General features: G+C 42.4%; 3 protein-coding genes and 2 pseudogenes across 5 annotated transcripts in view; 3 read left to right on the top strand and 2 right to left on the bottom strand.

The window, feature by feature from the left end:
- Positions 1-13485: 13485 nt before the first annotated feature.
- On the bottom strand, positions 13486-15538 carry LOC136484034 (uncharacterized). The gene is made up of 2 exons (XM_066481203.1): positions 15152-15538; positions 13486-14286 (listed from the first exon to the last, which is right to left on the bottom strand). Exons 1-2 carry the CDS (start codon positions 15355-15357, stop codon positions 13899-13901), a joined length of 594 nt encoding a protein of 197 aa, XP_066337300.1. The 5' UTR covers positions 15358-15538; the 3' UTR covers positions 13486-13898.
- Positions 15539-18913: 3375 nt separating this feature from the next.
- On the top strand, positions 18914-26801 carry LOC136482493 (protein ROOT HAIR DEFECTIVE 3 homolog 2-like). 3 transcript variants are annotated; one of them, XM_066479703.1, is made up of 22 exons: positions 18914-19214; positions 19715-19781; positions 19875-19977; positions 20705-20775; positions 20864-20927; positions 21005-21070; positions 21180-21227; positions 21310-21372; positions 21443-21499; positions 21710-21868; positions 21983-22051; positions 22127-22218; positions 22744-22822; positions 23249-23414; positions 24144-24268; positions 24367-24626; positions 24753-24849; positions 24966-25127; positions 25215-25319; positions 25623-25717; positions 25861-25957; positions 26162-26801. In XM_066479703.1, the coding sequence occupies exons 1-22, from the start codon at positions 19040-19042 to the stop codon at positions 26402-26404; spliced, it is 2463 nt and encodes an 820-aa protein (XP_066335800.1). In that variant the 5' UTR covers positions 18914-19039; the 3' UTR covers positions 26405-26801. The 3 variants fall into 3 exon arrangements, 2 of the variants coding, with proteins under 2 accessions (XP_066335800.1, XP_066335799.1); XM_066479702.1 differs by having other exon boundaries at positions 24364-24626; XR_010765096.1 differs by lacking the exon at positions 26162-26801 and having other exon boundaries at positions 24364-24626; positions 25610-25717; positions 25861-25914.
- A 1887-nt stretch (positions 26802-28688) lies between these two features.
- Positions 28689-38678, top strand: LOC136484032 (uncharacterized; annotated as a pseudogene).
- On the top strand, positions 30141-33633 carry LOC136484033 (cyclin-B2-1-like; annotated as a pseudogene).
- A 30899-nt stretch (positions 38679-69577) lies between the features above and the next one.
- Positions 69578-70050, bottom strand: part of LOC136482492 (antimicrobial peptides-like) — a 1547-nt gene continuing 1074 nt past the window's right edge. The window contains exon 1 of the mRNA XM_066479701.1: positions 69578-70050. This exon is cut by the window's right edge and continues 1074 nt beyond it. Within this exon, the coding sequence (XP_066335798.1) occupies positions 69970-70050 (81 nt within the window). The 3' untranslated portion in view covers positions 69578-69969.

Genomic DNA, 70050 nt, shown 5'->3' with positions numbered 1-70050 from the left:
GTACACATGGTCGGGTTTCTCGTCATCTTCAAAACCGGGAGGTTGCTCAACATATACTTCTTCATTTACGTAACCATTGAGAAATGCACTCTTAACATCCATTTGATAGAGCTTGATGTTGTGGGCACAAGCATAGGCTAATAAGATTCTAATTGCTTCCAATCTAGCAACTGAGGCATATATTTCTCCAAAGTCAAGACCTTCAACTTGTGTATAGCCTTGTGCTACCAATCTTGCTTTGTTCCTTACTACTATCCCATCTTGATCTTGCTTATTTCTACAGACCTATTTGGTTCCAATCATATTGTGTCCCTTTGGTCTCTCTACTAATTCCCGTACTTGATTTCTTGTGAAGTTATTCAATTCTTCTTGCATAGCATTCACCCAATCAACATCCTTCAATGCTTCATCTATGTTCTTTGGTTCAATGGATAACACAAATGAGAAATGCTCACAAAATGAAGCCAACCTTGATCTAGTTTGCACACCTCTTGAAATATCACCAATGATAGTGTCCAATGGATGATCTCTAGCAATATTTGTTGGTTGGAGTATTGAAACTTGATTGCTTGCACTTGCTTGATCATTGGGTTGAGATGATGTACTAGCCACTTGATTTTGTTCATTGTCATGAGAGCCATTTGTACTAGCTTGATTTGTATCATTTTGCACATTTGAGTTAGAGAGCACTTGCACTTGATCATCTTCATCATCATTCACTTGTCTAGGCCTCAATTCACCAATATCCATGTTCTTCATGGCATTTGAAAGTTGAATGCCTCTAACATCTTCCAAGTTCTCATTCTCTTCTAGTGAATCCTTGGTTTCATCAAATTCAACATCATGAACTTCCTCAAGAGTACCACTATTTAAATTCCAAACTCTATATGCTTTGCTAGTAGTTGAGTACCCAAGTAGGAATCCTTCATCACATTTCTTATCAAACTTGCCCAATCTAGTGTCTTTATTCAAGATATAGCATTTGCAACCAAAGACCCAAAAATATTCAATGTTGGGCTTTCTACCATACAAGAGCTCATATGGTGTCTTCTCTTTCAATGGGTGACAATAGAGGCAGTTGCTACAATAGCAAGCCATGTTGATAGCTTCGGCTCAAAAAGATTGACTCACATTGTAATCACTAAGCATAGACCTTGCCATATCAATAAGTGTTCTATTCTTCCTCCCAACAGGGCCATTTGATTGTGGAGTGTACTTGGATGAGAATTGATGTCTAATTCCAAATTCATCACACAACTCATTAATTTTAGTGTTCTTGAACTCACTACCATTGTCACTTTTAACTCTTGATGGTTGTTTTAAACTCATTGTGAATGACCTTAAATGATTTGAAAGTTGCAAACACATTACTTTTGTCCACTAGAAAGAATACCCAAGTGTGTTGTAACACCCCGATGTTACGATCTCGTTTAACACCGCGATTCTGGCCTAAGAAAAATTACTGAAATGATTTGTCCAGATTTTAAAAATTTAAAAACCAGCTTTTCGCATCATCGGTAAAAATTTGGAAGGTATATTTTAAAGCGCGGTTTGTGGCGATTTGTTTTGCGTAAAATAAACGCATAACGCTTTAATATTTTGTTCCATGGCTTGGTACTAGTATGAGCTATTGCATACGCTATTTTTTTGGTGAGCGGTGGTGCGCCAGGTCTTTTCTCTTTTTCCTTGCTCTCTCGCGCGCCTGCTTTTCAATGCCTCTCGTCTTTCTCTGTCTCACTGTCAGTTCCATCGTGTCAGCTCTGTGGCGTCATGAATGCATCTACTGCCGTGTACCGCCTCGTTTATCTCTGCGGCCGCCGTCTCGTCCGTGCCCACTGACACTCCCTACCAGCCACGCTACGCCGGCCATGTCTCCTCGTCGTGTTATGTTGACAAACGCATACGCACAAGGCAGTCCACTCTCCCTCCCACTACTTGCCTGATGTGGCCTATCTCTGTCCTACTCTTTATTTCACTCCGCTATTGTCTGTTTCTGTGCTGGGGTCAACTCCGAGCCGCCGCTGCTGCTCTCGCTTGGCACCAGCGCCCCTTCTTTTTCCTTCCACACTCTGGACCGCAGCAACCGTCGATGCCACAACTCTGCTCCCCCTCCCCAACCCCTGCTCCTTCCTTCCCACCGCCTAGTTTCCCTCGCATGCCCGAGTGCTTGACCCCGCGGTCCCGCGCTGGACCTGCAGCCCCGCTTGCTGGCTCCCTCAGCCCTCCCCCACGGGGACGCACACGCCGCTCCTGCTTGCCCTTCTCGGCTGCGCCCATTGCCGCGCCTTCCGCCGACGTTGTCCGGTCTTCGCGTACGCGCGTGAGCGCACGTGTCCCACGGTCGCGCCGGACCCAACGTGCCCTCGCCGTCCTTGCGTGCCACAGCCCAACGGCGCCTCGCGCGTCTCCACCTCCGTGCCGCGCTCCAGAGTGCCCCGCTGCTGAGCCAGTTCGCCCCTGCCACCATGCACGAGCGCGTGAGCCCCACTACCACGCTGTTTTCTGCTGATCCACGGCGCCGCCCCCTTATTAGCTCACCTCGCCAGCCGTGACCCGCGAGCTCCCGCCACACAAGCCGCAGCACCACCCCGCGTGCCTAGGCCGTGAAGCACCGGCGCCCCTCCCCTATCTCCCCGCGTCGCGTCCCGTCGTGGCCGCATGACTGGCGCGCCCAGATGGACCGCGACCCCGCGCTGCCCCACCACCTCGCCGTGGCCCGCACGCCACTTGGAAACATCGTCCTACCTCGCTACGACCCACAGCGTCTCCTCCGCTGCCCTCTGCCTCCGTGCGCCCCTGCCGATCGCCTGCGCTCGCGGCTGGACCACCTCAAGCTGTTCCTGGCCGTGAAGCCTACGCCCTCGGGTGCGGCTGGTGCCCTCGCTGCCCCACGCGCTGACCCGCGACAGCGCCGCCGTCGGCGAGCCATTTCTGAGGCCGGCGGCTGGCCTCCTCAGCTCCTCTGCTCCGAGCGCTTCGCTCCTAGGAAAGAGAGAGCAAGGTGAGGAGGGTATATATCCAAGCAAAAGAATTATATGGGGTCCTTTTTGCTAAATACATGACTCAAGTAAATAGTGCCAATATCCTACGGGTTAATTTCGAGAAAACGCGAGGTCCGTTTTGCATATATGTCACGCCACCAGCCACTGGGCTGGCCGGTCGCTACCCCACCGGGGCCGCCGGTCACGCCCCTTCTTGGGCCGGCCTGGGCCGCTTGCCCCTGAGCTGGGCCGCGCCCGCCCCGCCCGGCCTGGTGCCACCACATCGGGCCTGCCGCGCGCCTATGGGCTGGTCTGCTCGCCGCGTGCCCTATCCCCGCGCCTGGGCCGTTGCCGGGCTGAGCCGCACGCGCCGGAAGTGGGCCACGCTGAGGCCGTGCCTGCCGTGGGCCGTTTTGGTGACAGCTGGCCCCTTTTGTTTTTCTAAAGCACTTGATAATTTAGTTTGGGAAGTAAACTTGTAAAATAAATATAAAATAGCGTAGGGATCCAAAAATGGTGAAACCAGTTTGGTTAGTCTCCTAAAATTATGATCTACCTGCTAGTATAGTTGGTTCACATAGTGTGATATTATTCTTGGAAGCTATATAATTAATTTAAGATACTTACTGTTGTAGAATATAAACTTGTAGGAATTTCCATGCTAAATTGGTAATATTGTTGAATCTGAAATTGTTACAGCAGGCTCCTAGCAATATTAGGTACTCACTATAAATTTTGTAGCTCTGGAATAATTAGTTGCTAAATAGATAATGGTGTCCTATTTCGAATAATGATTAAATCGATAGAATAAAATAAAGAAAGACCATGGTTTATATAACTAAAATTATTGTTGGGAAGTAACGCCTTATCCGACAACGAGTATATGTAGCCTAAGTACGGTCGTTGTTAGAACTAGCCGTTAACTCGAGTGGCGTACGTCATATTTTACGAGTCACGATTGCAGTTGATTAATTACATCTTTGCATTGCATCGTATGCATATCATATAGGTACGATGATGGATCAACGGATCGATCGAAGGATGATTGGGAATCCGAAGATGGTGTAAGGGTATTCTCTCTAGGAGATGATGCAATGGGCTTCTATCCAGTTGATGGTGGATGATCTGAAGATGCAGACACTAACTTTTTAATATATCTTACCTAGGCAAGCCCCGGTGCATAACCCCTACTTTTCTGCAGTTTAAATTATATTTGTGCATTAAGTTTTAAGGAGTTGAATGAAACCCACTTGCATATATATCTTTATCCTATGAGTCTTACTAGTATGACAGGATCGTGTAGATTGCTATGCTATAGGTCTCCGGTAGAAGTCGAGTAATTGCCTATCACTCGCGAGATATAGGAAATATATTATTGGATTATCATCACTTGAAAAATATAAAAATGGTGGAAAGGAAAAATGGTGACCGGGCAGGGATATGGTTCGGGTATTGGTGGGTGTAAGAGGTTGTGTCACCGTGGACGTGGGGCATAGCTTGGTTACACTGCTTTCCCTGTCTGGTCGGTTAAGGACCGTTCGTTGCATAAGACTCTAGGCAGGTCACAGACTTATTATCCCGAGCACATACTTGTGTATGGGCGCTTAGAATACTTGTTGCTCTCTTATCGTGGATCCGGCTCTTTCCGGACCGACTGTCAGGGTTTCTTTTTGGTGGAGGAGGTCCTTGCACCGCACTAAGTCCGGGACTCAGGTGCGGGGGCTTGGAGTCCCAGTTTGGACGGGGACCTGGACACCCAGGACAGGAGAGTGATGGGTTGGTCCTGCTTGTGCCTGGGGTACAAGCGGGCCATGTGTTTTCAGGGTACCTAGCTAGGGGCATTGATTCGCGAATCGCCGGGCAATCCGGTACGGCTTGTCTGTGGTTTAGCATCGTAGTAAGAACTAAAGATGAAAGATCGAAGATAGAAAAAGGAAATCTGATTGCTTACCACCTGCTTGAAAGTAGCACAGGTGCTTACATAGAATGGTTAGTTAATGAACCAATGCGGCTATTAATAAAAATCGAATATAAGGACGCACGCTTAGTAATGCTTCCTGCAAATACAATAAACCCACAAGCCAGATAGCCTTGCATATCCTTGGAGTCTTTTCTTTTCTTCTGTCGGGTAAGTCTTGCTGAGTACAATGAGTACTCAGGGTTTTATTCTCCCTATTGCAGGTGACAGGTGGATGCTAGAGCTGACCCTTGTGTGTGGATACCTCCTGGTGGGCTCAGCGAGGATTCCTTTACGCTGCGATCGTAGTTGTTATTTATAACTCTCATCAAATATTTTTTTATAAATGAAAGTTTATAATCTATTGTCATAGTTGCTATATATCAATACTTCAACATGTCATGAATAGATATTTATTTCCGCTATAATTCTGATAATATGTTTATATTCCGCTGTTACATTAAATTGTTCATAACTCTGATAACATAATTACGTTCCGTTGTTATGGTAAATAAATATTATACTCTGATGTTGTACTAAAAGTGATGTAAGAAATGGTTAAATGATGTAAGCTTTATTCTCTTATTTGTGATCCTGATGGCAAAAATGTGGATTTTCGGGTTCTCCCCTGGGGTGTGCCCGACAAAACCGAGTAATTTAGTGTTCTTCCTCGAGTGCTTAGTGTCTAATGGAAGACAAGCACTCCTAGGAGGCATTAGATTAGGCGGTTCTGCCACATGTATCTAGTATAATCATCCACTATCACAAAGCCATATTTGTTTCCACCGATGCTAGTGTATTGTGTTGGCCCAAACAAATCCATGTATAATAACTCAAATGCTTTACTAGTGCTCATCATGCTTTTTCTTAGGATGGGTGTTTCCAACTTGTTTGCTGGCGTGACAAGAGCTACAAAGCTTATCCTTCTCAAACACAACATCTTTCAAGCCTTTAACCAAGTCATGCTTAACTAATCTATTCAATTGTTTCATTTCAACATGACCAAGCCTTCTATGCCATAACCAACCCATGCTAGACTTAGTGGACAAACATGTAGATAGTTGAGCTTCATGAGCATTGAAATCAACCAAGTATAGATTCTCATATCTAAAGCCCTTGAAGATCAAGTTAGAGCCATCTACACTTATGATCTCTGCATCATCTACCCTAAATATGCATTTGAATCCAAGATCACACAATTGAGCCACAGATAGCAAATTGAAGTTTAAGCTCTCTACTAGCAACACATTGGATGTGCTCATTTCATTGGATATTGTAATCTTACCAAGCCCATTGACCTTGCCTTTGCCATTGTCACCAAATGTGATACTATCATAACCATCATTGCATATGGTATTGATTTAGTTGAACATTCTTGCATCACCAGTCATGTGTTGAGTGCACCCACTATCAAGAACCCAATGCCTTCCTCTAGCTTTGTAATTGACCGACAAAAGAAGATCCATTATTTTTAGGTACCCAAACTTACTTGGGTCCTTGAAGCTTAGTGACCATGCTCTTTGGCGCCCAAATGGCTTTGTTCTTTGAGCCCATCCATGGTGTACCAATAAACTTAGCCTTTACACCATTTGCACCCTTGGTAAGTACATAGAAAGAATTAGTCTTAATTGAGGATACATTAGCATTTTTGCTCTTGTTCTTGCTTTCATGCTCTTTATGACCAAGTTGCTTGTAACTAGTGCAAAACTGACCATTGTTCTTCACAAAACTAGTCTTGTGAGGAGCAAAGGCTGCCTTGCCTTTCTTGGGGATATAGTCCAATCCCTCTTTGTAGAGAGAAGCTCTTTGACTACCTAAGCACATAAGCAAGCGGTCCTCACCACCATAGGCCATAGCCAAGGTGTGAGTGAGCTCATTGACCTGCTTCTTGAGGGTTTCATTCTCAACCATTAGTGAGGTATCATAAGTGAAACCATCACTACTAGATGAGGTGGAAGTAGAAGTGCTACAATAAGGGTTAGTGGGAGCAATAATAATAGGCTTATATAATGATTCATCAATTAAGTCACAAGTTAAGCCTACATTACATGTCTCAACATACTTCTTCTTATTTTGCTCATCAAGCAAAGAGGAATGAGCCTTTTCAAGCTTCTTGTGAGCCTTGCCAAGCTTCTCATGGGCTTCCTCTAGCCTCTCATGAGATGCATTGAGCTCATCAAAGGCTTGCTTAAGGGCTTTTAGTTCCTTACACAAGCTTTTGCATTCCCTCCTCTTAATGTCGAAGTGTTCTTTAGCATCAACTAGCATGTCAAGTAGTTCATCCTTAGTTGGTTTATCATCATCACTATCACTTTTATTTTCATTTTCATTTTCATTTTCATTATCATGTTCCTCATCACTTCCATCATCACAAGTTTATACCTTAGTGGCCTTAGCCATGAAGTATGATGGAGTGTCGAAGAGAGAAGGCTTCTCATTGATAGCAATGCTTGCAAGTGCCTTCTTCTTGGTGGTCTTGTCATCATCACTATCATCATCACTTGAGGAAGCATCACTATCCCAAGTGACCACATATGAACCACCCTTATTCTTATACTTGAAGGTCATCTTATCCTTCTTCTCTTTCTTTTCCTTCTTTTCCTTCTTCTTGTTCTTCTTGTCATCATCATTGTCACTATTATATGGGCATTGAGCAACAAGATGATCTTTGCTTCCGCAATTGAAGCACCTTCTTGACTCTTCCTTGTTCTTGGATGAAGACTTCTTTCTTCTAGCATGGTAGCCCTTCTTCATCATGAACTTGCCAAATCTCTTGACAAAAAGAGCCATCTTCTCATCGTCCATCTCATCAAAGCTCAAGTCTTCATCTTCACTTGATGATTCTTGCTTTGCTTTGCCCTTGGATGATGTGGCCTTGAATGCCACACTCTTCTTCTTGTCATCCTTCTTCTTCCTCTTTTCTTTCTTCTCATCATCATCTCTATAAGCATCATCGGTCATGATATCTCCCAAGATTTGGTTTGGTGTCATTGTGTCCAAACCGGTTCTCACTAGCAAGGTGACCAACATGCCAAATCTTACGGGTAAGCATTTCAAGAACTTATGAGAGAAGTCCTTATCCTCCACCTTCTCACCAAGTGATTTGAGATCATTGACAAGCACTTCCATCCGATGGAACATGTCCGACACACTCTCATCTTCCTTCATCTTGAAGCTAGCAAATTTCTCCTTGAGAATATATGCCTTTGCACCCTTCATTGCCTAAGTGCCCTCGAATCATTCTTCCAACTTCTTCCAAGCGTCATGAGCCATCTCAATGTTCTTGATTTGCTCAAATATTCTCTCATCAAATGCATCATGAATGGCACTTAGATCAATGTTATTATTTTGGAGAAGCACTTCTTCGGCCGCGGTGGGATTCTCCGGATCGGCAATCTTAATTTTGGTTTCTACCACTTTCCACACCCTTCTATTGATTGACTTGATATGTGTGGTCATCTTTGACTTCCAATATGGATAATTTGTACTATCAAATTGGGGTGGCTTCTTGGTGTTGTTGATTTGAGCTATTTTGACACCAAAGGTTGTTAAGCGTCAAATTACAGTGACCACGACTCCGATACCACTTGAAAGGTCCTAATAGCTAGAGGGAGTGAATAGCCTATTAAAAATTTCTACAACACTAAGACAAATGATTAGTCAATAAGATGGCGAAGCAAATTTTGCGCTAGCACTATACTTGGGGTTGCAAGCCACCTAACAAATTCCATTTTCTATGATCTCTAGTATATCACAACAAAGCTATGTCACTAATATACACCTAGGTGATCAACCTAGTGAGAGTAATACAATTAAATGATACACTATCTAGTCTTAACCACCACTAGCTCTATCCAAGTGAATGTATAATCAAATACAAGAGAATGGTAGAGAGGTATACCGCCGTAGCAAGTGACCAATGAGTGAATACTAATGAATACCAAGGAGACAATCAATACACAATGATTTTTCCTCCGAGGTTCACTTGCTTGCCGGCAAGCTTGTCCCCGTTGTGGTGATTCACTCACTTGGAGGTTCACATGTTAATTGGCATCACACGCCAAACTCTCAATAGGATGCCGCACAACCAACACAAGATGAGGATCACACAAGCCACGAGCAATTTACTAAAGTACCTTTTGGCTCTCCGCCGGGGAAAGGTCAAGAACCCCTCACAATCACCGCGATCGGAGCCGTAGATAATCACCAACCTCTACTCGATGATCCTCGTTGTTCCAAGCTGTCTAGGTGGCGGCAACCACCAAGAATAACAAGCAAATCCCACAGCAAAACACGAACACCAAGTGCCTCTAGATGCAAACACTCAAGCAATGTACTTGGATTCACTCCCAATCTCACAAAGATGATGAATCAATGATAGAGATGAGTGGGAGGGCTTTGGCTAAACTCATAAGGTTGCTATGTCAATGCAAATGGTCAAGAGAGAGAGCTAGAGCCAGCAATAGGGCTTAAATAGAGAGCCCCCATGAATAGAGCTGTTGGCTCTTTGTTCCCTGAAAAGTCAGATCGACCGGACGCACCCGGTCCAGCGTCCGGTCAACGGATGCATGCCACGCGTCGCCTCCATTCAACCTTAGTCGTGGGATCTCAATGGTCGGTTGTCGCGCGCCAACGGTCAAGTAGCGACTGGACGCAGCACAGTGAGATGACCAGATGCTCCTATGCCTAAGTCCGGTTGTTTCCAGAGAGCTCCCTGAGCCTCTGTTTTGCGACCAGACGTGTCCGGTGGCTCATGACCGAACCCAGCCCAGCGTCCAGTCAACTCAGCCTCTCTCTGTTGCTTGCGTCAGCATATGTCACTAGGTGATCGGACGCACCTTCTGCGCATCCAGTCCCTCTATATCTTTAGCGTCCGGTCAAGGGATTGAGGGCAGCCTTCACTGTGCGCCACTGACCGGACACAGTGTCAGAGTCTGGTCACTGCCCAAGGCAGAGTCCGGTCAATACGAAATAGCTCCTTTTGACCCGTAACTTCACCACCCTTGATCAAATGTGCCAACCACCAAGTGTATCACCTTGTGCACATGTGTTAGCATATTTTCGCAAATATTTTCAAGGGTGTTAGCACTCCACTAGATCCTAAATGCATATGCAATGAGTTAGAGCATCTAGTGGCACTTTGATAACTGCATTTGTATATGAGTTTCACCCCTCTTAATAGTACGGCTATCGATCATAAATGTGATCACACTCTCTAAGTGTCGCGATCACTAAACCGAAAAACTCCTATTAATTTCACCTTTGCCTTGAGCTTTTTCTTTTTCTTTCTTCTTTTTCAAGTCCAAGCATTTGATCATCACTATGCCATCACCATCATCATGTCATGATCTTTATTTGCTTCATCACTTTGAGTAGTGCTACCTATCTCATAATTACTTTGATAAACTGGGTTAGCACTTAGGGTTTCATCAATTCACCAAAACCAAACTAGAGCTTTCAGCATGGTAGGCTATTATAGGAGATTTGTTCCTAACTTTGGTCTCATTAGCAAACCCCTCACAAGTCTGTTGAAGAAAGGAGTTTTGTTCTTGTGGACCTCTGTTACTGAGTCTTCCTTTCAAGCATTGAAACAAGCACTTATTACTGCACCAGTTTTGGCCTTACCAGATTTTTGTCAAACCTTTGTGGTTGAGACTGATGCTTCTGCTAAAGAAATTGGAGCTGTCCTCCAGCAGCAAGGTCACCCAGTTGCTTATGCTAGTAAAGCTTTGGGTAAGAAGGCTCAATGTTTGTCCACTTATGAGAAAGAATGCCTTGCCATTCTTATGACAGTTGACCAACGGTGTCACTATCTGCAAACTGCACCATTTATCATCTTAACTGATCAGCAGAGCTTGACACACTTAGATGATCAGCGGCTATCAACACCATGGCAGCACAAAGCTCTCACAAAACTTATGGGTCTGACATACAAGATCATTTATAAGAAGGGCTGTGACAACAAGGTGGCTGATGCACTTTCAAGAGCTCAACATTCAACATCTTATGATATCTCTGCCATGTCAGTTATCAAACCAGTGTGGCTCCAGGAAGTTCAGGACTCATATCATCAAGATCCTGAAGCTGCCCATCTCTCGTCCCAACTATCTATCACACCAATTGTTGGTTTTCATACTCTGCAAGATGGACTCATCAGGTACAAGGGTCGACTATGGATTGGTAACAACCCATCCCTACACACCAAAATCCTTTCTAGCTTGCATTCTAGTGCTATAGGTGGGCACTCTGGGTTTGAGGTTACTTACAAGAGGGTTAAGCAACTCTTTGCCTGGCCGAAACTCAAACATACTGTCAAATCCTATGTTGCACAGTGTACCACATGCCAACAAGCCAAAACAGAGAGAGTAGCTTATCCAGGACTCTTAGCACCACTTCCCATACCCGAAGGGGCTTGGCAACTTGTTACACTAGACTTCATAGAAGGCCTTCCCAAATCCTCCAACTACAACTGCATTCTTGTGGTTGTTGACAAAATTTCCAAATACTCTCACTTCCTACCCCTTGCCCACCCATTTACAGCTCTCCAAGTTGCTGTCCTCTATATGAACAATGTCTTTAAACTTCATGGCCTGCTATGGTTTCAGACCGAGATAAAGTATTTACCAGCCACATCTGGCAGGAGCTCTTCAAACTACATAGATCTCAAAATGAGCAGTGCCTACCACCCCCAAATCGATGGCCAAACCGAGCGAGTTAATTAACCAATGGCTGAAGATCCCAGATGGCTGTCTAATCCATCCAGTATTTCACATCTCACAACTGAAGACGGCTGTTCCTCCATCAACACCAGTAAGCTCCATTATTCCTGATGCTACTAATGAGTTACAAGGTACCCATCACTATCCTCGGTCGTCGCCTGCATCAGTACAACGACACTATGATGCCTCAAGTGCTGGTCCGCGGGTCCGGTCCGCCCTCTGCGCTGGACACCTGGGAAGATGAAGCTCCGCTTCGCCAACAGTTTCCTCGTGCACCAGCTTGGGGGACAAGCTGGTTTTCAAGATCGGGGAGATGTCACCGTCGCAAGACCACCTACCTCTGCTACGGCATCTGAAGAACGTGAAGGTGGCGCAGGAATGAAGGAAGTGGAAGCGGGATGGGCCGAGCGGTCCAAAAGGACCAAGACGGTGAACACTCAATATATGGGCCAGACTGGGTGAATTGAATAACGGCCCTGTGTGGCCCAGCTCGGAAGGGAAAGCTCACACGGCTCCTTCTTGTACCCTTGCCTGAGAAGGCAGAACTCGACTTGGTCATATTTCCTGAACCGTGCCGGTAGGCGACGGTGGCGGCGGGCACGGCGAGTCGCCGGTGTTCCGAGACCTTGTTCCACTTACCCTATCAATATATAGCTGAACTCGTGTAGTCGGTAACACAGCCATCAAGCGAACTGCTGCTCCTGCAATCCTCCGCCCGTCAGCCTGCTGTTTGCCAGTTCCTGACTCCCTGCAACCCAAGAAGCCGTCAGCTTTGCCACCGACTGCATGCGGACACGGCGTCGGGCCTCCACTACGACCTCGACACGGTGACTGCGCACGGCCGTCGCGCGCGTCGGGATCCTGTCGTCATCCGAGAGTGGCAGGCAGGACATGACGAACGTGCCTGGCGCGCAGGGCACGGCACGACGCCTCGGCGTCGCCTCCTCGCCCCTCGGGGATCGATCTACGTCGGCGCCTCCTTCTACTGGTTGTGCCGCCGCCGCGGCCATGTCGTCGTCCGCTACGACGTCGCCCGCGTGTCTTCCTGTTATTCCTATTCGTGCAGCCTCGTGGCTGCCTGGCTGGCTGCTGCTGCGCGCCCGTGGAGGTGACGGACGCCGAGGCCACCGTGCCATGGTCCCTCATGACCGGCCGCCGCCCGGGATGCTCTGGTGTGGCACGGCTTCCGCAGTGGCGCTGGTGCTGATGTTTCCATGCCACCGCCGCCAGCTCCGCCTTTTCCTTGCCTACGCGGCGCTCGTGGCCACCGTCGCCGCGCGCATGTTTCTGATTAATTGTAATAATTCTATATACGATGCTTCAATAAAGCAGACACGAGAGTAGTGACTAGTACCTTTTAATTTCGAAAGGAAAAAAAGAGTGCCTCTTCATTTCGAATTTTAAGTGTTTTTAGACAAATTTCAAATTATAAGTTATGTCTTCATACATAGCAAGTGTGCACAAATAAAACTCCAAGATTTTATCCTCCCTCTCACCTATGTACCAAAAAAAAACTGTAAAATTCCATAGTTTGATAGTAAAATATGTGTGTGTTTGTTTAACACTAGTAGAACTTCAGTCTTTTATGTGGCCACTAGTTCTTTCAATTTTTGTCTCTATCCATTTTTTCCCTAGACGACTTATCCAAACTGTCATTTGCACGCCATTTTTAAATTCTTAGCTAATCGGGGAAAAAGAAGTGGAAAACAAAAACACAAATACCATACCCCAAGAGGACGCCATTTGTTAGCAGTTCAGGAGCACTACAAATCATGGAACAGCAAGAGCCTTCAGGAGGAGCAGGAATGGCATCTGAACCCAAAAAAAATGTGAAACCTTTTTCCGCGTAGGCAAAATTTCAACCGTACTATCAACTTACCACAGCTCGTGTAATTCACGGGGATTTCCTGATTTGAATACAAACACAGCACCAGAGGTCCAGAGCTCGTCCCCCTTGTCTGTATGCTCTACTAGGCTACTACTAGCTACCAAGCCATCTATAAATTCTTCTCAGTATGCTACAAACTTCGCAGCCAATTTTTTTTAAAAAAAAAACTTTGCAGCTGCCGGCTAACAATACAAATGTTCGTCAAAATCAAGAAACATACTACTACGTTACAAACAAGCCGAAAGGACTCTGTCAGTGCCGGCCATCGGCAGGGGAAGAGACAAGACCCATGGCGTCAGCACCACCAGCCGCGCGAGCAGCAACAACAGCTAGCCCCAAGCCCCCTGCTAGAGCTAGACCTGGTGGACGAGCGCGTCGGCGGACGGCACGAGCGCGCGGCAGGAGGGGCAGTCCGGGTGGATGGCGAGCCAGGGGAGGACGCACTCGGAGTGGTACTTGTGGGAGCACGGCAGCCGCGTCACCCGCTGCCGCCGCTCCTCCCGGACCTCGTCCAGGCACACTGCGCACACGTCCACCTTGGACAGCGTCCGCGTCAGCTCCGCGCGGCGCTGGCGCCGCGTCGACGCCGGCATATCCGCCGCTGCTGCCTGCAGCAGGGCCGCTGGGTCGGGAGCCGGCGGCCGCCAGGACTCGGGCCCGGGCTCGGCGCCGGTCGCCGGGACAACGTCTTGCTGCTCGTCTCGCCGCCTGGTGCTCGGGGTCGCCCTCAGCCTGCTCCACCTGCGTTTGGTTCAGGCGCCGATTGTTAGTTAGGACACAATCACACAACTCAAATCAAAAGACAATAAGCCTGTTCGGCTGGTCACATCACGGCTCGTTCCCGTTTGTTTTAGCTTATTTCAGCTTATTTCTTTTCACAGAATACTATTCAATCATCCAAAACCATTCAAAATCAGCGCAAACACAACCAGCCGAACGCCTTGAATAAGTGTGCGTTTTCTTTTGACTCGACTTTTTTGTTTTGTGAGCGGAAAAGCCAGGCCACACCGCGCCACATGCAAGATTCCATCGTCCACTTGGCAGTTGCAATTAGTATGGTACTACCACTCTAGAATCCTCTAGAACTGGACTGGAGTACCACGCAGCGCATCATGGGAAATTGGGAATTTGAGATCGATCGACGAAAGAGAGAGAACCGGTTTGTATCGACAAAAGAAAAGATAGGCTCAACGAGAACTCGGGGAAAACGAGAATTTTTTCGGAGAAACAGGGGCATCCCTTTCGGTTGCGGGTGTTGTGTAGGCCTACTCTACTAGTACATACTCAGCTTCTACTAGTAGTGATCACGCAATAATTCAGAGTTGAGACAGCAGGCAGGCAAACAAACAAGGAAGCCAACTCCCGTGATGAATGATGCATCTCCGATGCTGCAATCGAACTCCCCGCAGGTTTTATGGTGCCGTAATCAACAGGGCGATCCTGTATCTTATGCTGCTCTTGTCCAATCGCTTCATCTTTCGATAATCGCTCATGTTTTTCCTTCCCCATCTTTTGAAAAGATTCTCTCGTCTTCCCAACGGAGGCGTGCATATATGCAGAACAGGGGGAGGAAGCAGAGGAGAGAGGGAGAGGCAAGGCAACCGACCTGGACGGCGAGGTCGGCGGCAGCGCGGCGCCCCGCAGCTTCTCCTCGAGCCGGATGCGCGCCGCGAGCGCGGGCCCCGCCACGCCCGTCGGCGCGGGCGCCGCGTGGTGGCCGTGCGCGTAGTAGTGGTGCTCCGCCGACGACGACGCCACGTCGCCGTGGTAGTGCACGCGCCGCCGCCGCGCGAGCTCCACGCCCGGAAGCATCGTCCTCCGCTAGCTCCTGGCTGTTCCTCCTCTTCTGCTGCCCCGACGGAGGAGGTTCTTCCCTGCCTTGGCCTCGGCCGGCCCCTGATGCTCTCCTCTGCCTCCGGCGCGTGAGGTAGCGGCCGCTCTGGTGGATGTGTTTTTGTGGTATTACAGCGAAATTTCTAGTCTCCGGGTGAACTTGGCTTGGTTATATATACAGGCGGGGGAAAGACGCGGGTGGAGAGAGGTGGAAGACGATCATCCGCGGAGACGACGACGTGTGGCGCGGCGTGCTGGACCGGGCGGACCGCGGGCGCCTGAGGAAGGTACGAGGAAAGCGCGAGCCGATTTCCAAAGCCCGGAAGGGGGATATTGCTTGCTATTCCGGACTTGTCTGACGTCGACGTCGACGGCGACGAGGAGATTTGGCATTCGGCACCGGGCTCAGTGAGTGCGTCAGCGGAGCTCGCTACGGCCTACGGCCCCTGGAATCAATTGGATTAATCATACATTACACCCACGTTCCTCGTGCAGCATGCACGTAGAAATGGATGGCTGTATTTTGCTTTCGTTCACAAGCGAACTATATATGTTCTCCCGCAAACGCACCTAGGCATTTCTAACCTCATCCACCATATCAAACACACCTTACCTAGCTGGCCCGGCCTTGTTCGTTCATCTCTAGATCGAGAACAACATGACGCAACGAATTTGAAGTTTGAGAGCATCGTCATTATTTATTTAACTATTGTTGGCTTGTGTATCATTGTAAATAAAGATACCTGAGGTACTCGTACTCAAGACCATCAAAATTCAGCACCTGACCAAGGCAACCTTTTGCCACTCTGAACCAAACAGCTTGCCCGTGCACCCATGCAGCTAATTGCAGCGCGCTGAAGCGGTCCAAGCGCATGCAGCGCAGCGAAGCTCCCGCGCGTTCTGTCAGACTCGACAAGGCCCAGCCAAACGTACAGATTCGATTGCACTTTTTTTTTAGACGGAGGGAGTATTTTTAAGTGTTTTTTAACCGACTCCTTGCCGTAGCTAGCTTCTGGACAAGGGACCGTTTCGGCTTGTACAAAACATCGCATGGTAGGCGCAAAAAAAAAAAAAAAAAAAAAAATCGCATGGTATATGTTGTTGTTCATGCTCTGAAGAGCCCTCATATTCATGCTGATCGACTTGATTTGGTGACGGCCACATCTCGTCCCGTGTGTTTAATGAGGTATCTCTCATATCGTGTCCTCCTCTCTTTTTTTTCTCTCGATCACACAAAAGATTTGCGTGTCCCGTGTATTAAACATCGAGTTCTCCTGTAATAGTTATGCTCATTTTGTTCTTTTCTATGAACTTTTAGTTGAGCTTACGATATTTTAACTTTAAGACAAACTTAGGATATAGCTTGTATCTCAGAACAGTGGTACTGTCATTGTAGACAAGATATATGAATATGATTCTTGCAACAGGTTGCCTACCTATGACTATGACCCTTCCTCACAAAAGATCTTCAAGTTGCCTCTTCCAATATCTTCGCCCCCAATCACCTCAAATAAAGTCATTAAAAACCGAGTGAAATTAAGGTAAGGGCCTGTTTAGTAGGGCTCTTCCCCAGCTCTAGCTCTAGCTCCGACGAAAAAGACCTACCAAACGTTTTGTAGAAGGAGCCATTTTTCAGTAAAAACAAAGGAGTTGGAGCCGTTTTGGAGGAACCACCAAAACGGCTCTGGCTCCTTTGGAGGAACCCATCAGGAGAAGTCCTGCCAAACACCCTTTAAATAATAAGCCTCGAGATATTTGGAAATTTGGACTAAGGCCCTGTTTGGATTGAAGCTGCTAAATTTTAGCCAGCTAAATCAGCTACTAAACTTTAGTCACTCCTGTTTGGTTTGGTGGACTAAAAGAGGTCTTTTAATTCCTTTTAGTCAGGGTATTTAACTACAAAGTGACTAAAAGGTGAGGCAGTCTAACTTTTAGTCTAGTTTAGCTCCCCTTGGTGACTAACTCATAATTGACCATTGATACACGGTATAAACATAGCCTTAATGAATTAACTGACTTCTTTTACTTATTCAAATACAATTCAAATTCAAATACAAAATCTCATTTAGTCCATATGTTTGAGTAAAAAATGGCTAAATAGACTAAAGTTTAGCGGCCCAAACCAAACACGCCCCGGATCAAGCAGCGCTCTATTCTTCTTGAACCATGGAGCAGCCCAGCATTAGCATGGTAATATCAAATGAGGCCTCCTGCGGTCGGGCCTAAGGAATAGAAACCAGCCCAACATTCAAATGGCCCGAAATGGTCTGAAGGCTTTGCTATTTCACAGATGAAGTCATAAACAAATGGGCCCTCGTATCTTTCCAACAAATAGCAAAGGCACGATCTTAAAGTAATCGCCGAGCTGGGCGAATTTTTCTATTCCACATTACAAAAACGCGCAGCGGACAGCGGTCACGCAGGGCGCAGGCGCAACGACTTTAGTACCAACGACAACAGTTCCAGTACTACTAGCTCGACGTCTCCGTCACTCCCTGTGTTATTAGGTACTCCCATGCTTTTCTTGAAAAGTTGAAACCTTGAAACAAAAATATGGATGAATGGAACATTCTATCATCAACCATCATACAAAATTCATTCGCAAGGAGAACTTCTGCAAGGAGAGACGAATAGCAGCGGCTCGCGGGTACGAGGAAAAAAAAAAGTTGCTGTCTGAACTATCTCATTGTAGCCACCTATGTCTTGGAAGACTGATTTGGCTCAAGTTTGACGTAGGATTTCTCAACATAATTGGATCGCTCGATTGAAGGGAGGAAGAATCGGACGGCTCCGAACCATGAGTGAGGTGACCACCAAACTATTTTTTAGACCAAAGAATCTCAAATTTATGAATAGTAGATATGTATCATTATATCCAACTGGTATCCAAATTGCTATTAAATAACTTATTTATATTGATTATTTTTCGGAGGACACAAATCCCCCAAGTATGTATATATATATATATATATATATATATATTATATTATTAATTAATCTTCTTAGCCGAAAGGGAGAGAATGTGGAATGCGGAAGTTGTATCCTTTGGTCCCATTAAATAGCTCTACCTCCTCAACTCTCTTCCCTGGCTTGGTGATACGGGACTAAGTGCAGCCTGCTCTGTGCGACAAATGGAATGGAAGCAAATGTTACTTGGGCCAATTTCCTTGTCAAGGCCCAAACAAAGAATAGGTGAGGAGCATGGTGCTAGCTGTTATAATAACCGGGTTTAAAAAACCCATAGGTTCACGGGTTTAGATACTACATCCTAGATCCACGTCTACAAATCCGCTGGATCGGGCTTTTCATACATTAGCGAACTCATAAACGAATACGAACCAGCCAATCACTGAGAGAAATTAATCGTATTCTTATTCTAATAGGGTAAAAACCTATCGGGTTTCGGGTACCCGTTACATCTTTACTTACGGCTTTGGGTGGGTCGCACATCCGCCGTTTCCATTCTTTATTCCTTCCGTAAACCCACGTATAAACCCCAATAGCGGCGCAAGCCGCGCAACGCGACACCTGTCTCTCTGCTCGGCGCCTCTCGTTCTTTCTCTCGCTCGCCATCGCGGCGGGCGCCTCTGCTCTGCTGCAAAGCCTGCAACTTGTGGGTTGCTTCGCTTCGGTTCTCCGGCGAGTCCGCGAGTGGGGATCGATGGACGCGCCGGGGGGCGTCGTCGGAGTCGGCGGCGAGTGCCACGCGGCGCAGGTGGTGGGCGCGGACGGCGAGATGGACGCGGCCGCGATGGAGCGGTTCGCCGCCGCCGCGGGGCTCCGGGGGCGGGGCCTCTCCTACGCCGTCGTCTCCATCCTCGGGCCCCAGGGCAGCGGTACGTACGTCAGCCGCGTCATCCTCCCCTTCCCCGCTCCTCCTCCGGCCTCCCCCTCCCTTCCCCTCTGCTTCTGGTACATGGGTGCTGCGGCGGGGTCCTCGCTGGGGTTTTGTGCAGAGTCGGCGTAGTGAACGGATTCAGAGTTTCAGACATTCAGTTATGTCCCGTATGAAATTCTCGTGTCTGTGTCTTAGCTTACCCTGGTGTCAGTTGCTCATGGTGCTTGGTCGGTGAGGAATCGAGAATGATCCAGGTTATCGTGGCGTGGCCAATTTTTTCCCCCCACAATTACAGCCGTTGCCAATTTGCGTCTACTTTAATATATTACATTGTTACTGCACAGTCGATTGGTTCCCCGTCCATGTAGTAGCGTGTAATGATCGTCGAGCTCTCCTAGGCTTCAATTTCGATTCCTTCATTTAGCAATTTTGTCCTGGTAGTAGTTGGATTAGATTCAGGGCCCGTCTCTAACGGCTGCTGCTTTGTACACCGGCCAGGGAAAAGCACCTTGCTCAACAACCTCTTCGGGACAAGCTTCAGGGAAATGGATGCCTTGAAAGGAAGGTAAACAAACACCGAGCACGTACAGAAGCATTGCTTGTTACATCATCTGCATTTGTTGGTGTGATATGTGCTGCTCGTTTTGTTTCACACCAGGCACCAGACCACCAAGGGCATTTGGATCGCCAAGGCTGTTGGGATCGAGCCGTTCACTGTTGTGCTGGACCTGGAGGGGACGGACGGGAGGGAGAGAGGGCAGGTGAAAGTTCTACTTGCAGCCATTTCTGAACTTATTAAATGTTCCCGAACAGTGTTCTTCTTTCTCATCAAATTGTGTTTTCCATGTTCTGACATTACTAATTGACTGTTATTGGTCCTCCCCCCATAGCATGTTCTTGTGTTCTCTTGTGCGTTGTGCTTTACCATGACGCATCATGTGCTGACGGGTTGCCAAATTACAATTTGCAAGTACCTGATTTGCTATGTACTATGGCATTTAACCTGTCAAGAAAAAATTGGCTGTGTTTAGCAATTAATAGTACTTGGATTGATTCACATGCAACATTAGTGCCGTTGTTAATTCTCCTGTAAGGAACTAAGGATCTTAAAGATTCAGGACTACTATACTGTGAATAATGTTGCCAATAATATGCCATGTGGGTGATTAATGCATTTGGTTGCTTGGAGCTATACATGTCCCTTCGCCACGTTAGTCACTAGTTTACCACATGGCTGCCTGAATACAAGCAACTCATTTGAGCATCCATTATTTTTAGTGTAATTAGTTTGGTTTGAATTAATCATACCCGTTCTCTGTTTTGAGCAAAGATTTCCTTGCGTCAACTTAAATTATACATAGTCAGTCATTTATAGTTTTCACAAATATGGAATTTCTTTTGTTTTAGGTTTACCACTGATGGGCAACTGATTACTATGGTTTTGCTAATGTTATCTATTGCTTATATACTAATGTTTTCTTCTTGCAGGATGATACAACTTTCGAGAAGCAGAGTGCTCTGTTTGCTCTTGCAGTTTCAGACATTGTTATGATAAACTTGTGAGTTTCTATTTCACATATTACTGCTTAATTGAAAGTTAAAATTTTGGTGAGCAAGGGAGATATTTAAGTATTATATGATCTGCAGGTGGTGTCATGATATTGGGCGAGAACATGCTGCTAACAGGCCTCTTTTGAGAACAGTATTTCAGGTGATACTTCTTACAGTGAGACACTATTCCTTTTCTCCCATGTTTAGTCATTTATTATCATTTCTCTCTTTATTAAGGTCTTGATGCGTTTATTCAGTCATCGCAAGACAACACTGCTACTTGTTATCCGTGATAAAACAAAGGTTTGTACAGTTCCAGAGACTGAGTCCAGTTTCTTTCTCTATTTCTGCAGTTTGATATTTTCAGTTTGTTTGACTTTTCTTGTGCTCTGATTTTTTCCTGTATTTGCAGACTCCACTAGAGTACCTAACACAAGCTCTCAAGGAGGATATTCAGAAGGTGCCAATGCTTTATTATCGGCTTACCTGCTTTCCTCCTTGTCATGTCGCAATTCTCATCAATCAGTGTCTTTTTCTATCAGATATGGGACTCTGTTCAGAAACCAGAGGCTTACAAGGAAGCAGCGCTTAGTGATTTCTTCAATGTCGGTGCATCAGTTTTCTGAAAGTAAGGCTTTCATGCATCAACTGACTCATATTTTCTGCAATATAAAGGTGGAGGTCACTGCTCTATCGAGTTATGAAGAGAAAGAAGAACTATTTAAGGAGCAGGTAGACTGGACGTACAAGTACTCTATTTCTCTCTCTTCAGTGTATCCCATTCCCTTCTCTTCTCTATTGGATGAAATTGCATTTTTTATGAAATTTTCATCTTCAGTGGAACTTATGAGTTCAGATTTATGCATGCCTTATTTCACTTTAATGATTTAATGATACAGAAGACATTTTACTGTACTATGTCATATATTTTTTTCCTTGCAGGTTGGACAACTAAGGCAGAGGTTTTATCATTCCATTGCACCAGGTGGTCTTGCAGCTGATAGAAGAGGTGTGGTACCTGCTTCAGGCTTCTGTCTCAGTGCACTGCAGATTTGGAAAGTAATACGTGAAAATAAGGACCTCAACCTTCCTGCTCACAAGGTTATTGTGCCATTATTTGCCATCAATGCTACAAAACTAAATAGTAATAATTTGTGTGTGTGGACATGTCGACACTCTATATTTGAAATGTAACTTTTCTTGTATTTTGTCTAGGTCATGGTTGCTACTGTTCGATGTGAAGAGATTGCAAACGAAAATCTCAACAACTTTTTGTCCGATAAGGTGACAATGTTCTTATGTCATTCTGTATTACTGTATTTGTTTGATTGGCTGAATGAGAATTATTCTGCTCTATAGGGTTGGTTGGAGCTAGATGCAGCTGTAAAATCTGGTTTGCCACCAAGCTTCGGAACGAAGCTCAGTGCTATTCTTGACTCTTATCTATCAGAGTGGGTGATCTAACTAATTATCATCATAGATTTTCTCTTAGAAAGTTAAGATAAACATAGTGGCTGCCATGAATCTGTGTGTTCAAAACATGAATTTGCTAGATTTAACTACTTGCTTCAGTTCATTCTCTTGAGTATTGAGACAAAATGCTGATGCATTTTCATGCTGTTTGACATTTAATCGTGGACTGTCTATATGGAAACTAAGTTGGTATCTGTCAATAAGTTGATCTAATTACTGGTTTTCTTATAATGGCCCTCCTTTTTCTCCCTTTGTTACTCCTATGAATTCCAATGCGTTCTGGTACTGGATTAAGTGCTCTACCCTCTTCGTGTTGAAATAATTTAAACTATACTGGAGGCATGCAAATTCTCAGTAACTGGGAGTAGAGTGTTTGATATCTGAGGTGACTGATCATATTTTTAGTCCTGGATAACACTAAGCAAAATGCTGAGTTCTCGTGAATTAATCTGATTGTTGCTTGTAAGCCGATGCGACAAGTTATTGTACCGTTTTTATTGCAGGTATGACATGGAAACCATGTATTTTGATGGAGGTGTAAGAGCTGCTAAGCGGCAACAATTACAATCTTCAATGCTAGATGTGAGTAACTCATTTCCAAATGATCAAAAAATAACCCTTGATTTGAGAGTTTTTATCCTAGATGATTTTATTTGTTATATGCTTGAAGAGGACCATGGTCAAGCTCAAGGACTATTACTAAGTTTGCTTAAGAATCAGTGGTTCATGAAAATTTTATCTCTCCAGTTATTATTTGATATATTTGAGTATATGTTCCAACCACTGTCATCTTAGTGCAAACTGCAAACACTCAGTGCTTTTAGTAAATAAATTTTTATCATGCGCTTCTAAGTTCCTATGCACTGATGCATACATAGTTCTGGCTGATATAATGTTATAAACGGGATGTTTGTTGTTACAACTTCTTTGGTAGTTGGTGGATTGTTTCATCTTCTTTGTAGCTGGCCTTTTTATCTCAGAGTGTCATCGAAAAGTCGTGTTTTGCAGCACACATATCCTGCTATCGAGAGAGTAATGGAGCACCTGCATCTTGTGGCTCTTAACAAATTCAAAAGTGATCTGGCACAATCATTAAGGAAATCAGAGGGATTTGCAGAATCAGTTCGTCAGTGTTCTCAAGCTTCAGTGGAAGAGTTTGATGCTGGAATAAGAGGTATGTGAACAACCGCTACTGCACCTCTTTTTTCTTCTACTATTGATGTATATTAACCAGCAGGGGGCTACCCCTCCTGTTTCCTAAAAAAAATAATTAAGGTCTACAATAAGATTTTGTTGAGCTTCTGGTGGACAATATACCATTAGTGCAATCCTAGGCTCCTGGAGTCCTTTGTTGTATCATGTGTCCTCCTGGAATGGATGATGCTTGTTATGAATAGAATAGCACTACATACAGGAAACCCTTTGTAGCAAGCTTCGTCGTGTACTACAGAGTAGCTTTCTCAGGTATCGCAAGCTCCGGGGAAGGAACAGGAATAGGCGGACGGTCCCAAAGGCACAGACCATGCATATGCAAGTGCGTATGAAGTGCCCAACCTGGCTAGTTGTAACCATAAAAAATATATGGGCAATGAGGGTCTGAACCGTGACCTATGGAAGGACCATAAGAGAACATTCCCACATAACAGCGCTGCAGTGGTCGATAGCAAGAACACAAAGTTAGCAGCCACAATAAGAGTAAAAGGCAGTGGCAACAAACAGCAGTTTTTGTTTTTCTGTCTCTCTTTTTTGGTCTGACTTATCCCTTCACCGCTACTTGGTTTGTTCAGAACTGAGCAAATGAAGTGAGGAACACACATGCAGACAGCTTATATGATATTATGTATCTCTTATATTTGACAATCTACAATTCAGTGATTTCAGGCCCTAGTTCTTTTTTACGCAGATACAGCAGTTAAACATGTGCAGTGGGATGCTTCAAAAGCTAGGAATAAACTGCAAGAGCATATACAAGCTCATGTAGAATCTATTAGGAACGCAAAATTGGCAGAACTGAAAGCTAACTATGAGGTTACTTTCCTTGATTTTACAACCTCTAAATGTCATGGTCAATTCAGAACATTCCATCCATATCTTTTGACTTTTTACCATTTTGCATATTGCAGAAGAAGCTGTCAGACGCAATTGCTGGGCCTGTACAATCAATACTGGAAACTGGCGAGAGAGACTCCTGGGCATGCATTAGGAGACTATATAGGCGTGAGACTGAAAATGCTGCTCTTGCATTCTCAGCTTCCCTTTCTGAGTTTGAACTAGACCAGACAATTTGCAGTAAGATGGTCTCAGACTTGAGGGAACATGCAAGAAGCGTAGTAGAAATGAAAGCTAGAGAAGAAGCTGGAAACGTTCTGATGCGCATGAAAGAAAGGTAGAATTTGCTCTTTTTTTGTTATTTGAAGGGAAATGGAAAAGGGATAATGCAATGTCAGTTTTCATGTCCTACTACAATGAGTGTTCATATATTTTATACCTAATATGATTGGATTATCTGTAGGTTTTTCACTGTGTTGAGCCATGATAGGGATTTGATGCCAAGGACATGGATGGGAGATGAGGATATCCGCTCAATCACTAGAGAAGCACGCTTAGGGGTATTTAGAGATGACATTTTTCAGCTAATCAGTATCACAATACTTCTAGGGTGTCTGAGCTTATTTATAATGCTCATCCATGAAAAACATAATCTGGTTCTCATGTTTCACTGCAGGCTTTAAGACTTATGTCTGTAATGGCAGCTATTCAGTTAGATGATAAACCAAACAAAATAGAACGGGCTCTGACTACTACTCTTTTAGATGGCGGACCCCTTTCCCACAAGAGGAGCATAGAATTTGCTTCTGATCCACTTGCTTCAAGCACGTGGGAAGAGGTTTTGTTGCCTACACTACACTTGGATATTTATGGTTTAGGATGTTCTACAGAGAAATAGTTTGGAATGCTTTATGTATTTGTGCAGGTTTCACCAAAGGATACACTGATTACGCCAGTGCAGTGTAAATCCATCTGGAGGCAATTCAAAGCAGAGACAGAGTATTCTGTTGCACAAGCAATGTCTATGCAGGTATAATTTTTTGTTAGTGTCATCAATTGATCATCCTGTTTGGAGCCAGTACTTGCATAAATATGATCCATGTTCACAGTTTTGTTGGATAATCAACTTATGGTACTGATTTTCTTGGTTTCAGACTTCTGAACACCAATATTAGATTTCATCCCTGCTTGTTTTTCCATATATTTAGAATACTTGTTTTGTCAGGCCATCTGTATCACTTGCATTTTGTTGAATTATGTTTATGAAATTTCTATCTGAATTCATTTTGCATTTTGTTAATCGAATTCTTCCAATCTGAGTTCCTCATGCCAGGAAGCACATAGGCGTAGCAAGAGCTGGTTGCCACCTGCATGGACTATTCTGCTTCTGGCAATATTAGGCTACAACGAATTTATGTTTCTTCTTAGGTAATCATTTTACTAGAATAATTTATTTGTTTGCTTTCCATTTTTTGGCTAAGCCAGACTACAGGACTGCGGCACTTCCAGATTGCAGATTTCATTGTCAGCATGTTTAACGGGTTCATTTGTCTTTTTTTTTTTTGTTACAGGAATCCATTGTACCTTCTAGGGCTCTTTGTTGCCTTTGTGTTGTCATATGCCATATGGCTGCAATATGACATCACTGCTTATTTTCGTCATGGCATGGTAAGAACATAAAATTCTTTTTATTCAGAAATTAGATCCCAAAGTTACTACATATGATTCTGCTCCTTGGAATTCGACTTCTTGTTTTCTTCATCGCAAGCAGTGCTGTTCTTTCTTGCGTTTCTGCCTAGTGCATTTCAGTGCAACTGAATCTTACTACTGTAGTTCCGCACTAATCTCAAACTGAGTTTCTTCTATGTGCAGCTGTCTGCTCTTCTTACGATTTTATCAAGACTACTCCCCACGATCATGGACATTGTGATGCAAATAATCAATATGAGCCACAGACACAAGCATTCCCCACATCCATCTCGCCGCCCCCAACCTATCCATTCTCAGAGCTTCATGAACCAGACGTGGGGACAGCCTCAAGTGCAGTACAAGTTTCCTGACTCGCCATCCTCATCTTCCTCGTCCGTGGACTCGAATAGCGGTGATGACTCTTGAAGCTGTGCATAGAACATAGAACTTTCCATGTGGAAGTTCCAGACTTCCAGTACTTAAATAGGTAGCCTTCTTCAGGGGTTTCTAGCTAACTAGGAAACTTTGTCGTGTCATCGTGTGCTTTTGACTTTGATGTGTACATGTGTATTGTAAGATGAAAAACCATAACTTACTTTTGCCGTTCACAAAAACCACGTATGATCATCTACGGAGTTGATAGATGGTAGCAGAACACTAGTAGATTCTTGTGTAGGCCAACCAAAATCTGCATGTGTAGTGTATACTAGACAGGAGAGATTACAGTAGAATACATGAGAAAAAGTAGTGACAGACTGACAGTTATCTGGTGTTGTGTCAGTGCCTACATATATGAATCTGCACATTTCATCCAGCCGAAATACACATGCTTATAATATTTGTATGTATGTGCTGACTATAGAATTACAGCTCCCATCTGTTCATTGTGCCGTTTCGTACAGATGTCTATAAACTTATGCAATTGTCCAGCAATCAAATTGATATGTCCTAAACATGGCCACCGCTACCACAGAACTAGTTTGTAGCAATAGCACCATTTTTTTTTGGTAGGGGCGGCTCACTCTGCAACCGCCCTACAGTGCCCCCGTCGGAGTCCCACGAGGTCAGCCGACCCTACAAATGGCATAGTAGTAGCAGCTGGTGATACGAGCCGTCCCTACAAATGGGTCCATTTGTTGGGGCAGCTCACTCACCAGTCGCCCCTACTGTTTTGATTTGTAGGGGCGGCTCATTCACCGGCCGCCCTTACAAATATTTTCGTATTTTTTTAAATATTAGTTCTGCATATTTTTTTTATAAATGTATATATAAATGTATAAATATATTAAAAATAATTTGCGATATTTGTCCATACACATAAAAACAACTTGCTAATATATATATAGAATGATACATTTCCTTTTTTAAAAAATTAAAAAATATATATTTAAGAATTGAAAATTTGAATTTGTGAACTTCAAATTGAATTTTAAGACAGAAAATGACCTAAAATTAAAATGTTGTAAATATCAAAGTTGTAAAACTCATCAAGATTTATAACTTTTATTTTGGTCATCTTTTCATGTGACTTAGTTTGAAAAGTTTAAATTTTGAATTTCATAAAATGGCAATTTCAAACAATATTTTCAAAGAGTAAATGATTTCAGCTGGAAAAGTCATGAATATAAAAGTTGTATAACTCATCAAGATCCAAAACTTTTATTTTGGTCATTTATTCATCCGACAAAGTAATAAGAACATTGTTCATAAATTTTACATATCTCTGGTATGGTTTCATAAAATATATGAGAGATATGTAAGTTTTGTGAACAATGTTACTATCATTTTGTCGGATGAAGAAATGACCAAAATAAAAGTTGTAGGTCTTGATGAGTTCTACAACTTTTATGTTCATGACTTTTTGAGTTCAAATCATTTGGTGTCTCAAAATTTTGTTTGAATGTATCATTTATTGAAGTTTAGAATTTGAATTGTTCAAATTTAGTCACATGAAAATATGACCAAAACAAAAGTTGTAGAGATTGCTGAGTTCTACAACTTTTATGTTCATGACTTTTTGATTTAAAACCATATGCTCCTTTGTGAGATCATGTGATGAAAAATTGTTTTGATATGAAATTGGCATTGCAAAGTGATTTGCATTATGGCATAAGGATGTGCTACTTATTTATGCTTGTGATAGGTGTTGTGCGGATTGACTTGGGTCAAGTCGTGGACTTGGGCTTGGACGTAGTTTGCGTGTTTCTTCATGTGCAGGTGTCGCTTGAGGTGGAACATCGTTGATGACGGACTAGAACTAGGTTCAAGGAGGAACTAAGGTCCTATTGGTCAAGGATGTCATGCGATATGTTCATGCTAAGAGAACAATGTACGTGAAGACGACCACGCCGTGTGAGACGGGAGATGTACGGGCTATGGAGTGGTGTTGGTTCTGGCTGGTGCAGCTAGGATGGTGTTGTGATTGGTGCATGCATGGGCTTATGTGTACACGTTTGGTCTGGTCAAGTATGTGTGCTAGACGTGCATGCGTGTGGTGCATGGGAATAGTGTCCAAGTTGGACACGTTTTGGAGGCTGACCGAATCAAGCTAGGAGACTTGGCTTGGTCAAGTTCCGATTAGAAAAAGAGGATCAGCTGCATGCTAGCAGTTTTGGTTGTGTGACAAGGATATGGCGAGGTGTCCAAGTCTGGTTAAAAGGAGAGGCGATCCGGAAGTGATGGCTGCCGTGGTGTGAACCTGAGCTGCATGCTGACCATGGCGAGCGTGGGTCACGTGGCCAAGCCTGGATCGGTTCAGGGGCAAATAAATAGAAACCGAGTGTGTCGGTTGTGACATAGTGCGGTAGAGGATAGGCGTGTGCGTGAAAAAGAGAAGGCAGCGGCGACGGCTGTTTTTAGAGTTTGGGATCACGTGGTGATCTTTGTAAGGATGCTTGTGAGATGCATCTTGTAAACACATCTATGCAATGATAAAAATCAAGGTTTGGCAATTTGTGTGTTGGTAATCTCGTTCCTCTGTTGCTCATTGATTTACATGCTAGCTTTTGGTTTTCGCTTGATTTCGTGCTTGCAAGTTTAGACTCGATTTGATCTATCTAAAACTGTGCTAGGGTTTTGTGCTGTTGATATGAGCAGTTTGATTGATTACACTTTATTAATTTTGAAGTTAGGGTTCAATCAATTCTCGTCACCATCAGACGCAGCGTGCATTTTTTATTTTATATCTTGAGTTCTAGACCTCCGATTGATGTGATTCCAGTTGGGTTAGTTCACAAATTTCATCTAGTTTGTTGTGATAAATTTTGAGATCAATTGGAGCTACGGTGTTTGGTCGAGATTATTTTTATTACAGGTGCAGTCACTACTGAAATCTCGTTTTTTTTGAGGGCGATAAATTTTTCTGTGCGTTTTTTCGGGTACGCACAGAAAAATTACGATTTTTCTGTCGGTTCCAAAATATCCCGACAGAAAAATACGAAAACCCACCGAAAGCACTCACAAAAAAATACAATTTATTCTATCGGTTCTTTAAAAACGCAAAAAAAAAAACATGTGCACGCACAGAAAAATCCAAACCCTAACCCGTCAGCCGCCGTGCCCCCCAAACACCCTCTCACGCACGCAGTAGACCGCGCCCCCTCCCTCACTCTCTCCTTTCAGCGCCGCGCCCCTCCCTCTGCGACTCAGCGCGGGGGCTCCTCCTCTCCCCGAGCAGCGCCGCCACTCCTCCCTCTCCCTCTTCATCGACGCAGCGGGCGCGGCCCCTCTCCTTCACCCCCGACGCCGGATCTGTCTCCCTCTTCACCCTTCACCCGAGCAGCGCATCTGGATTCGTCGCCGCCGCCGCCGACCAAGCAGATCTGCGCCCTCCCCCTTCTTCTCCCCCGTCGGCGCCCCTCCCCTCCCCTTCTTCTTCCCCGGCAGGTGCCCCTCCCCTCCCCCTTCTTCACCCGGCCGGATCCGGCCCTCCCTCTCCCGGATCCAGCCAGTGGCTGCGGCGGTGGCGGTGGTGGCCGGTGGCGGGGCGTGGTGGTGGCAGCGGCCCTCCCCTCCCCCTTCTTCTCCCCCGCCGGCGCCCCTCCCCTCCCCCTTCTTCTCCCCCGCCGGCGCCCCTCCCCTCCCCCTTCTTCTTCCCCGGTGGGTGCCCCTCCCCTCCCCTTCTGTATCGCAGTGATGGTGAGCCAGGCATCCGAGGTGGGTGCGGGCGGCTGCCCGGGCTGATCTCCTCTTGGATTGTTTGCTGCGTCGCGAGCCCATGGTTTCTGATCTCCTGAGTTGTGCAGAGATGGGGAGCCGGCGCGCCCTCACGGACATCAAGAACCTCGTCGAGGTTGCCCCGTACCCCTGCGCCGTCGCCAAGAAGCCCATGCTGCAGTAATCTCCTGCCCCAAGATCGTGCCTTTTTCGTGGTTCTTGGGGTCCAAATCTGTTTATCAGCGGCGTTCCTTTCTTCTCTCCAGGAAGAGAAGGGACGAAAAGAAGACAGCGTTGCCAAGCAGCCGGCCCATGACAAGGTTAGGACGCGTGCTAGCTGTTCTTGCACCTCTGACGTTTCTTGCAGGCTTTGATTTGATCTGGGTATTGCTTTGGTTGTTCAGGAAATTTGCTGCCTCCTTGGCGAGCAAAGAGCATCCTGAATGGCACCGTTGATATCGACGTGGAACTCTACGAGCCGGTCGACGATAGTGACAGTGACATCGACATGGTATTCGCACTTCTGATTTGTGCTCTTGCTCAGAAATGGATGGGTTTTGAGCATCTTTGCCATGGCTCTGGCTTACTGTTATGTTTGGCAATGCAGGGTGAGACAGAGAACAAGGACATGAACCAAGATGAATCGCTCATGGATATTGACAGTGGAGACTCGGGGAACCCGCTTGCAGCAACAGAATATGTTGAAGAGCTTTACAAGTTCTACAGAGAAAATGAGGTGGTTTATTGTCAGACGATGCTTATCTTGTTCCTTTTTGATAGATAATAACCTCAAATCATGAATTCTGAATTTTTGGATGAATATCTCGAATGCGCAGATGCTTTATCTATAATGTGCTTATAAGAATGAGCAAGTTCCTTTGCGAAACTGAATAAATTAGACCAGAAACCTGTAAGGATCATTCTACTTCAGACAAGAATCTTAACTGCAGTATGGTATAATGTGGAAATGCACGCCTAATGTTAATTATCATCTTTTATGCACTTTAAGCAACTAATCTAAAGAAAAAAAATGTCAACATGTTTTGAATCGAATGATACTGATATAGCACATTGGTCCACCTCACAGCCAGGAATTGGTAACTATTGTGCTAGTTGTCATGTGCAACACATTGGAAAGTTATGATGCGCTAAAATCATCGCTGCATTGTACGATTGGAACCGCTTCATCTGTTATACAACTGTGAAAGCTACAACAGTTCATAATGTCTTTGTACTACTAAAATTGGTTCCTTCAGTATTTTTGAAGCAAATCATGGTCACCAGAATGAAACTTATTGCCGACTAATCTTACATTCACAAAGACTTACGCAGGCTTCTACTATCTTGGACTTTTCTATTGCAGCTTCTATTATCTTTTCAGTATTACCAATGTGGTGCTTTATGCAGGCTAAGAGTTGCGTAAGACCTGATTACATGTCCAGTCAACAAGATATAAACTCAAAGATGAGAGCAATTCTGATTGACTGGCTGATTGAGGTACAAAAAGCATGGACCTTACAAATTGTTCTGATCTGAAACTGCATGTTTTAATATTTTTGCTGGTTCTTTTGCAAGGTTCACTACAAGTTCGATCTGATGGATGAGACACTCTTTCTTACAGTAAACATAATAGATAGATTCTTGGAAAAGGAAGTGGTTCCAAGGAAGAAGCTACAACTGGTTGGAGTCACAGCTATGCTTCTTGCTTGCAAATATGAGGAGGTCTCAGTTCCAGTTGTTGAGGACCTTGTGCTCATTTCTGACCGTGCCTACACAAAAGGGCAAATTCTAGAAATGGTAATCCACTAAATACAATTTGCACTCACACTGAATTCATGCTTGGTTCTTTTATACTGCATTATCTAAACGTACAATGATCATAGAAGCAAATAAGTAATATTTCCTTACACCAGACATGGATCTTTTACTGCAAAATTGCACTTATATCCTTTCTACATAAGTGGAACATGACAGAGTTGGTCAGTTTGTAATCTTTTGAATTATTTCTCCCACTTCTGCAAATCCTTGCACACAGGTGAAATTAAGTTGCAGTTGTCATGCTAATAATGGGTAAATCTGAGCCATTTCTCGAGTTCTTTTGCTCTTGTTCTTTTGCTCCAGGTGAAATATATGTAGTTCTTGTGCTTTTGACATACTGCTCTCTAATGGATCTGGAATGACCAATAGTTTCTTTTCTATTAGCTCAGTTCAATAGAGCTCTGTGATTTTTGCATTGCTATTTGTAGAAGAACATGACTTTTTTTAATTCAATATATTAGCTAAGCTGACACCTGTATCTGAGCTTGTTTTTGTGCTCCGATTGATGCTAAGAGTTAGGACTTGAATGGTTGTGCAGTTGTACCAAATGCTGCTGTAGTTGGCAGATACATGTAATCTTTGGCAAGTGATACCTCTTGTAAAGCCAAAGGTGCAACCTGCATGTGGTAAGTCTCATTTGTTACTTCCACTATTTCATCTCGAACATACAGTGCGTACTAGGAATTTGTGGAATCAATGTTCACAAGTTTTGACCAATAATTACTCAAAATTTGAACATGTTTAGTCTACAAGAGTTGCACCACTAGATTCCTACTTGGAATATCATTAATACCGATATTGATTTTGTATCAATCGGTAATATACTCTATGAGAGATTAATGGTCCAAGTGTAGTATGGTTTACTTTCTCCAAACATAATACACCCTATATTTTGGGATAGAGGGAGTATTAGTATAAGTAAATTATGCTAAATCTAGTAGGCAACTGATCCTTGAGTTAGAAATATTTGTTGAGTGGTGCTCACAGAAGGCCTCTACAAATGGGGTTTCTGTCTTGTAGTGAAAAAAGATGTCAGAGTGAAGGCACTTGAGGCAGCTGAAGAAAAAACAGGAACAGAAGAAGAAAAGAGGTGCTAATGTGGCAACAAGGAAGAGGCAGAGGGATGAGGAGGAAAGGAGGGAAAAGGAGAGAGAAAAGAAATGCATTGAAGAAGCTTGAAAACAACATACGCGACCTATGGAAAGAAAGCATGCCAACAATGTCGAAGAAGCTCGTCCAGAAGCTCATGTGAGTAGAAGCTATATTGTTTATGTCTACCAAGTGTTCCTTAATATGATAAATATTTGTTACTAAGCATTTAAGTCGTTGCAGGATAATAAGGAGCGGCAGAAGAATTTGGCTGAAGCGGCGAAAGTCCCAGTAAAAGTTGATGAAATGACAGGCCTTGGAGGAAAGGCCACTAACAGTCACAATGAAATGGTCACTCCCAGGGACAAGCGCATGAAGAATTAGCAAAAGTTGAATAGTTTCAGGGACAAGCGCATGAAGAACTATCAAGAGCTGAATCTTGGTTAGTCTGAGGGATTTGAATCTATTGATGCTGGAACATTTGGACATCATCTATTACCTATGAATGTGCTGAACATTTAGACACCTATGAATGTATTTATTATGTTGTGATGTGTCATGAAATTACTGTATGGACAATATATATTTTAATATGTTGTTGCTATTGTTTTAAAATATTTTTTTGTGTGTTTAACTCTTTTTTCCTGTGAGGCTGGCTACACAGAAATATTATTTTTAATCTGGACGAAATAAAATTTTCTGTGAGTTCAACTAGACCGACAGAAAAAATGTGTTTTTCTGTGCGTTTATTTTATTTTTGAGAGAATTCCTTATTTGACACCAGACAAATGACTCGTTCTTTTTTTGGCTTTCAAAAAATTTCCGTTCCCTATTTGACACCGAGTTCAACTTTTGTTCCTTATACGACACTCTGTTGGGTTTGACATCCGTGAACCGTTAACTGCCACGTGAAAATACGATTTTGCCCCTATGGGCCCCACCACCCTTCTCCCTTCTCTCTTCCCTTTCTGGCGGAGGAGGCAAGGGATGGCAGTGCTGCTCGTTGGTGGAGGATGCAGGGTGTGGCGGCGCTGCTCGCTGATGGAGGAGGTAGGGGAGGGTGGCACGGCTTGTTGGTGGATGAGGCAGGGGAGGGCGGCGCTGCTCGCTGGCGGAGGAGCTCGGGCTGACGTCGACGGAGGTCATGGCGGGGAGGAGCTCAGGCAGAGGTCGGCGCCGGCCATGGAGGGGAGGAGCTCAGGCGAAGGTCGGCACCGGCCATGGGGCGGTTCAGGATGGTGGGCTCTCACGGCGTGGGATGCGGGCGCGGCCGGAGCTCACGTGGCTGGTGCAGCCATGGCTCCCTCCCACGAGGAGCTCGCGCGCCGGTGGCAGGCGCGGGGCTGGCCGGGGGCGGCGCGCCGGCTCCACCAGATCGCGGTGCGGCGCGGCGGCCCGAGCTCCCACGCTGCCATGGCGGGACGGAGCGCGAGGCCGGGAGGGCGCGACCTCGGGGAGGACAGCACGCGGCCGTCGCGAGCTCGGTGCGGCGGGCCGGGGCGAGCACATCGGGGGCCGTCGCGCGCCGCACCGAGCACATCGGGGGCCGTCGCGGCTATGGCCGGGGAGAACTCATTGAGGGCCGTTGTGGCCATGGCCGGGGCGAGCTCGTCGAGGGCGGGGAGCGGCGTGGCCATGACCGTACGTGGGGAAGAAAGGGAGCAGAGGAGGGAGAAGGGTGGTGAGGCCCACAGGGGCAAAATCGTCTTTTCACGTGGCAGTTAACGGTTCATGGATGTCAAACCCTACGGAGTGTCGTATAAGGAACGAAAGTTAAACTCGATGTCAAATAGGGAACGGAAATTTTTTGAGGGCCAAAAAAGGAACGGGTCATTTGTCTGGTGTCAAATAAGGAATTCTCTCTTTATTTTTCTGTGTTGATTAACACACAGAAAAATTAGTTTTAATCTGGGCCAACACAATTTTTCTGTGCATGTGAGACCCACAGAAAAATTGTTTCTGACGATGAACTCACAGAAAAATTAGATTTTTCTGTCATTATATTTCCGTGGGTATTTTTCTGACGGTATTCGCATTTTTCTGTGTGTTTTCGCACACACAGAAAAATGTGAGTTTCCAGTAGTGAGTGTTCTGTCTAGAATTGAAAACAAGGCTTAATTTGGTTTTGTGTTTAGGGGGAAGTTTTAAAATGAATTTTTGGCTTCCGCAATCATTCACCCCCTCTGATTGCCTATCTTAGATTGACTCGATCCTACAAGTGGTATCAGAGTAAGGTTCTTTTTCTAATTAATCTTAACCGGTGATTAGAAAACATGTCGACGGATAGGTATTTGACAAAACCTTTTGTTTTCGATGGTGTTGATTTTCAGTTCTGAAAAGCGAAGATGGAGTCTTATATTCAAGCGCAAGGCTTTGCAATATGGGAGAACCGCCAGAAAAATATTTTTCTGACGGTATTCGCATTTTTCTGTGTGTTTTCGCACACACAGAAAAATGTGAGTTTCCAGTAGTGAGTGTTCTGTCTAGAATTGAAAACAAGGCTTAATTTGGTTTTGTGTTTAGGGGGAAGTTTTAAAATGAATTTTTGGCTTCCGCAATCATTCACCCCCTCTGATTGCCTATCTTAGATTGACTCGATCCTACAAGTGGTATCAGAGTAAGGTTCTTTTTCTAATTAATCTTAACCGGTGATTAGAAAACATGTCGACGGATAGGTATTTGACAAAACCTTTTGTTTTCGATGGTGTTGATTTTCAGTTCTGAAAAGCGAAGATGGAGTCTTATATTCAAGCGCAAGGCTTTGCAATATGGGAGAACCGCCAGAAAAATATTTTTCTGACGGTATTCGCATTTTTCTGTGTGTTTTCGCACACACAGAAAAATGTGAGTTTCCAGTAGTGAGTGTTCTGTCTAGAATTGAAAACAAGGCTTAATTTGGTTTTGTGTTTAGGGGGAAGTTTTAAAATGAATTTTTGGCTTCCGCAATCATTCACCCCCCTCTGATTGCCTATCTTAGATTGACTCGATCCTACAAGTGGTATCAGAGTAAGGTTCTTTTTCTAATTAATCTTAACCGGTGATTAGAAAACATGTCGACGGATAGGTATTTGACAAAACCTTTTGTTTTCAATGGTGTTGATTTTCAGTTCTGAAAAGCAAAGATGGAGTCTTATATTCAAGCGCAAGGCTTTGCAATATGGGAGAAGGTCTACAAACCTTTTGAGATGCCCGAGAATGATGCTGTGACAGCGACGAACATAGCACAAGTGGAGGCTAACAGCAAGGCGAGGAACTTGATCATTCAAGGAATTGGAAGGAGCAACTTTGATCGTGTTGTGCATCTCAAATCTGCCTATGAGGTATGGAAAGCGCTCTGTGATTATCATGAGGGTTCATCTACAATTAAAGAGGTACGTCAAGATATGTATAAAAAGGATTACATGCGTTTTGAGATGAAACCCGGTGAAGCCTTAGATGATTTCTTTGCTCGCTTTAATAAAATTTTAAGTAATCTACGTGCTGTTAATGTTACATATACTGATGCTAAAAATGCACGTCAATTACTTGGAGCTTTAGATATGTCTATTTGGGAGATGAAAGTTACAACTATTAGAGAATCTACTGTCATAAGTACACTTACTTTAGATGTGTTTTATTCTAAACTAAATACTCATGAACTAGATGTCTTTACTAGAAAAAATCATAATAAGTCAATTGCTTTGATATCTCAACCTAGCATGTCTAATAATGAATCTTCATCGAGCTTTTGTATTATCATTCTTGTCTTCACTAACCGATGAACAGCTAGAGCAACTCCCCGAAGAAGAATTAGCACACTTCTCCATTTGTTTTGATCAAGCTTTGCAGAATGTGAGAACAAGAAAAAGAAAAAGTGGAGATTCCTGAAGATGTTTTGAGTGTGGCTCGCTCAAACATATTCGTCTTAAGTGCCCAAAGTATTTAGCAAGAATTGCAAGGGATGAAGAGGACGAGGAAGAAGAAATTGAAACAAGTGACAAGAAGAAGCACACATTGAGGAACAACAAGAAGAAGAGCTACCTAAACCGCAAGGTGGTGCATCGTGTTCTTTCCGCTCTTGATCAAGTGAATCTTAGTGATGTGGAAACGGACAGCGAGGATGATACTCCCAAAGGTAAGAAAAATTTAATTGGGTTGTGTCTAATTGCAAGCAACAAAAGTTCCATCAACAATGACATTGATAGCAACAGTGAAGATAACCAATTAGAACCTTCTTATAATGATTTAGCTTGTGCTGTTGAAAAACTTGGTACTTTACTAGAGAAAAGAAATAAAAAGATTAAGAAGCATGATGTTTTGATTGAATCTTTACATGCTGAAATTGCAAGACTTAAAACTTTGATTCCTGATGATGATTCTTGCAAATCGTGTGAATTAGTGTATGCTGAGCTTACTTCATTAAGGAATGTCCATGCTTCTACTCTAGAGCAATTTAAGGCTGAAAAAGATAAAAATGAGAAACATGTCTGTGCTATTGTTGAACCAACTTCTTGTGATAAATGTGAATTACTTAAATTGAAGTTGAAAGATGCTGATGTTAAAATAGCACAATGGAAAGATAATTTTTCTACTCATGAGGTTCTTTCATGCTCTAAGTGTCGTAAAAATGATAAACCTAAGAATGATTATTGTGAAAATTGTGCTACCCTTTTGAAACATATTGATTACTTGCAAGGGAAGATGGGAACTAAAATGTTGAATCACATTTTGGAACAAAAGACTAGCACGCATAAAACTAGTTTAGGTTTTGATCCTCATGCTCATTCTAAGACTCATGCAACAACTATTGTTAAACCTCTTGGTAGTTGAAAATTTGAGTTAGCAAATGAACCTAAAAAGATGATTTTTAAATCTGCTGGTATGATGTCATCTACTAATCAAGTGAATGCAAATGTTGCTTGTACTTCTCAAGTGAAACACAGAGTTAAGTACACTTGCACTCATTGTGGTAAGGATGGACATCTAGTAGATTTTTGCTTTAGACTAGCTAAACAACAAAGGAAAGAAAGGGCTAAGGCTATGTCTAATTTTAAAAGAGCACAGTTTGTTCCACATGAGGTTGTGTCACATTTCTTTGTGCATCGGGTGAAGCAAACACCTTTTGTTAGAAACACAAGTAAATCTAAAACTGAATTTTTCCATAAGAATACTTGTGTTATGCCTACACGTGCTTTTAGTCGTGTGTCTCAGTACTAGATTCCTAATAAATGTTTTATGACTAACCCTTGTACAAAGGCCTCGACATCTTGTAGTGCTATGTAGGTTTTTCAGATGCAGGATGGAGAACACGAGCTTAATGGATCTTGGTCTTTTGCTTGATGTGATCAAGACGTGGATGGTTCTCTTCACTTTTGTGATGGATTTTAATGGAGCGTGAAAAAAAACATTGTGAGCTATTCTACACTCATGCCTTTACATTTAGATAAGTATTTTTGTGGTATGAGTTGAGATGCTTGTTCATATGCGAAGATCAACCCCTTAGCATGTTCGATCATGTTATATCATATATCATGCTTTATATGCTTTGATCATGATTCATGTTGTGCTTAATTGAATATACCATGATAACTCAAACACATGTATCTCATCACGACTCTCTTGATTTCATTGGTTATTCACTTGAGGGGGAGCATGTGGATTTTTGGCGAAATTTCCTTTCTTTTTTTTATGGGAGGATTTTTTTGAATTTTTTTTGGACAATGGTCTTTTTGAGGGGGAGCTTGTGTTCTTAAAAAACTCTTTTCTTTGTTTTCTTTTGTGCAGTTCTTATTAGAAGAAAAAATTAGAAAACTTTGGAAAAGTAATGAGCATTATATTTGAGACATATATGATATTTGAGGCCATGTTTATGCTACAAGATAATTGCAACTTCATATCTTACATGTGTGGTGTAGTTTTTCATCATGGCTATTTAAATGGAATGAGAAATTGAATTAAATCTTGTCATGGTTGAACTTTCTTGGCTACTTTGATCTTGCTTTAAAAATTACTGAATGAATATCAATGCTATGTGCAAAAAGAATTATGTGAAAAATCAAGGAAATATGCATTGTCGCACTTCTTCTTTATGAGATTGCTTATCATTGCACTTTGATATGAACTTGGAAGAAGTTGTGTGTGGCAGAACCGCACGAGTTATGATGATTCACACACACCGTTCATTGTCTTAAAGACTTCTGACCATTATGCATGGGACTCACACAACTCCGGTAGTCTGTCGGGAGTCCTCGGGGATCCTGAATCATCCACTTTTCACATCTGATTAGGATCATTACAGAAGACATTACAGTATTACAAACAGTTGATACAAATATATTACATCAGAGTTAAAGAGCGGAAGTATTACAAACCATTTATTTAAGTTTTACAAACCATAAGTTTTTGCTTTCTCAAACGAAGTAGGGTAGCTTGACTAACACAACTTTATTCATTACATAAAGGTATCATCCTGCCCAAGGATAAGAGTACAACACATCTACTGATGGCTATCATCTTCTAGAACCGACATACAACAAGGGCAAAAGCCTATCTGTTGTTGGGATTCACCTGCAACAAGGGTTAACAAATCCTGAGTACTGAATTATACTCCACAAGACTTATCCGACGAAAAGAAAAGACTCCAATGATATGTAGGCTTAAAGGAAAGTTGAAGATCAAAGCAAGATGAACAACTTTTGTTTTTGGAGCCAATCAAGTGTCCATTTGGAATCTGGAGAAAATGGAGGGAGAAGAAGGGCTGTTAGTGCTACAGTGCATGTCGCCGAGGAGCACCCTGCCTACCTGCCTGCTTGTCGCCGGTGCTAAACGGTTGCACTGCCTCCACGTGTGCCAACACGTAGCTGCTTCGCCTGGACGCTTCACAAGCAAGAGCCAGTCGCCATGAAGCTTCGCCCACATCCTTAAGTCACCCAGCCAGTCACCGAGCTCACTTTCTCCTTTTGCCGCCGCCATCGAGTACCTCTAGTTTGCCGGCTGATTTCATCGCCACCACTTCACCTCGCTAGAATTCATCTTGCAGCCACGCTCGCCATCCCCTTGCACATCCACCCAACCTGCTCGCGCTAGCCCAAGCCGCCAGAGTCGCCCTAGCACCGTCGTCTTCCCCGGCGTTGAGCAGAGCCCCACCGTGAGCTCCTCACCGTGGCCAGCCCTCTATGGCGCGCCTCCGCCTCAACCGCTTTGCGTTTTTGTTTCACCTTGTCTCCCTGTTGCTCATAGGATTGACAATTTTCACAGCCAAAAGTCTAGATGAGCCGGAACACCGCCATGCTTGTGAGCTGCGCCGCCGCCATCGTCTCCGACGTTGAAGACCTAGCTCCGCTGCCTTCCCGGTCAACCGTCTGGCATTTTGAAGTCCCGGTGAGCCCCTCGTGCTAACTCCGTCGCCAATTTAGTCTCTACCAGGTCCTTATGGCCGGAGCGCCGCCATGCCGGTGTGCTCTGTTCGGCTGAGCCACCGCGGCCATGGTCGTGTGTGTTGCGAGCTTGCGCGTGCTCAACCTACCACTTGGGTGCGTTCGCGTGTGCGTGCTGTGTGTGCCGGTGACCTTCGCGTTGCCGGAGGTCGCGTTGTTGTTCGCCGCCGTCACGCTGGAGCTCCGCCATGCCGCCATGGTCACCGGCATGCGTGCTATGCTTCCTTAGATGATCGATTAGTGGCATCAGGAGATGCGCGAGAGTGAGGCAAGTCTGCCGGGGCAAGCCCCGTCGCTGGTGAGGTCGCCGTCGGCGAGGAAACCGCCGGTCAACAGCGCCTCTGCCACGGTCAGTGCGGGAGTCCTATGCGCTGACCCGAGGGGCCCGTTTGTCAGCGACTGTGGCTGAGAGGGGGTGAGTAAGAAAGGAATTTAATCCTTTTTCGATTTTCTGGAAATGCTAGTAAATCATGAAACTTGAATAATTCATAACTAAATAATTAAAGCTGATAAAATTATGAAAAGTTGCGTGTGAGCTTGCTATGATATGCTTAATCATGGAAAAATATGAGTTGGTCAATATCTGTAGTTTTCCTATGGTTAAAAGTTACATCTTTTTATTAATAAATGAACTTTTCATGATTTTTATAGGCTAAAATCATTATCCTTTAATCATGAAATTTTTTTGTGTATGCTTAATATGCTTAGATCTGTCTTCACAAAAAATTTGGTACTATTTTGATAATTATAAATTGTCCACTTAGTTTAGGTCTACTAAAATGCCTTATTAATTAATTAAATAAATACCAAATGACTTCTATAAATCCTTAACTGATGTTGATGTGATTTTGGGATTGACTGTGGACCTTGGAACACTAATCCCTTGCTTTTCCTTGGCGACTTAAGTTTATGATTGTTGCTCTCATAATCAACCTTGTTAATAATAAACAACAAAGTGCTTTGTGAAGTAGTTGACCTAATTAGAAAGTGAAGGAATGTTGTACTCAAGTTAAGTAATCTTGTTTAGTCTTCATAATCTATGCTTAGCATTTCATCATTCTAAAGCATGCATCTTTATTTACATTTAGTGAACGAGTCTGGTGAGCCTTTGGTTGAACAAGTTCTAGAGGCGGGTTTTCACTCTGTGGAGGTTGGGTTTGATATCTATGGTCCATCTGAGGAATCTGACAACCTCAGCATCGAATGCAAGCCCCGAAGCATAAACCCATTCCTTGTGTTTTATAAACGTTAATCATTTAAGTCTTGTGCCTGTTGCATTAAGTAAGATTAGGAGTTGATTGATTACCAATTGCTGCATGACTACCTTGGTATTTCAATACTAATCCTTGTCACCCTGCTAGTTACCATAGGGTAGTTATGCTTAGCCATGCTTAGTTGATAAGAGTCGAGTGGTGATTTCATCATTCACAATGGTTATATGCTCAGGAAATGTCCTGAGGCTTAATAATGAATTTTGAATAACTTGAGACTAGACGGGACATGGAAATTGTCTTTGGTGGTTAAGCCGACAGGGTTGCCTGGCCATGCTTGTTCCGTCTGTGTTAATTAAGGACCGTTCGTTGTTGGCCCTTGGATCAATATTTTGTAGTACCAGCCACATAGTCCGGTAAGCCTAAGACCTCGGCTATTCCATTATGTCACTAGTAGAGAACAGACCTTTGATCCAAGGGCCAAACCAGGCTCTAGTCTCGGGAAATATTGCACTCGGGACTAGAGAGACCTTTAGTCCTGGTTGGTGGCTCCAACTGGGACTAAAGGTCCCTGTCCAATGGCTCCTGTGACAGGCCATTGTGGCAGGGGACCTTTAGTCCCGGTTGGAGCCACCAACCGGGACTAAAGGTCGACCTTTACTCCCGGTTGGTGGCTCCAACCGGGAGTAAAGCTCTTGTCCCGGCTAGTGGTGTGGCCCGGGACTGGAAAGTGACCTTTAGTCCCAACCGGGACTAAAGGTCCCCCCTATAAATCCTGCTGGCTGTCTTCTTCCTCCCCGAGCCCGCTCGAGAGCTTCGGTTCAAATTTAAGCAGTGTTCTTGCTCTTTCTCCATCCATTCTTCGATTCCTCCATCGATTTCTTTGATTCCTCCGTCGATTCTTCGGTTCTAAAGGTTACCAACTTCATACTCTCATGTTTCACCATTGTCTTATCTCATTTTGTTCACTATATATATATGGTTCTTTATTGTGTTTTTTTTCATTTGTAAGCAATTTGAGCTCAAAATCACTTCAAGCTTGCATATTTACATGAAGGAAGGTTAAAGTAGCTATTAAAAACTAGTATTCACCATTCATTTGTAGCATGCATAGCACACTTCATTGTTTAGAGATATAGAGAATTTTAGAGTTTTTTTTAATTTTATTTGTTTATAAAATGAGAAATTTATAGTGTATTAAAAAATGAGTATAGAGAGTAGATGACAACTGCTTCCGGGTGACTTAGGCCGGGCCTCCCACTCATTGCATGCGGCAAGTGTTGTGATGAGACGAAGATTGTGATGGAGTACCAAGTGAAGAAGGAGGGTCCTAACAAGGGTCGCATTTCCTACAGGTGTCCAGATCGCAATGTGAGTTATTTTATCATATTTAATGACTATGGTTAGTTTATACCTATTTTCATGATGGTTGTGATTAAAGTTCTAATTTTCTGTTTTAATTTCAGTGGGATGGCACTGGATGTTCAGGCTTCTTCTGGGAGGAAGAGTATGTTGAACTCGTGCAAAAATATCTTACACAACAGGCAGATATGGCGGCTAATGAGGCAGTGATCCAGCCGAAGAAGCCCAAAGATGTTGAACAAATAGGGGATCTGTCTGTTTTAGTTGGGATTGGTCGCGAAATCCTTGTGCTGCTGAAGTGCATTTTGGTTTAGTGTTTTTAGTGGTAGTTGGGATTGTCTACATTGTAGTGAGGCTTTCTTAAATTTATAGCTTTTGTGGTGGTATGCATGTTGTATAATTAACTAATTATGTTCTAGGTTTTAATACGATATTTATGTCATGTAATACAGATGAGTCAGCATTGGATGTACAATGCTTATCGTCGCTCCCAAGAGTTCATGGACGGCGTGCATTCTTTGTTACGTGCGGCCGAGGCAAACAAATGCGATGGTTTCATGTGCTGCCCATGTGCCGTATGTAAGAATACGATGGAATATGCTAACTCAAAGACTCTTCATTCACACTTGTTCAAGTCGGGTTTCATGCCAAACTATATTTGTTGGACGAAGCATGGAGAAACCGGAGTTGTAATGGAAGAAGGTGAAGAAGAACAATGGGGCGATGATGACATTTTTGCTGAATATGGTGCCTTCAATGATACTGCAATGGGGGAAGCTGAAGAAGAGGTGGGGGCAGAGGAGAAGCCCGCTGAAGAAGAGGTAGGGGCAGAGGAGGAGCACGCTGACGATCTTGGTCAGGCCATTCATGATGCACAAAGAGAATGCAAAAATGAAAAGGAGAAGATCAAGTTCGACCGCATGCTAGAGGATCACAAGAAATTGTTATACCCAACTTGTGATGTGGGGTAGAAAAAGTTAGGTACCACCTTGGAATTGCTGCAATGGAAGGCAAAGGATGGTGTATCTGATAAGGGATTCGCGAAGTTACTAAAAATCCAAAAGAAGATGTTTCCGAAGGATAACGAATTGCCCAGCACTACGTACGAAGCAAAACAGGTAGTCTGCCCTTTAGGATTAGAAATCCAGAAGATCCGTATATCGAGACACTCAAGAACCTCCTCCGATCTGAGTTCTCAGGGAAGTCTGAAGCATGGATTATGCGTCAGCACATGGAAACTTTCAGTGACTGGTTGCGAAAAGAATGTTAGGGTGATGAGAGTATTGATGAGGAGCTATATTTGTTGGCTAGGCAGCCATCGTGGCATATCCTCACATACAAAGGGTACGAGATAAATGGGAATACATTTTACATAGTAGCACAAGATAAAAGGAGCACCAACCAGAACAGTGGTGTCCGCATAGATGCCACCGACCCTAGTGGGAACAAGCAAACATACTATGGCCGCATAGAGGAGATATGGGAACTAGACTATGCATCTCATTTTAAGGTACCTTTGTTCAAGTGCCAATGGGTAAAGACGACTGGAGGTGGCGTAGCTGTCGACAACCAGTATGGAATGACAACAGTGGACCTCAACAATATTGGGTACAAAGGTGAACCGTTTGTCCTTGCGAAGGATGTGACTCAGGTGTTCTATGTCAAGGACATGTCTACAAAACCGAAGAGAGGGAAAAACGACAACCACCCAATCAATGATGAGCCAAAGCGCCATATAGTTCTTTTAGGAAAAAGAAACATCATCGGAATCGAGGACAAGTCAGACATGTCAGAAGATTATGAAAAGGATGACCGAATTTCACCCTTCACAGTGAACAAAGACCCTAGCATCCAGCTAAACGATGAGGACACTCCATGGTTATGGCGCGATCATAACCAAGGGACATACGTCAAGAAGAAGTTCATTACTGTGCCCGCTTGATATATATATTGATGTTCAATAGTGTTTATTAGAGATATTATGTAATAATTGTGAATTTATGTTTGATGTTGAATTATGTCACGTTGAAATGATGTGAAAACAAATTTATGTTTGATGTTGGGATTATGTCACGTTGAAATGATGTGAAAACAAATTTATGTTTGATGGTAGAATTATGTCACGTTCAAATGATGTGAAAACAAATTTCCAGTCGAAACACAAGAGTTTTTCTGAATTTAATTAAACACTATATTTTTGCATTATCAAAATAGTAATTTAAACACTATTTTGTGTTTTAAAACTTGTTAAAAAAATTAAAACTTTAGGTCACATAATTTTCCTGTGTGCAATAAAGCAAAATAGAATCTATATTTTTAAAAAATATTTTTATGTCTTTTATTTAATTTTTTGTGCAATTAACTATCCTTTTATCATTTGTGTAAAAAGAAATATATTAAAATCCTAATGAATTGGCGGGCAGTGAAACTGCAGTTTGGCTGCCCGCCAAAAACCTTTAGTCCCGGGCACCTCCACCAGCCGGGACTAAAGGTGTGACCTTTAGTCCCGGGCGTTAACAGGGCCCGGGACTAAAGGGCCTTTAGTCCCGGCTGGTGGTGGCGCTCGGGACTAAAGGTCCTCTCCCTTATATAGCCTCTGCGCCCGCCCCGGCCCCTCTTCTTCCTCCTCCCCACTACCGAGCCAAGCCCTAATAGACCCGCCACCGCTCGTCCGATCCACCACCGATGCCGCACCTCGCGAGCGCCCGCATGCGCATCGGTGCCCCACCGCCCCAACGTCGCACACCCTGAATAAGCGCGCTCACCGACACGCCACCCCCCGACCACCCCAGCCCGTCCCCGCTCCGCCGCGGCCGTCCCCGCCTCGGCCCCGCTCTACCGTGGCCGTCCTGGCCCCGCTCCACCGTGGCCGTCCCCTCCCCGGCCCCGCTCCGCCATAGCCATCCCCAACCCGGCCCCTCTCTGCCGCGGCCGTCCCCGCCGCCGAACTGGTGCCCTGCTCCCTGAACCGCCGGATTGGAGGAGAGGAGGAGTAGGGCAGTAGAGGAGAGAAGGGAGGTGGAGGAGAGAAGGGAGAAGGAAGAAGGAGAAGGGAGGAGAAGGAGAAGGGAGAAGGAAGAAGGAGAAGGGAGGAGGAAGGAGAAGAAAGGAGGAGGAGCCTCGGCTGCTGGCCATGCCAATCGCTGCCTCGTCATCACTGCCTCCAGACGCCCATCACCGTCGACCCCTACGTACGTCGATCGTCACCGCCAACCCCTACGTACATCGATATGTGTTTGTATGTGATATATGCAGAGGAACGCCTCGTTGTGTTGTATGCAGAGCAACGCCGTCATTGTGTTGTATGCGGAGCAACACCGCTTTGTTGTGTTGTATGCGGAGCAATGCCACCTCGTTGTGTTGTATGCGGAGCAACGCCGCCTCGTTGTGTTGTATACGGAGCAATGCCGCCTTGTTGTGTTGTATGCAGAGCAACGTCGCCCCGTTGTTGTATATGCGGAGCAATGCCGCCCCGTTGTTGTATACCCTAGCGAGAACGACGATTCGCCCTAGCGAGAACGACAATTCGCCCTAGCGAGAACGATGAATTCACCCTGTCGGGCGAATTCGTCGTTCTTGCTAGGGCGAATTCGTCGTTTATATGACTTGTTTACATATATGACTTGTTTATATATATGACTTGTTTATATGACTTGTTTACATATATGACTTGTTTACATATATGACTTGTTGACATATATGATTGTTTACATATATGAATTGTTTATATATATGACTTGTTTATATGACTTGTTTATATATGTGACTTAGATTTATTTTGTTTATGACTTATTGTACATATATGACTTGTTTACATATATGACTTGTTTATATATATGTGACTTAGATAAATTTGTATATGACTTATTGTATAAATATGACTTGTTTATATATGTGACTTAAATTTTGTTAAATTTGTTAGATATGGCTGCCCTGGGAGACAACATGGAGGAAGAAATGATGAATATTATTGCCAATGCTGGTGAGCAGGATGTTGATGACGGAAGTCAATACCTAGCTCTTGAAAATGAGCAAGAAAATGTTTTGCAAGAAAATACAGGCGAGGTATATATACTAAATATATATTATATACGAATATTGTATATATTTCTATGTACAAAAGATATTTATTTATTATTTTTTTATATATAGCCCTCTGGATCAGCGACCACAACGGCGAAGAGCAAAAATGTTCGAGGACCGAAGAAACCACTGGAGGTCCGGTACATAATATCGGAATTCAACATCGAGACAGGCGAACCACTTGGTCCACATAAAAGGAAATTTGTGGAACACTGTGGGTACCTTGTAAGGGACGGAATTCCAATCAGTATCCGTGAAAGGAAGAAAAAGATCAACAAGCCTGATGTTAGTTTTGTCTCTGATGTTGACAAGAATTTGCTCTAGAATGATATCTTTGCCCATTTCACGTTGCAAGCGGATGATTATGATGATATCAATGATGATGGATTGAAGGAGCTAGTTCGATCGTGGGCTATGAAGAAGATGGCCACACAATTCCAGACTTGGAAGAAACACCTATACAACACATACATCAAGAAGAACGAAACGCCGAATTTCAATACTGCTACGGGCCCGATCTCGAAACAGAGGCCCTATTGGAATGATTTCGTAGAGTACAAGACATCAGTAGAGGGTGAGGCACGGGTGAGAAGGAACCAAGAGAATGCCCCAAAAAAGGTATACCACCATGACATGGGATCAGGTGGCTACGATACTGCCATTCCGAAGTGGCAAAAAATGGAAGCGGACATTATTGCCAAGGGGATCGAACCAGAATCAGCCAAGTGGCCCCCACGCTCGAAGAATTGGTTTTTTGGTCATGGGGGAAGACTCGACCCACAGGCCGGTCTGGCAGTGTATGGGAAAAAACTTGAAACAGCAGCACGCCGATTGGCTTTTGCTATAGAAGCTAAAGAGATTGGTGTGTTCAAGCCCAATAGAGAGAAGGATGAGCTGATGTATGCCATCGGGACTGCTGAACACACTGGCCGAACCAGAGGCTTAGGACGCAACACTCCATGGGTTCATGGTTTCCCTAATGACAGGGAAACCTACCGAAGCCGCCAGAGAAGCAAGGTGGAGCAAGCAGCGTGGGTGACAATGTTGGAGGAAATGGTGCTTGAAGCAAAGGAGCGAGAAAAAGCAATGGAAGCAAGAATGTAGGAAGAAATCAGAAAGCAAGTGCAGATAGCAATGAGTGCCCAGAGGTAGGCATCAGAGCCAGGAATGAATGTTAATATTAGCCCCCCTGGTCAGTTAAAAAGCAGCTGTGTTTCCACTGAGCTGCCAAAGCAAGATGACGCAGCGCAGCGCTTCCCCGTGGATGATGTCACTACTCCAATGATATCAATTGAGCTACATGTTCCAAGGGGGAATGACACAATCAAGGTCGCTGTCGGTGTTTTTACTCCTCTAGACCCTACCAAGACACCAAGAATCCATGGGGCACCAATACAACCTAGATATGCTAGGGTCGCAGTGGATAAAGTGAGCAAAGGTTATGAGGATCTAGCTCTTGACATTCCTGGAGGTGATGGAGAGAAGACTCTAGGAGAAGTAGAGAAGGCATATATACTATGGCGCAAGCGCTACATCATTATCCCTAGGGCGTCTGCTCCACCGCCAGCAGACATTAGGTGCGGACAAAAGTTAACAAAATTTTTTTTGATAATTTTCTATGGGCATGACTAATAATAAGCATTTACTTATATCTCATTATTTTTTGTACTCACAAAGCAGGGCCTCCGCCAACCAAAGTCCAGTTGTTGCTTCTCCCGACCATCATAGTGCTCAGGGCAATGATGACGCCTTTGAAGGCACTGCTACATCCCCACCATCTCCAACTCCTCCGCCACCTCTAAGGAAGTCCACAACTCCTCCGCCGAGGTCTCCAACGCCTCTGCCGCCTCCAAAGTCTGCACTGCCTCCAAGGCGGTCTCCAACACCTCCCCCACCTCCAAGGAAGATAGCCCTTAAGAGGTCCGCCCCACAAATGAAGTTGTTGCCCTGCCTGTCGGCAAAGAAGCAGAAAGCAAATACTCATCCAGTTATTCCCCAAAAACTATCTTATGAGAAAAGTGAACATGAATTAAAGGATGCAGTACAAAAAGAAGTGACAGATTTCTTTGAAGGTGCAAAACAGGCACGACGAGCGAGGGAGAACCTGGAGCCATCATACTTCTTCCTACCTCTAGATCAGCTAAGATAGAAGTTGGAACAAAAAATGGGATTACCTTAAGAGCGCCGCGAAACAACCGATATCGGACTATGACCGCTCTCTCACCAAGTCATATGAGGCGGCGCAAAAAAAGAAGAGAGTAGGGAAAGGTGTTGCACAACTCAGACAATAATCACAATAATCAATCCCCCCTTGTTGTTCCTAACGAATATGGTTCAAACTTAAACTTAGTGGAGGAGGTAGGTGGCTATGAGTCGTTTCTTCAGTTTTATGAGGACAGTGGTTTGAACCTTGCCGAAGTGCTCACTGAAGGACCATCTGCTCCGAAAGTGGATCCTTACAAGAAATTTGTACAAGGCCAGAGTCTATACAACCTAGAGAAATTAGGTGAACTGGGTATGCAAATGTACCTGCTAAACGGGTGGTACATGTCGGTGTCTGATGCGGGACAAATCTATCTTTCTGTCGGAATTAGAAACCACCATTACTTCCGTGGCAATGACATTATCTATGTCGAGCTTCCAGAATTACACCAACTATGCCACCTGGACTCTCTCGATAAAAGTCTCATTAGCTGCTATTGTCTATAAGTGTGATTATTTTCTACTATATTCATAATTTCTTTATTATATATTCACAATATATATATTCACAATTTTCATGTATGCAGATATGAGATGATAGAACTTAGAAAGAGAAAGGATAATGATGTTGGGTTCGTTGATCCGTATGTCATATACAAACATCCTAACCCCCGAAGGATTATAAGCCTCAACCTGAGAGAAATCTCATGAATTTCTTAGTGAACCAACGCGACAAGAAGGAGATACTCTTCCCCTACAACTTCAAGTGAGTGTTATTATAAGTAATTAATGTCGATCATATATATGGGACATCGATATTTCCTTACTAGCTAGTTACCTCTCTCTCTCTCTCTCACACACACACACACACACACACACACACACACACACACACACACACACACACACACACACACACACACACACACACACACACACACACACACACACACATATATATATATATGTTTATGCAGCAATCACTGGATATTGATGGTCATCGATATGGCCAATAGTAGATTGAAAATCTTAGACTCGTTGAGAAAACCACAAACGGAGTATCAAGATATGATAGATATTATACAAGGGTAATTAATTTAGTTTCTCTATAACAACATATATATATAATGGCACTGATCTCTCAACAATTATTAAAGGTTAAATTATTTTTTTATTTTATTGGGAGTAGGGTTTGGAAAAGGTTCATTGAGGAACAAAAAATGAAACATTGCAAAGCGCCACTGGGTGTAATCGCACACAAAGTAAGTACTATAACTACACATTTATATTCAATTAACACCATATGATGATTTCAATTCACCCTAATTGATTTTTTGTCGTAAAAGTGGGTTCTAAGGCAGGAGCAGGGTAACAACTACTGCGGATACTATGTTTGCGAGTTCATCATGGCGTACTCAAAGAGAACTCCTGAAGAGCAACTCAAAGTACATATATAAATACTTTTTCCTTTATATTATTTCGATCGTATATTTACAATTTCTTTATTGCTCTCATTTGTATAAGTAATTACATGAGCAATACACATACACACACACACACATATATATATATATATATATTAATACTTTTTCCTTTAACTTTTATTGAAGACTGAATGGTTGAGTAAAAGAGTCATATGACTTGACCAACTTAAAGCAATTTGAGAGACTATAGCAGGATTTCTAAATGACCAGGTCATCAACCCCAACGGCGAGTTCTACAATGACCCAAACGAAACGTGGATGCCAAATCTGGAGGAGTGAATTGCTAAGGACATAAACAATTTATATATCAAACCTTTGTAATATATATATATATATATATATATATATATATATATATATATATATGCACATATTATATGTACATAAAATACGTGTGTATATATTTGATCATCATATATATATGCATGTACACGTATATTCGTTTGTTATTTATGTACAAAGTTCGAACGAAAACTTACGCGTGCGAAGTACACATATATATTACTATTAGCAGCGTATTCGAAAATGTATTTTAATATCAAAACTAATCATTAAATGAAAAAAGAAACCAAAAATAGAAACCAGAAAAAGGAAAAAAAGAGGGATATTTAGTCCCGGTTGGTGTTTCCAACCGGGACTAAAGGTCCTGCCCCATGGCGGTCCCTGGCCAGGCCTGGAGGCCCCCTTTACTCCTGGTTGGTGTTTCCAACCGGGACTAAAGGGGGACCTTTAGTCCCGGGCGTCAAGCCGGGACTAAAGGAGGGTACCTTTAGTCCTGGATTGGTGCTTCCGGTTGGGAAACCAGGACTAAAGGGGTTTCCCAACCGGGAGCAAAAAGCCTTGCTGCACCAGTGTGTGAAAAGCTAACTGCGCACTAGGAGTGGGAGATGGTGAGAGTAGCGTGTACCCACCTTACGGAAAACATCACGGATGACATAGGACGGTGAAGTACTATATTCTTGGGTAGCACAGACCGGTTCACATTTTGGAGGATCCGAGTGAGGGTTGATATATGTAGGTCTGGGACCTGCATATGTCGTGTGGTTGGGAATCCCCAGCTGGGTTTAATCGGTTTGAATCGCCGTTTGCTCTATGGTAACAGGAGACTTGATTCTCACACCTTAATCATAGTTTAACTAATGAAACATTGGTACTTTTGATCACCTGATATGATGGTTAATGAAGTGGTTGGATTAGACCAGGTGCAAACTGGAGACTTGTAATGATTTCACTTGACCTAAAACATTGAAAGTAAGAATCAATCAATAGTAAGCTTTTATGCAAAGTTAATCTTGATTCTTGTTTCAGACTTACCTTCATTTCCCATAAGCTTGCATATCCTTGGAGTCTTTTCTTTTCGTCGGGTAAGTCTTGCGGAGTACAATTCAGTATTAAGGGTTTGTTAACCCTTGTTGCAGGTGAACCCCAACAACAGATAGTCTTTTGCCCCTGTTGTATGTCGGTTCTGGAAGATGATAGCCATCAGTAGATGTGTTGTACTCTCATCCTTGGGCAGGATGATACCTTTATGTAATGAATAAAGTTGTGTTAGTCATGCTACCCTACTTCGTTTGAGAAGGCAAAAACTTATGGTTTGTAAAACTTAAATAAATGGTTTGTAATACTTCCGCTCTTTAACTCTGATGTAATATATTTGTATCAACTATTGCAATATTGCAATGTCTTCTGTAATGATCCTGATCGGATGTGAAAAATGGATGATTCGAGATCCCCGAGGACACCCGATAGACTACCGAAGTTGTGTGAGTCCCACACATAATGGTCAGAAGTCTTTAAGACAATGATAAGTGCGTGTGAATCATCATAACTCGGGCGGTTCTACCACATTGTGTATGACCAAAACCTTTTCCTTAAGCTTCTGATTGTCTAAAAGTGACATAGGTTTGGCTTGGTTGATAATTAAGGTTGATAGTGCATATAAGTCGTTGCAATTTATATTTTGTTGCAATTATCAATAAATCAGCTTTTCAAGTACCAATGAAGTGCACCAAAAAAATCAATGTTTTCAAGTATTAAGGCAGCTACGAAAAGGAGACCATGACATGTAATAAATCGATAATGGTACTTGATTTTTAGTTGTGCTTAAATTACATTATATATGTATAGATGTGAGGTGCAACTATTTTCTAGCATGGCTTGGATGAGAATTTGTTCATATGTGAATCATTTATGATGCTTATTTTAAAAATGATAAATGAAAAAGAACAAGCTTTTGCTCTCTTTTGAGTTTTTGATGAATCCATTGTCAAAGGGGGAGAGTTTTACACATTGCATATTCACATGGCAGATTTTGTGAGATAAGAAAGAGGGAGAGTTTTTCTCTTTTTGGATCTTTTGAGATGATCTTTTGGTTTTCACTTTGCCTTCGATTAAAAGAACAATTTAGCGGATGTGAATGCCAATGTTCATTATCTATATGGTGTTGCCAATGTTTTCATCAAGGGGTAGATTGTGAGATTATGTGATGAAGAATTGTTTTGATATGAAATTAGCATTGCAAAGTGATTTGCATTATGGCATAAGGGTGATATTCATGTGCTACTTATTTATGCTTGTGATAGGTGTTGTGCGGATTGACTTGGGTCAAGTCGTGGACTTGGGCTCGGACGCAGTTTATGTGTTTGTTCATGTGCATGTGTTGCTTGAGGTGGAACGTGGTCGATGACGGACTGGAACTAGGTTCAGCTAAGGTTTCAGGACTAAGTTCAGGGAGGAACTGAGGTCCTATCGGTCAAGGATGTCATGCGAGATGCTCAGGCTAAGAGAACAATGTACATGAAGACGACCACGCCATGAGACGGGAGATGTACGGGCTATGGCTTGGTGTTGGTTCTGGCTGGTGCTGCTAGGACAGTGTTATGATTGGTGCATGCATGGGCTTATGTGTGCACATTTGGTTTGGTCAAGTATGTGTGCTAGACGTGCATGCATGTGGTGCATGGGAATAGTGTCCAAGTTGGACACATTTTGGAGGCTGATCAAATCAAGCTAGGATACTTGGCTTGGTCAAGTTTAAAGTTTTGATTAGAAAAAGAGGATCAGCTGCATGCTAGCAGTTTTGGGTGTGTGACCAAGACATGGCGAGGTGTCCAAGTCTGGTTAAAAGGAGTGGCGATCCGGAAGTGATGGCTGCCTTGGTGTGAACCTGAGCTGCATGCTGGCCAGGGCGTGCATGAGTCATGTGGCCAAGCCTGGTTCGGTTCAGGGGCAGATAAATAGAAACCGAGTGTGTCGGTTGTGAGATAGTGCGGTAGAGGATAGGCGTGTGCGTGAAAAAGAGAAGGCAGTGGCGACGACTGTTTTTAGAGTTTGGGATCACGTGGTGATCTTTGTAAGGATGCTTGTTAGATGCATCTTGTAAACACATCTATGCAATGATAAAAATCAAGGTTTGGCAATTTGTGTGTTGGTAATCTCATTACTGTGTTGCTTATTGATTTACATGCTAGCTTTTGGTTTTCGCCTAATTTCGTGCTTGCAAGTTTAGACATGATTTGATCTATCTAAAACTGTGCTAGGGTTTTCTGCTGTTGATCTAAGCAGTTTGATTGATTACACTTTATTAGATTTTGAAGTTAGGGTTCAATCAATTCTCGTCACCATCAGACGCAGCGTGCTTGTTTATTTTATATCTCGAGTTCTAGACCTCTGATTGATGTGATTGCATTTGGGTTGGTTCACAAATTTCATCTAGTTTGTTTTGATAAATTTTGAGATCAATTGGAGCTATGGTGTTTGGTCGAGATTATTTTTATTATAGGTGCAGTGTTCTGTCCAGAATTGAAAACAAGGCTTAATTTGGTTTTGTGTTTAGGGGGAAGTTTTAAAATTAATTTTTGGCTTCCGCAATCATTCACCCCCCTCTAATTGCCTGTCTTAGATTGACTCGATCCTACATCCTTCAATATGTTTTTCCATGTTTCCATATTTCTGAAATTCAAATTTTGTTTTTTTCCAACCAAAGCCACATGAGAAGATGACCACAATAATTTGATAGAGCATGATTTTAGAAAATTTTAGGAAAAAATCATCAGATTTGGAGTTATTATGAGGGAGAAAGACTAGTTATAAGTTTTAGCAAGAGATTAAAAAGAGAAATCACACTTCAGAAGAAGTTCATGCACAAGAGGGTGTCCGCAAGGAGCCATAAATTCATCAACAAATTCCAATCACCATAAGGCCAATTTATACGCCGATAAAAGACATCACGTCGACGTGTAAGTGGTATGGCCATGACTAGTTCAAGCCTGAGAACCAAGTCAAAGAAGTCCCACCATCCGAGGAGGCCCTCAGCCGCATCCAGAAAACGTCAAAGAGGTATCCAAATGTTGATGACACCAAATGATCAAAGGATTGCCTGAAAACCTATGAAAGAGGCAAGCCCTTCCTACCAAACCAGGATATCTAGCGCCTACCACTTGGAATGAAAAGGTTCCATGATTGGTACTTGCGTGCTCTCTAGATGAAAATACAAATCATACAAGCATGCTTCCCCACTAACACATTTGGAGGCCCAGATGGGGTAATTGCCTTTGACTTCAATGACATCCCGACAGTGTTTCACCTCGGAGAAATGGAAATGAATCTAGTTCGCACGTGGTGCCTGTAAGTCCTTGCCCTCTTGATATAATATGATTCTAATCTTTGGATTTTGTTGTAACTAACCCATAACATGATTTGTAGAATGCAAGTGCACATTTCAAAACAAATGCCAAGTGTGCGATCGGGGTACGTAGACCATCAATGTATAGCACAACCAAACTTCAATTACGCCAAAGAATGGTCACTGGATGGTAATGAGCTAGCTACTGGAAAGACCATTGAGGAGAAAGAGGAAATCCGGAACAAGGAAATAAGGGAGGCGACCCTTAAGACAGCGGCATACATAGCCCTAGCTTTTAAATACCTCAAAAATAACCAAGTGATATGGTTGCCATACAACTTTGAGTAAGTCCAACTATATACTTAAAGCTTTAACAATAAACATTGTTTTGTTCGATGCAAAAGAGATTATTGGTTTCTATGATTAAATTCATGCAGCCACCACTGGATTTGTATAGGCATCGATATCAATATGGGCATGGCATGGGTCTTTGATTCAATAGATAAGGACCCGGTGACATACAAAGACTTCATATCGATTCTCAAGACGTATACATATCAACAATCCTCTTATATACCATGTAACATTCACTTTTGGACACTAACAAGTTGCATTTGTTAAATTCATTCGAACAGGGCGTACACGTACTATGTTAAGACTCACAAAGGAAGGCATGATCCACAAAAGAAGCATAACCTGTGTGTCAAAACACTATGTGCGGTAATTGTAACTTACTTAAGTATTCCATTACATTGCTGTCAAAAGCATTACTTAACATTTTTATATGCGAAACACATAGTACCCCAAGCATAAGCCTGGGAGTTTACATTGTGGATACTACGTATGCAGTATGATGAGTAACACCACTACCTATAGGAGACACCCCTGTAGGGTAAGTTTGAACCTCCTCAACCTCTTTATATGCTCACTGTGTTTAGATATGCTCACTGTTTTTATATATGCTCACTGTTTTTATATATGCTCGCTGTTTTCATATATGCTCATTGTTTTCATATATGCCCACTGTGTTTAGTGTTGGGGATTTAACTTTGCTAAGAAAAATCAGCCCTTGAAACTTTGGAGTTGAAATCATGATTTCTATAACAAAGTTTACTTGTAGGGAAAAGAAGTAAAGCGAAGGTGGAAATTTGACTTCGTCTGAAATATTCCATCTTCGCTAAAGAAATCTTGTCTTCGCGGGTGAAAAGAAGAAACCAAGATTAGGCGAAGATAGAGTTTGACTTCGCCTAACATTCTGGGAGAAGAAGAAAATCAAAGCGGAAATCAACTAAGTCTAGAAGACAAAGACATCAATGAAGTTGATGTACAAAAGTTGAAGAATAAAGACTCAAAAGGAAAAAAAGACTACTTCACCCTAGTAGTTGGAAAGGGTTGTAACTATTTGAGTTGGGGGTAAAATAGTCATTTTATGTAAAGTACGAAGACCAGGACCCCTATAAATACCCCCTCTGACATGTACAGTACGATCATGAAATGAATACAACTTTGTCTTGTGTTAAAACTTTGATGCTTGTGTAAATTCTTACCCAACATCTGGCGCCCACCGTTTGTGTGTGCTCAAAAACTCTCACGATCACATGAAGCTAATGGGCAGACCTAACAAGAAAGTTACCACTGGGGCAACCAAAGATGACCCACTAATAGTCAAAGACCAAAGTCTCAAAAAAGATACACCCCAAGACCCAAACACTTCAAAGGCAAGCGAAGCCGAAGAACAAAGACTCAAAGAATTAGAAGAACAAGTGCTGAGAAAGCAAAAAGAACTTGAAGAATGTCATGCAAGAGCAAGAGAAAAGTCTCAGAAACAAAGAATAGAAGAAGCCAAATCCACTCTTGAGAACTAAATGAGCAACTTCAAAGCTCAAGCCATGAAGTTATACATTTAGATGAACCAAATTTACCAACAAAGGCTTCTCAAGAAAAGAATTTCCAAAAGTTATTCATATCAATTGACACAAGCTCTCCCTTGTCAATAAACTTGCAGCTAGCATAATGGCCCTTGGGGTACAAATTTAACATGATACCAACTTTTGATGGCCATTCTAACCCAAGGAAATTTTTGATGAGTTTCAAAGCCACAATAATTTCTAGGGGTGGCGATGAAACTACACTAGCAAAATTTCTTGTCATGGCAGTTAAAGGACCAGCACAACAATGGTACTCTTCGCTAAAAGCAAAATCCATACATTCATGGGGATCAACTTAAAGCAAATTTACTTGTAGACTTCCAAGGATTCCAACCAGCTGGCCACATAGATATAGATCTGTTCAATTGCAAACAACAAATCAAAGAACCCCTGAGCCAGTACTTCAAAAGATTCATTCAAATCAAGGCACAAATTCCAAATATCCCAGATGAAGTGGTGATAATTGCTGCAATTAAAGGGCTTCGAGTAGGCCAATGTGCTTCTCATCTTGCTCGAGAAAAACCAAGCACAATTGCTAAACTTTACAAAGTCATTCAAAAATATTGCAAGTCAGATGATGATTATAGAAAAAGAATTGAAGAAGAAAACAACTTCAGGGCTCAAATCAAGCAAAGCAACAACAACTTCCATCCTCCAAGACCAAACAACTATGAGTGAAGACCATTTACACCGCACAATCAAGTCAATCAAATTGAGAATGACAACAATTCAATAGCTAAAAGTGATTATGCTCACCAAAACCAATATAACTAGCGAAGTCAATTCAATGAAAGAATATTTGAAAGAGGAGGATTCAGTGCAAGAGGAAGAGGAGGAAGAGGAAGAGGAAAAGCACCTTTAAAACCTGAAGATATGTACTACATTATTCATGGCAAAGGGGCTGGACATACATCTAAAATTTGTCCCAAAGTTAAGAAAAGAATCGAAGAAGCCCAAGAAGAAAACAGGGCACCAAGCTAATAAAAAATTGTCAATCATGTGAAGCAAGAACAGCAAAGTCCTCATCAAACTTATTATCCTATGCATTATGGACATACCCAAGCCCTACTTCCCAGGCCACCTCCTGCATACAGCTATGAACCACTAGCAATGTATCATCCCATGCAAAATCAATGGAGGCAAAATCAATCTCAGCAATCCAATGTTCCATCAACACAACCCAAAGCTTCAGTTGCAAACAACAACCTACAAAATAGCCAGGCTAAGTAAGAGAACAACTCCCCATCAGTTTCAGCAATAAACAATAATGCAATCATCCCAAGTAGAGGAAGAATATTGACAATCATGGGTGGAAATAGCATGGATTATGAAAATAACAATCAAAGAAGAAACTACTTCCGAAGAGTAAATTCAATTTCAATGGAAGGCCCATATAAAAAAAATAAGATGGTCCCATCTAATAATCACATTTTTAGAAGAAGACCTTCAGCCGAAAGATTACCCACATATGGATGCTATGGTAATCGAAGCAAACATTGATGGCTGGGCAGTCTAAAAAATATTTGTTGATGGACGCAACTCATCTGACATTATATTCGCATCAACAATTGACGCCATGAAAATCGATCACAAAATACTAGGAAGACCTAAGCATCCACTTTATGGCTTCGGCGGGAAAAAGATCCACTCAATTGGAAGAATAATTTTGCCAATTTCTTTTGAAATAGGAAGCAATGCAAGAACAGAGCAAATATCATTTGATGTGGTTGACATGTACTATCCATACAATGCACTCTTTGGAAGAGGAACTTTAAATGCATTCGAAGCAGTCATAAGCTACTCATACTTATGTATGAAAATTCCAGCAATAAATGGAGTAATCACAGTACACAGAGCCTAAACTGAGGCAAGAAACATTGAAAAAGAGTACACTCTAGGACAAAAGAATGTTCACGCAATCGTTGAAGAAAAAAAGAAGAAATAGAAAATGCAAAGCCTCAAACCAAAGCACAAGCTTGTGAAGAAACAAAAAGAGTAGCTCTTGATCCATTAGTCCTAGACAAACAAGTCATCATTGGTACTAGACTTTCTCAAGAAGAAGAGGATAAACTTGTAGAATTTCTTCGAATCAACAAAGATATATTTGCTTGGTCATCTAAAGACTTAGGAGGAGTCAACAGAGATATAATTGAGCACAAACTAGACATTGATCCAAAAGTCAGACCAAAAAAGCAAAAGTTGAGAAAACTAGCTGAAGATAGAGTTTAGGCTGCCAAAGCTGAAGTTCAAAGATTGCTTGATGCAAAAGTTATAAGAGAAGTTTAATTCACAACTTGGATCGCAAACATTATCATGGTTAGGAAGAAGAATGGAAAATGGCGAATGTGCATCGATTTCACAGATCTAAATAAAGCATGCCCAAAAGACAATTTCCCACTACCAAGAATTGACACACTAGTCGATCAAGCAGCCGAAAGTGAAATGCTAAGTTTCTTGGATTATTTTTCTGGTTACCATCAAATTTGGATGAGAAAAGAAGATGAAGAATTCACAAGTTTTATCACCCCATTCGGGACCTACTGTTTTGAAAGAATGGCAGAGGGGCTTCGCAATGCTAGCACAACATTTGTTAGAATGACTTCAGCAGTGCCACACGAATAAATTGGCAAAAATCTACTCACCTATGTTGATGACATAGTAGTCAAAAGCAATAAAAGAGGTGATCACATCAAAGACCTCCAAGAAACATTTACAAATCTTAGGGAAGCAAATTTAAAGTTGAATCCTGAAAAGTGCACCTTCGGTGTCCAAAAGGGCAAAATTCTAGGCTGCATTGTATTAGCAAACGGAATCGATCCAAACCTAGACAAAGTCCAGGCAATCTTAAACATGAAAGTTTCTGAAAATATAAAGGACGTCCAAAAATTGACAGGAAGACTTGCCACCTTAAACATGTTTATTTCAAAATCAGCAAACCAAAGTCTGTCGATATTTCAAGCACTCAAGGGAACAAAAAGGGACTTCGTATGGGGACCTTTGCAACAACAAACATTCGAAGAAATAAAAAGTTACTTGTCAAAGCCAAATACTCTAACTACACCAACCCCAGGGGCTGAATTGCTCCTATATGCCTCAGCAACAAAAAGTGCAGTGAGTGCAGTCTTAGTTGAAGAACAGGAAAATGAACACACAAAAAGACAAATCCTAGTCTACTTTATTTCAGAAGCTCTGTCTGGATCAAAAATCTATTACTCAGAGATCGAGAAAATAGCTTATGCAGTTTTAACTGCAGCAAGAAAATTAAAGCATTATTTCCATGCTCACAAAATTAGAATACCAACAAATTATCCTCTGAAAAATGTTTTGCAAAGTTACAGATCATCTAGAAGATTGGGAAAATGGATAGTAGAACTATCTCAGCATTACATCGAATTCAAAAAAAAGAACATCAATAAAATCCCAAGTCTTAGTAGATTTCATGGTAGATTGGACTCCGTCTCAAAATCAAAGCAAAGACAAAAAGCAACCAGACTGGATAATATATTGTGATGGAGCACGGGGCTTCACAGGGGCTGGTGCAGCAGCAATAATCACATCATCTTCAGGGGTCAAAATGGGATACGCTGCAAGACTCGAATTTCAATGTACCAACAATATTGCTGAATATGAAGATATTTTACTCGGACTACAAAAAGCAAGAGCAATGGGGATCCATAGACTAATAATCAAAATAGACTCATAAGTTGTGGCTGGACACATTGAAAAAGATTACAAGGCAAGAGATCCAGAGCTAGCAAAATACTTGCAATTTTTAAGAGAACAAGAAAAATATTTTGAAGGCTTCACAGTAAAAAATATCTCAAGAACAGATAACTCAGATGCTGACGAAATAGCAAAAGCTGCAGCTCAAAATACAAGTTTGCCTCAAGATGTTTTCTTGCAAGTACTAACTCATGCATCTATCAAGACAAAGCAAGAAGTCCCAAGAGAAGTCCATATAATACAAAGCAAAGATTGGAGAGCACCAATCATGGCATACCTTCATGGGCATTATGAACCAGAAGATGAAGTTAACGAAGTCAGAATGAAACAAAGAACTAGAAATTACAAAATCATCAACAATCAATTGTACAAGCAAGGAATTTGTGAACCACTTCTCAAATGCATATCAGCAGAAGAAAGAAAAGAATTGCTATCAGAAATACATGAGGGGATTTGTGGCACACATCCAGGGGCAAGAGCCATGGCAGGGAAAGCATTCCGACAAGGATTTTATTGGCCTTCAGCACAAAGTGACAACAAAGAAATAGTTAAATCTTGTCACAATTATCAAATGTCTGCCAGCAAAATAAGAGCTCCAACAATAAACTTACATACAATATAACCAACTTGGCCACTTGCAAGATGGGGAATTGACATAATAGGCAAATTACCCCTAGCTCAAGGAAATTTCTAATATGCAGTTGTGGCAGTAGAATATTTCATAAAGTGGATTGAAGCCAAGCTAGTAATAAATATGTCTTCATTCACAATGAAAAATTTTTTATGGCAGGACATCATATGCTGTTTTGGAGTTCCAAGACACATTACAGTAGACAATGGGACTCAATTTGACAGTCAAGATTTCAGAGATTATTGTCAAAACATGGGAATCCATCTATGCTTTGCCTCAGTCAGACACCCACAGTCAAATGGGGCAATTGAAAGAGCAAATGGAATCATATGCACTAGAATTTCAAAATGCCTAGTGGGGCTTCCTAAGGGAAAATGGGTTGACGAATTACCAAAACTTGTTTGGGCACACAATACAACAATATCAAGATCAACAAACTTTACACCATTCAAGTTGTTGTATGGAGAAGAAGCAATGACACCCGAAGAAATAAAATTTCAAGGCCCAAGAACAAACGTCCAAATAATTGAAGAAGAGCAAGTAACAAGCAAGGATTTGCTCGAAGAAGAAAGAATGAAAACAATCCAAAACCTTGAGAAGTACTAGAAAGAAACAAAGAATTGGTACAATAAGAAAGTAAGACCAAGACAATTATCCCTAGGCAACTTCATTCTGAAAAGAAAGAGAAATGAAGACACAGTTGGGAAGTTTCAACAGAAATGGGAAGGGCCATATCTTATCACAAGAACAAATAAATTGGGAGCATTTCACTTGGAAAACATGAATGGAGAAGAAATTGACCACACCTGGAATATTGAGGCTCTACGGAGATACTACCCTTAGACTCCAATTTTTTTACAAGTTCTATGATAGAAGTAGACTAGTTTTTACATTCCAAAGTTTCAATACAAATGTAAACGAGCTGCACTCTCTTTCCACTCAGGGGAAGCCCTTCACAGGGTGAGTGGTTTTTGAACGAGGCAGTCTCTATTGTAAATTCTCTTCAAATATAAATGAGAAACTATTCCCCCAAAAAAGTCTTGAGTATAGCAAAACAAACAAAAGCCGAAGAATATACCCAAAAATACTCAAATATCGGCTAAAGTAAAACTAAAATTGGTAGCATCATTTCTCAAACAAGCAAAAAATGATGCTAACCTATCTTAAAACATAACACTTCATTTACTCTTCAGTATTTCGAATTCACTTAGGTGAATTATGACTTCTAAAGCGAAGTCTACGCGTTGCCTTCACAATAAAGTGTGGGGACGGCATTTTTCAAATTCACTAAGGTGAATTATGACTTCTAAAGCAAAGTCTATGCGTTGCCTTCGCAAAAAAGTGAGAGGACGACATTTTTTAAATTCACTAGGGTGAATTATGACTTCTAAAGCGAAGTCTACGCGTTGCCTTTGCAAAAAAGTGAGGGGACGATATTTTTTCAAATTCACTAAGGTGAATTATGACTTCTAAAGCAAAGTCTATGTGTTGCCTTCGTAAAAAAAGTGAGGGGACGACGTTTTTCAAATTCACTAAGGTGAATTATGACTTCTAAGCGAAGTCTACATGTTGCCTTCGCAGAAAAGTGAGGGGACGGTGTTTTTTAAATTCACTAAGGTGAATTATGACTTCTAAGCGAAATCTACGCGTTGCCTTCACAAAAAAGTGAGGAGACGGTGTTTTTCAAATTCACTAAGGTAAATTATAATTTCTAAGTGAGGTCTACACATTGTCTTTGCAAAAATTTCATACATTAACAAAAAACAAGTTTATTATAAAATAGAATCATCTATCACATATTACAAACATTGGGAAACAAGTGTACAACAAAAGTCACAATCAGTCACTTTCGGAAGCTACAATAGTTGCAGCTTCACTAATTAAGTCTTCAACAATTTTATCCAGAACACGATCCACTTCTGAGCCAAGAAAATCTTCAGAAACAAAGCTTGGCGAAGCACTTGAACATGATGACTGGAAAGATAAGAATATCAAAAGCATGACTTATCACATTCAAATATCATGATAAAAAAGGAAAAAGTGGAAAATTAACAACTACCTAGGAAAATTTGCTGAAGTCAACAACATGTGGGAAATAAGACCTATTGTTTTCAGCAATAAGATTTTTAGATTCAAAATCTAAAAATAGCATACATCATCGGCAAAATAACCACAACATCAAAAAACAAAATATATCATAACTAAAAGCTTACGTCAGCTTATGTTCAACAAATGTATCAAACATAGGGTTCGTCTCAATGGTTGCATACTCCAACCATAGCGAAGGTTCAACGATAAAGTTGTCCTTACATATTAACAACGGCATAACGCCAACTTCATCCTGCCCAGTTCAATATGTACAAATGTCAAAAGTTTTTAAACCACACCCCTCAACTAAAAATCTAAAAAAACCCAACTACGAAGACAACTAAAATGGATGGTCACCAACATCATCATCTCTAGCACTTTGTTCCTCATGCTTGTCCAGTTCCCTCTGCTCCGTTTCATCAGCAGCAATTTCCTTCTCAATTTGCTAAAAAAAGGAAACCAAATATTAGAATATAAAATAAAAGAGAAAGAGAAGCAAACAAAAACAAGAAACTTCAATTTAACCTTTTCCATCTTCTTCGCTTTTATAAAAGCATTCTCTTTGCCACTGAAATTCTAATATTGATTAAAATATTTCTTGCAAAGCATTTGAGTTCGAGAAGAAACTTGACTCAATGATTCCACAGAAAGAAACTTATAATCCTTATCCAACATTTGCTCATACGAGGGATCTTTTGCCTCTTTCATCGAATGAAAAAGTGCGCGAGTTGCGTACGCAACTCAAATCAGCACTAGTCTGAATAATAGTTGACAAATCCTCATATTGGCGGCACAACCAAGTAAAGAATGGATCAAATTCACCAAGCTCCCAACAAGGATCTTCTGGCTTCGCACCAAACTTGTCATAGCAATTCCTGCAAAGCTCCCATAGACGATTACATTTGTCATGAAATTTTTTATCCTTCTCAGCAGACTTCTTTCTAGGGTAATTTTTCTCTTTCACAATCTTATCATAATCTTTCTTCAAATTATCAAAATCTTCAGTCTTTGTCTCAAGCCTGGCCCCAATAGAGACACACCTTGATTCCATATCATGAAGAGCTTCAACTGTCTCTACTCTTTCCTTTTCTTTAGCAGCAAGCTGAGATTTCAAAGACTTAATGTCTTCAAGCAAACCTTTTTCATGAAGTGACGCATTTTTCGCTTCTTCTTCAATAGATTTACGTAAACTCCTTTGCAAAAGAGCACTCTAAAAAATACAACGCTATAAAAAATCAAATCGTGAAGCCAAAATTAACATACAAAGTAAGACAAAAATATACATACCTTGTAAATCATGGTAACATTCGCATCTGCCAACTCAAGGGAAGATTTTCTAGCAAGTTGAGCTTTAGCATCAGGAACTACGAAGGCATCATCAATATACTTTGACAGCTTTAACTCTGACTTCTTTGGCATAATGCGAAGTCTGTCCAGGCCAATCCCAACAAATTTAAAAGTATCTAAATTCACACCTTGAACTTGGCAGTACTCCATGCACCTCTTGTATGCCTCAGGGTCAACTCCACCAGGAATTATTTCCAAGGCTTCAGTAGGAGTAGCAGGCTCCTGAGCCACATCCTTCATCTTCCCAATATCAACAGTTGTCTCCTTCTGAGATGAAGGAGCATGAAAAAAATTCCTCTACAAAAACAATCGAAGTCTAAAATAAGAACAGAAATATAAAATTCAAATCAAACAACGCAAAATAACAAACAAACTTACCTGTGGAAACACCTTTTTCAAGTTGACATGCAACTTTTTCACCAGTGTTCACATCATTAGTAGACTCAATAAGATGAGAAGCTCAGGTATGCTTAGCCTCTTCGTCAAATATATCATCATCATCAGAATCATCAAAATCAAGGGTAACAGTAGTAGTACCCTTACCCTTATGAGCCTTAAATTTTGGGGCATCAGTCTCCATAGGCGCACCTCCCAAATCAGTATCTTGCATCACAACTTGGGGAGGAGAGGCAACATGGAGAGTAGCACCAACATCTCATGCAGTTCCTTGAGGAGTTTCAGTAACAAATCTTTGAGAAGATGGCCCAGCAGTCTCCTACGAAGCCAAAGTTTCAATCTCACCTTCTTCCATTTGCTCATCAGCAGTAGCTGTTGCATCAGTAGCACCGCCAGTATCAAGAACAGGAGAAGAAGCAGGAATAGCTGGGGAAGAAGGCAAAGTGTCTTCACTAATATTTTTCGGAGGTGAAGACAAGCTAGCCTCACCAATATCTTCACCAGAATGTAAATTGGCCCCCAAATTCTGGAAATAGTCACCAAGCGGAGTCAACATTGGTGGAGTCAAACGACTAGAATTAAAAACTAAACTAATCATTCTCGCCTCGTCATCACAAACCTATTGACTAAGAACCTCTTGACTGTCAACATCAAAACCCTAATCAACTTCATCTCCTGCAACCTTTTCTGAATCAAAAGAAGCTAAAACCTTCTTTTTCTTGCTAGTCTTCTTAGCAAGTTGACCACCAGCTCTCCTTCTTAGTAACATTTTCTATGCCCAGCTTCACTGCATGAGTATAAGCTGGTGGAGGTTTTTCATCATATTTGGTTTGGGCAATTTAAAAATTCTACTCAAACGCTTATAATCTTTTCCAAGAATTTTGTCCATCAAATCTTTCTCCTTCTTTAAAAATTTGCCTAGAATCTCAACTGCCTTAACTTCAACAGCAGAAATAAAATCTTCATCTCTTGTATACTTCTTCAGGCGAAAAGCTTCTTTGTCAGGATAAATATAATCCTTCCCCCTTACAACTTTCTTATGAAAACGAACAAAACTCTAACCCTTCTTAAGAGGCCAAACTCGAGCTGCAATATATTCTTCACAAAGATCACGAGCACTTTGCATATTAGTAGTCAACTTGTAAGACTTCTCACAAATCTTTGAATTCTTTGTAGTAAGAAATTCAGGATAGCAATAAAAAACATTCCTTCCCATCTTCGCAGCCAATGGATAGCGCTTCACAATCTTCCTTGACTCATCCTTTTCTTCAACCATTGGAACTGTATGGTAAAACCAATACCGATACCAATTTTCAACCCACTTATTCTTGGAAGCAGGAGAAATTTGTTTAGCACCTTGAGCAGGTTTAAAACTGCAACAACCAAAGTATTTAGTAATAGTTTTCTCATCCACAGCCTTATTCCAAAATTGAGTATGCATCTTAGGAAGAGCACAAAAAGCCCTGATGTCCAAGTTTACATCTTGACACTTTACTGCCCAAATAAAAAGAGCAATCTTCGCTATTCCATTAGGAGTCAAATGATGCATTTCTATATTATATGCCTTAAAAAGTTGTTCAAGAAAGTCTTGACATGCCATACGAAGTCCAGCTGCAAATTGATCCTGAAAAACCACACATTCATAAGGTTTTGGATCAGGAATTACTTCATTTCCAGGCAAACGAACAGATGCCCTCTCCACCATCTGATTAGTCACCATCCAATCTAACTCTTTATCATCCATCAAAGTTTGTCCAAACTTCAAAGACTTCGTATCATCACCAACCAACTCGGACTCAGACGCAGAAACATCTGATAGATCTTCACCCAAGTCAGACTGATTAGATACAACTAGAGAGTTTGCAGAAGCATTCTTCTTTTGATCAGACATCTAGAAAATAAGAAACTTTTTCATCAAGATAAATAATAACAACAACAACAACAAAAGAAAGAGAAAAAATAGAAACAAACGAATTTAAAACTAACCTTCAGTCAACAAAACTTTCAACCCTGAAAAGAAAATAGTCTTCAAAAAAGAGTTTTGGATCTGCAAATTTTTTTTGGCTTCGCTTCAAAGAAAATTTCAGTAGCACCTCTCCGTCTTCGATAAAGTAGCAAAAACAGGGGAACGGACCAAAGTATATATAGGCGGCTTCGGGTCAAACCTGACAGTTCAGCTTCCGATGGTCAAATACGACCATTGCAAATAAAAAAACCAACTGTTCATAGTCTAATGGCTAGAAACGGCCAACTCTAAAGTTCGGGACGGCGTTTTTTGTCTTCGTTTTAAAACCAAACTTCATGGGATTCAAACCTTTGGAGTAGGCCTTCGCCCACAAGGGGTTGCTGTTGGGGATTTACCTTTGCCAAGAAAAATCAGCCCCTAAAACTTTGGAGTTGAAATCATGATTTCTATAACAAAGTTTACTTGTAGGGAAAAGAAGTAAAGCGAAGGTGAAAATTTGACTTCGTCAAAAAGATTATGTCTTCGCTGAAGAAATCTCGTCTTCGCAGGTGAAAAGAAGAAAGCAAGATTAGGCGAAGACAAAGTTTGACTTTGCCTAACATTCTGGGAGAAGAAGAAAATCAAAGCGGAAATCAATTAAGTCTAGAAGATGAAGACATCAATAAAGTTAATGTACAAAAGTTGAAGAATGAAGACTCAAAAGGGAAAAAAGACTACTTCGTCCTTGTAGTTGGAAAGGGTTGTAACTATTTGAGTTGGGGGTAAAATAGTCATTTTATATAAAGTACGAAGACTAGGACCCCTATAAATACTCCCTCTGACATGTACAGTACGATCATGAAATGAATACAACTTTGTCTTGTGTTCAAACTTTGATGCTTGTGTAAATTCTTACCCAACATTTAGATATACCCACTGTGTTTAGATATGCCCTTTGTTTTTAGATATGTCTAAACTTATTTTCTTGTAGTGACAAGATGAGAAAGGTGTGAGAAATGATCTACCCAAAGATGACAACCTCTTGGAGCTCATCGGCGACCTTTGTAACTTCATAATGGACCAGATTATACACGTCAGAGGCATTTACCATGACCGAACGACCAAATTAGGTAGGAATCCTCAATATCAACATCTTCGTGAGTGGGAAAAGCTAGGCTTAGGCCGTTGATTGGACTTGTGATTGGAATGGGACATTGGTAATGTTATCGGACTTGTGGAACGGTCGGACTTATGGATTATGTGAATGTAATGATGAATTATATTTGTTCTTGTGATTTGGACTAGTAGTCTTATTGGATATAATGTTCTTGTGAATTATATATGTATATTTATATATCTTCTTGTGAATTAGCTATTGATATAATGGCCTTGTGAATAATATATGTATATATGTTCCGGTCAGATTTGAATTTATAAATTTGAATTTTTTTTGATGAGAAAAGTACTGTAGGGGCGGTTCTATATTTAACCGTCCCTACAAATGAAAACTATAGGGGTGGTTGGTGTCACAGCCGCCCCTGCAAATCTAGATTGTAGAGGCGGCTAGTGTTATCAGCCGCCCCTACAAATCCTTTTGTAGTGGTGGCTCATAACACCAGCCGCCCCAACAAATCGATTTACAGAGACAGCTTAGAAACCGTCCTACAAATCAATAATTTGTAGACACGGTTGTTTAGGGGCAGCTGGAAAAACCGCTCCTACAAACACTTACCGGCCGCCCCCTACAAATTTTGACGGTAGTAGTGCACATGAAGATTGTTTAGGCTAGTGATAGCTGTCGGTGCTTGCGAGCTGTCGATTTACTTCTTCAAGCAACGGTGGAGACGGAAGAATAAGACCAAACTCTAAACTATTTGCTTGAGCTGCATATGCTGCTGGCTATATGAGAGGGACTGCAACCTTCTCAGTAAACTAGAAGGGAGAGAGGACATGTTGAAAAGAAATTACCTCGATTTATTGATGCCTTAGTGCTAATTATATGCAAAATAAAGCTTGTGGTTGGAGGCTCAAATGTTATCTCATAGCACCAAAACTTGATTTGAAACAACTTGCTTAACCATAGAATTTCCGAAAAAGGCGCCAGTTTACTTATTTATACCACATTTCACTTACACATAGCCTCTCAACTAGCTAGTACAAGCGTACTTAGACAAACAGTGTCACCAGATAAACTAGCTTCTGCTAGGTCCCTCATCAAACAACATCACGATAACACAGGAGTACACAGCTAGCTCTCTCATCGGAGAGCCATGGCCGCCGTGCATGCATCTACCACTCTTTATTCTCACGTCTCTCTACATACGTGCAGCAAGACGTATACACACGTACGTACGTATACACGGGAGTATATACGTACGAACGAGCGGTAGTACTTGGTCGATGGGTCCCTGCAGAGAGCCACGCCCGGTGACACGTGCACCCTTTTATTATTTAGCCGCGCCACGCCGTGCGCGTCGTCGTCGCCGGCTGTCACACCACCTCGAGGATGGCGCCGGCGGCCACCGTCTCCCAGCCACGGCGGCCGCGGCGGCAGTCGCGCACGCACTGCTG

Source organism: Miscanthus floridulus, chromosome 9, assembly GCF_019320115.1.
Source record: "Miscanthus floridulus cultivar M001 chromosome 9, ASM1932011v1, whole genome shotgun sequence".
Lineage (NCBI taxonomy): Eukaryota > Viridiplantae > Streptophyta > Magnoliopsida > Poales > Poaceae > Miscanthus > Miscanthus floridulus.
Note: the sequence above shows the minus strand (reverse complement) of the source record. Positions and strands in the feature narration are given on the sequence as shown.

Coding starts and splice junctions, on each gene's coding strand:
- LOC136484034 (XM_066481203.1), bottom strand. CDS start 15,357: ATGCTTCCGGGCGTGGAGCTCGCGCGGCGGCGGCGCGTGCACTACCAC. Junction 14,287..15,151: donor CCGCCGACCTCGCCGTCCAG/GTCGGTTGCCTT, acceptor AACCAAACGCAG/GTGGAGCAGGCTGAGGGCGA.
- LOC136482493 (XM_066479702.1), top strand. CDS start 19,040: ATGGACGCGCCGGGGGGCGTCGTCGGAGTCGGCGGCGAGTGCCACGCG. Junction 21,500..21,709: donor AAGAACTATTTAAGGAGCAG/GTAGACTGGACG, acceptor TTTTCCTTGCAG/GTTGGACAACTAAGGCAGAG. Junction 22,823..23,248: donor TACAATCTTCAATGCTAGAT/GTGAGTAACTCA, acceptor CGTGTTTTGCAG/CACACATATCCTGCTATCGA.